At 42.5% G+C, this 72,089-nt stretch overlaps 1 non-coding gene across 1 annotated transcript; it reads left to right on the top strand.

Annotated features, from left to right (window-relative positions):
- The first annotated feature begins 70,174 nt into the window (after positions 1-70,174).
- On the top strand, positions 70,175-70,281 carry LOC112405383 (U6 spliceosomal RNA). Its single transcript, XR_003004328.1, has one exon. It is a non-coding gene; the product is annotated as a U6 spliceosomal RNA (small nuclear RNA).
- The last annotated feature ends 1,808 nt before the right edge of the window (positions 70,282-72,089 follow it).

Here is a 72,089-nt window from a genome sequence, read left to right as displayed (position 1 = left end):
AGGTCTGTTCATCACACACTTACCCTATGACCCAGTGATTCTACTCCTCGGTATGTTCCCAAGAGAAATGAAGACCTAAGTCCACACAAAAGCTAGTTCATGAATGTTTGTGGTAGCTTATTCATAACCCACCAAACGGAACACAACTCGATGTCCAGTGGCTGGTGAATGAACAATCTGTGATAAATCTATAAAATGGAATACTTCTCAATAATAAAAAGAACTGAAGTACTCAGAGCAACAATAACAGGAATGAATTTCACAAGTGTTATGGTAAGTGAGAGAAGTCAAATTCTAAAGGCTACATATTTTATAATTCCATTTATATGACATTCTGGAAAAGGCAAGACTAAAAGAACAGAGAATAGATGAGTGTTTGCCAGGGGCTAAGGGTAGGGGTGGGGATGGATGACTACAGAAGACACAAGGGAACTTTGAGGGGATGTGAGATTTCTGTCTCTTGATGTGGTAATGATTACCTGAGAGTATATACATTTGTCAAAATTCATAGAATGGTACATCCAAAAAATGAAATTTACTGTATACAACTCATACCTTAAAATATTTTTTTAAATGTTAAATGTAAGGAAGGGTTTTGTGACAAATACTCTATTTTTCATTCCTTCTCTATCAGATCCTCCCCAGGGAAGTCATGTTTGTCAGGTGCTGCCCAACAGCTCAGAAATCTGGACTAAATAGTGGGGTCTTTACTCACAGTGTGCTGGGGAACGTACAAGAAAATCTGGCTGTTTTAGGACAGCATATTCTTTGCTATGACAGAGTCAGCCGGGAGAAGTGCTAAGGTTGTGGAGGAAGAAGAATAAGAAAGCTCCCTACTAAGTCTTTACCAGAGCTGAGGCCAGTAGAACAATTAGAAGGGGAGGCAGAGGGCGCCCGGTGTAAGGAACAGCAGGAGTGAACTCAGAGGGCAGCAAAGAGCCCAGGGAAGCGGATCCTCTCCTCCTCCCTCTGCAGCTGCCGTTTTGGGGATCAAACAGCCAACGGGAGCTTAACTGACCAGCACTGAACCCTCCAAGAACAGAAGGAAGGCTGGTTCCCTGAACTGCTGCCCTCACAGCACAGACATTTAGAACATACTTGCTAAATTCTGCCTCAGAGTCAAATTCCAACTGACAAACATTGAAAACGCAGAGGACATGATTAAAATGGAAAATCATCTTAGGTAGACACCACAGTGATAATTGTTGACAGAATCTTCGATGGGTTCTGAAGTTAACAGATGAAAGTATGATGAACAACAAGAATATTTACATCGTCTCAAAGTATGTTCTTACAGCATTTTACCAAAGGGAAAATAGGAGGATCTACAATGAAGAAACTCTGTAGGTACCACCTTCATCAAGTAATCGAGTAAACCTCTGCCAGAGATAAGACAGGTCGACACCATGTTTCCTTAATACGATACACTGAAAGGGCAAAGTACACACAAGTATCACCACATTGGGGATTAAGATTTCAACATATGAATTTCGGGGGACACAAACATTCAGTCCATAACAAATGCACAGTCTAACTCTAATTCTGAGAGAAACACTGGAAAAACTCAAATTGAAGGATACTCCATGAAATAACTGATCAATATCCTTCAAAAGTTCCAAGACCATGAAAAAGAAAGAAAAACTGTCATAGATGGGAGAAGACTAAAGATACAGCAACTAATTGCAATGTGGGATTAGATTCTAGACCAGAAAAATGTCATTAATGGGAAAACTGGGAGCATTCAAATAAGGTCTGTAGGTTATATCAATGTTAATTTCTTGACTTTTATAACTGTAGCAGAACCCTGTAAGATGCCAACATTAGGGAAAGCTGGATGAAGGGTTTATGGGAACTCTCTGAATTATATTTGCAAGTTTTCTGTAAATCTGAAATTATTTTGTCAAAAACTTAAAAAAAAGAAAATGTTTTCTAAAAAGAAGCAGGATAACAATAGAACTTTTCACATCTGTGCACAAGGACATTCCTTCTATGTTAGTTATCTTTATTTATGTTTTTCCTTAGACTTAACAAAGCCCAGTTATGAGCTTCTGTAACTAGAGGCAACAAAATCATTTTGTAGGACAGAAACATGCCCTTACTTTGTCCTTTTGTCTTAAAACATGATAGGATCACATATTCAAAAGTCATCTAGGGGCTTCCCTGGTGGCGCAGTGGTTGAGAGTCCACCTGCCGATGCAGGGGACACGGGTTCGTGCCCCGGTCCGGGAAGATCCCACATGCCGCGGAGCGGCTGGGCCCGTGAGCCATGGCCGCTGAGCCTGCGCGTCCGGAGCCTGTGCTCCGCAACGGGAGAGGCCACAACAGTGAGAGGCCCACATACCGCAAAGAAAAAAAAAAAAAAAGTCATCTAGTCCATCCCAGTTCCCAGGGGTCTCAAACCCAAACTCCCTCAGATATGAGAAAACCTATGCTATGCACTACATTCCACATACAATCAACGTCATGAAATCCTCACAACTCTAAGTTCAGTCCCACACGCTGCAGAAGAGAATATATCTGTGATTTGCTTGAAAGTCAGAGATTATCCCTCTCAGTCAAAGAGTTTTAACTGCAAATCAGGGAACTGGGGCTTAGAGTCAAGATTATGTACAGCAGCCAACAGGCTGATGCTGCTGTCACCACTGGCTACTCCCCAGGGTCAAGTTTCCATAAGAATGTCAGGTTTTCTTGTGTGCATCTCAGACACTGTGGTTTTGGTTTCTGTCTGAAGAACTAAAGGACAAGCCGAAAGAACACATTTTTCTTGATAACCTTTAGTACGTGAAGCTAGAGTGGGTTTTAGGATCCAACTGCAATTGAAGTATGTAGAATGAATCCTTTCTAATGCCACCGGAGTATAAGGGACTGTTGGCATTTACTCAGACCAGCCTCCATTTGCCTTTCCTGACTGCCTCAGTTTCCTCAGGGTAATTAACTCTCCTCCACTCTGTGCAGTCTTAGTGGGACAGCAAACCCAAGTGCTTGCACACACACAGCAATAGTTGATGGTGACCTTGAGAGCTCCTGCTACACCCTTCCTTTTACTTTCTTGGTACATCCACAGGCATACTTTATGTCCTGATGTTGGCCAATTTATCCCTTCATTCTCAAACTTTGAAACTTGAGTTGAGTAACGCAAATAGTAAAAATTGCTACGGTTCAATTCCTCCAATTTTTTTACCCCCGTGAGGCTGGGGAGGTGGTCCTGCTGAGGAAGCACTCTGAATTCCCTGGGTCTTACTTGTTTCAAACCCAGTTCTTCATCTTTCTTCATCCTACGAGCTGGACTACATCCTTCCAATAAATTCCCTGATACCAAACCAGACGAAAACACTACAAAAAAAAAAAGAAAATTACAGGCTAATATCTTTGATGAATACAAATGCAAAAATCCTCAACAAAATATTAGCAAACCAAATCCAAAAACACATAAAAAAGATCATACACCATGATCAAGTTGGATTCATCCCAGGGTCAAAAGGATGGTTCAACATACACAAGTCAATCAATGTGATATGCCACATCAACAAAAGAAAAGACAAAAACCACATGATCATCTCAGTAGAAGCGGAAAAAGCATTTGATAAAATTCAACATCCACTCATGATAAAAACTCTTACCAAAGTGGGTACAGAGGGAACATATCTCAGCATACTAGAAGCTACTTATGACAAACCCACAGCCAACATAATGCTCAACAGTGAAAAGCTGAAAGCCTTCCCACTAAATTCTGGAACAATACAAGGATGCCCATTCTCACCACTTCTACTCAACATAGTACTGGAAGTCCTAGCCACAGCAGTTGGAAAAGAAAAAGAAATAAAAAGTATCCAAGTTGGAAGTGAAGAGATAAATAGGTCACTGTTTGCAGGTGACATGATACTCTATATAGAGAACCCTAAAGACTCCACACAAAAACTATTAGAACTAATAAATGAATTCAGCAAAGTAGCAGGATACAAGACTGACATACAGCAATCTGTTGCATTTCATTGCAATGAAATATCAGAAAGAGGAAGTAAAGAAGCGATCCCACTTAAAATTGCATCAGAAACATAAAATACCCAGAAATAAACCTAACCAAGGAGGTGAAAGACCTATATGCTGAAAACTATAAAGCACTGGTAGAGGAAATTGAAGATGATTCCAAAAAATGGAAAGACATCCCATGCTCTTGGATTGGAAGAACTAATACTGTTAAAATGGCCATACTACCCAAAGCAATCTACAGATTTAATGTGATCTCTATCAAAATACCTTTGACATTTTTCACAGAACTAGAACAAACAGTACTAAAATTTAGATGGAACCACAAAAGACCAAGAATTGCCAAAGCAACCCTGAGGAAAAAGAACAAAGCTGGAGGCATAACCCTTTCAGACTTCAGACAATACCACAAAGCTACAGTAATCAAAAGGGCACAAAAACAGATATGTAGATCAATGGAACAGAATAGAGAGTCCAGAAATAAACCCACACACCTATGTCAATTATTCTACAACAAAAAAGTCAAGAATATACAATGGAGAAAAGACAGTCTCTTCAGCAAGGGTATTTGGAAAGCTACATGTAAATCAATGAAATTAGAACACTCTCTCAAACCATATACAAAAATAAACTCAAAATGGTTTAAAGACCTAAATATAAGACATGACACCACAAAATTCCTAGAAGAGAACATAGGCAAAACATTCTCAGACATAAATTGTAGTAATATTTTCTTAGATCAGTCTCCCAAGGCAAAAGAAGTAAAACCAAAAATAAACATATGAGACCTAATCAAACTTAAAAGCTCTTGCACAGCAAAGGAAACCACAGACAAAATGAAAAGACAACCTACAGAATGGGAGAAAATATGTGCAAACATGAAACTGACAAGAGATCAATATCTAAAATATGCAAATAGCTCATACAACTTAATATGCAAACAAACAACTCAGTCCAAAAATGGGCAGAAAACTTTCTTCAAAGATGACACATAGATTACCAACAGTCACATAAAAAGATGCTTGACACTGTTAATTATTAGAGAAATGCAAATCAAAACTACAATTAGGTATCACCTCACACTGGTCAGAATGGCCATCATCAAACGTCTACAAATAATAAACACTGGAGAGGGTGTGGAGAAAAGAGAACCCTCCTACACTGTCGATGTCCCCTGCATCGGCAGGCGCACTCTCAACCACTGCGCCACCAGGAAAGCCCAACAATGGCTTTTATAAGTAAGCCTCACACATGCACAAAAAGCTAGCTAAGCATTTTTTAAAGGATTACGACCAAAGTCCTGTGATGTTTTTCCTTCTATATTTTGTATCATATGGAAAGAGGGGAGGGAAAGCTGTTACTCCATGCCCAGCCTCAGACCTGGGAGCCCATCATGGAGGTCTGGGGTTTCTTCCTGAATCCCACCAGGGCACGGAGCACCAGAGAGAGCATCGTGGACTGAGTTGACAGAAATGGGGAAGACTACGTGAAGGGCTAGGTGAGTGTAGTTTTGTGGGGGATATCGTAAAGAACCCTCACCTTCCTTCTCTTGAGAGTGGCACGGGGACAACCATTTGAGAGAAGGTGGAAGAGTAGTAAGTGCTTGGAACAACTGCTGTGTAAAATGGAATAAAGGAGGGAGCCACTGAGACTGAGAAAATAATTGCTAAGCAGTGTGGTGGCCCTGGGGAGGCTGGGAGTCAGGCTGCCAGTCAGTCGGATGGGGGGACTCTCTTGCACCAAAATTTGGATGGGATTGAGCCCAGGTTAAGGGAGACAGGACAGGAGCAGAGAGTGTGATGAGGCAGCAAGAACAGCGGGAACTAGAGATCCTGGTTGTAGAACCCCCCATCCTCTTTCCTGAGTGGCACTCTGAGAAGTCGGGGACGATTTTAGCATAGAAACTGTGTTACCCTTACTCATCCCCAAGGTGTGAAAGCTGAAGCCATAGCTGAGTCGTGCCATGAACAACAGCATCCCATGTTGGCCGAGCCTAGCCTTTCTGATTGGACGCGCATAGGGGCCTCTCTGAGTTGGCACCTCTGCTGTGTTGCCTCACGCATATAATTCTGAGTCCAAAGTCTGTCTTCCTTGTTCAGTGACCACATTTTTACATACTTGGTACATATATTTGAGGGCTTAAGGAATGAGGAAACTTGAGGTCAAAGAGGACCTGAATTATCAAGTAGAGATGGGCACCATCTGGCTCCCCGAGCCTCCACCAATTGCAATAACTGCAAAATTAGAAAGTGATCTGATACAGCCTAGAGCAAGGTACTTTCCAAGCCTTAGTTTTCTTTCCTGTAGAATAAAAACTGCTATTAATAGTAATAACCTCCTCATGGGGGGTTATTCGATGGCATATAAAGCACTTTGAAAAAACTTTGGGCACTTAGGTGCTCAGTCATGGGTAGCTATAAATGAGGCAATGAGCACACACAGTGTAGTATATCCAGCTCTATCTCGCTTGTTAAGACTGTGTTGTCTTAGCCTGAATTCTCCAGAAAACAGTGGCTGAGCCAATAGCTTATCTGAACTCTTTTATTAGGGAGTACAATCCCAGGGAAGCAGAAGTGAGGGAAAGGGAAGGGGTCAGGGAAGAGCAAATATGAGGGGTGCACCACAGAGATGGCCAATGTTTCATATTAAGACCAACTAATTGCATCACTTCGAGGGACCATCTTCTGAGAGGCCATAAGGGCTATTGCATCTTAAGACAGTCCGTGGGGAGGAGGTGAGGTGTGAAGCAAGAGGGAGGAAAATTTATCCACTAACTCTCAGTTCCCACTGATCAAAGGTTTATCCCCTGGGGCATTAATTCCTCTGCACTTTGGTATGTATCGCTATGAGTTCCAAGCAGGTCCCGATGTATCTTAAGTCTCAATGTCAACAGGGAAGCCCTGTGTTGAAGACAAGAGGCTCAAGCCGTGGGCTAGAGACAAGCTGCTGTCAGGTAATTCTTGCTCAGTACCACGTGAGGCCATGGCAATTATGAGAATCTGCGTGAAGTTTGTCTCCAAAGTGAAAGCTGGAGAGAAAAAATGGCCAAGAGTCTTGGAGACAGATGAGCCTGGGATGATCTGAAGTGGAACTAAAATTTCCTGACATACCTAGGTTTTGAAAAGCCCTTTTAAACATATTGAATTATACTTCTTCACTTAAACATTTCAAGAGAAAGAGCTAGAATTCCAACCTTCATGGATTCCTAATATTCAAGCTTCTGTTTACTTGGCAGTTCCCCTTAACCATATCAAATAGCTGTTGGTACAAAAATCAAGAGTTAAGTACTAGAAGGGTACTTAACAAATCAAACATTTTGTAAGAAAAAGCCTTTATTCTGGGCTTCCCTGGTGGCGCAGTGGTTGAGAGTCCACCTGCCGATGCAGGGGACACAGGTTCGTGCTCCGGTCCGGGAAGATCCCACATGCTGCGGATGCGGCTAGGCCCGTGAGCCATGGCCGCTGAGCCTGCGCGTCCAGAGCCTGTGCTCCGCAATGGGAGAGGCCACAACAGTGAGAGGCCCGTGTACTGCCAAAAAAAAGAAAAAGAAAAAACCTTTATTCTGTGCCATAATTGCCCTTTAACCATTCTGTTTTGATATGTTGGATTTTCTACCAATAAAATGCTCTTGTAAAAATATAATACTCTTGTACAATGTCTTTCTTTGGAGGGACTATTTTCGTTCGGTTTGCCATTAGATTCTGTGACATTGGAATTCTTAGTATCTTCTGCTGAAATGTGAAGGCTATTTGCTACACAGTCTATCTGACTCACATATTCAGTCTAAAATTCCTCGAGAGAAGAGGTAGCTCCTTATATATCTATATATCTTGTACTCCTGTGGCATCTCTAGAGAATAACAAGCTTTCAATTAATATTTGTTGAGTGGGAAACAACCTAGATGCCAGACATTAGGAGACTATTAAACAAATGGTAGGGCAGCCATACAATGGAATTTCACACAGCACAGTTGTAAAAAAAAAAAAAAAATAGGAGTTTCCCTCTAATATAGACATGAAGAGATGGAAGACGGTTATTTTAAGTGAAATAAGCAAGGTTCAGAACTAATGTATAGAATAATCCTATTTTGCTTGTACATGCATATACACTTGTATATGGATATGCACATTTAGAAATCTAGAGGGACTTCCCTGGTGGCACAGTGGTTAAGAGTCTGGCTGCCAACAGGAATAAAGACGTAGAGAATGGACTTGAGGACACAGGGAGGGGGAAGGGTAAGCTGGGACGAAGTAAGAGAGTAACACTGACATATATACACTACCAAATGTAAAATAGATAGCTAGTGGGAAGCAGCTGCATAGCACAGGGAGATCAGCTTGGTGCTTTGTGACCACCTAGAGGGGTGGGATAGGGAGGATAGGAGGGAGACGCAAGAGGGAGGAGATATGGGGATATATATGTATACATATAGCTGATTCACTTTGTTATACAGCAGAGACTAACACAACACTGTAAAGCAATTATATTCCGATAAAGACGTTAAATTTAAAAAATTTTTAAAAAGAATCCGCCTGCCAATGCAGGGGACATGGGTTTGAGCCCTGGTCTGGGAAGATCCCACATGCCGCAGAGCAACTAAGCCTGTGCGCCACAACTACTGGGCCTGTGCCCTAGAGCCCACGAGCCACGACTACTGAGCCCGAGTGCCACAACTACTGAAGCCCTCGCGCTTAGAGCCCGTGCTCCACAACAAGAGAAGCCACTGCAATGAGAAGCCCGTGCACCACAATGAAGAGTGGCCCTGCTCGCCGCAACTAGAGAAAGCCTGCCTGCAGCAACAAAGACCCGACGTAGCTAAAAATAAATGAATAGATTTATTAAAAAAAAAAAAAAAGAGGGAGAGAAAGAAATCTAGGAAGGAAGTGTACATACTAAGTTGTTAAAGGCTATTATCTTGAAGGATGAGATTGGTAGGGGGAAAGAATTTTCTCTTTTTACTTGTATTGTTTGTGGGGTTTTTGCAACAAACATTTATTAATTATGCAATCTAAAAGATGAACAAGTAAAACAAGCAATGCTTGGCATGAATCATGGGTGTTTGATGACACAGTAGAAAAAAATAGTCTACTGGGTACAAATGATTCTTTAGTTTTGACACTGAATTAGTCAGGTACCATTCTTTATTTAATCCTGCATGGAGAAAATGCTAGTTCCATTTTTTTTTAATCCCTATGAGAGCCACTGGAACCTCTGCATTCTCAATTAGCCCCAAAATAACAGTATTCTTGGCTGACTTGCTTGGCTATATATCTTTGTATTTGTAGTATCACTCTTCCTTCTGCAGAGAGTTCTGTTTGCAGCTTTACTGAGGAGATTAAAAAAACTTCCTAGCCGATACTGGTCATCAGCTATAGATAATGAGCACAGTCTTTTGCTTTTTAAAATTCTTATATTTTCACTGCCTAAGTCTACTCCAAGTGGAAGTACTCTGGTATATTGCAAACAGTTCAACGGTAATATAGGAGTCAGATGCCCTGGCATAAACGGTCTCCACACCCTAATGAATCCCACATAGCAAAGCATGATAAATACCTACTAAAATCCTTTGAAAAGAGGGATTGGTTATTTCAGGCTTTTTTCATTCCTTAGATCTTTTTGTGATGTCCCCCACGATACTTAGAGAATTACCCAGCAAAGGCAGAGGAATAGGATGAAACATAGCTGCTTTCTGGGTTTGCGTCAGCAGCCCTAACACCCGGCCCCTCCAACATTTCCCCTAAACACTGACCAGAAAACATCTTTGTCATCCCAGAAGAACTGGGTTTTCATCTCATTCTTCATCCCTCCCTATTTATGTACTTCCTGGTCTCACTCCTCCCCGCGCCCCCCCCAACAATCTTCATCCTCAGGCTACCAACTACGAATATGTTAGAGTGGCAGACACTTATCTCAAGCATCAGAGAATCCTTTGGAAATATAATGTCGAGGAAGGCTCATGTAAGTCCTATAAAAATAAGAGAAGGGTCAAAGAGAGCTCCCTGGAACTTTAGCAGAATGCCAAAGAACCTCACATCTGAGTTAGGAAGAACATTTTGTTATGCTGGACACTGGAAGACAACACATAGCCCATTAAAAACCCCAAGTAATGACAGCCAACAAAAATTTGAAAGAACATGCATTCATCAGAATGGAATCACTATTTCCCCAGATTTTTGACACTCACACCTTTGCTTTTCTTCAGGAAAGAAGAAGAGTGCAGCCATAACCCATAAGCAGATTTCCCCATTTACATAGAGGAGAATAATGAACTTGAATGGATAAAAGAAATCTGCATCCTGATTTTTCACATCTTCTGAAATGATATTTAACATTTATTTCTGTTATGAATTTAGGCAACAGATGACAGTCATATTGTTAGAATCCGTGACTTTGGAACCAATAGAAATAATAGATATACCACATTAAAGTTTTTGCAGAGATCTCAAAATATTGTTTACATTCACCACTATTCAAGATTATAGCAGTTAATTGACCGGCCACTGGATCTTGGTACTCCATGTGTTAATAAAGAATCCATACACTGCGATATAAAAAAATTTGTAATGTCTTGACACTTGTATCTCAATATAATTGGTTTCCTTTGTAATTCTATGTATTTTATGCCTCTAAGAACACTATTTTGAGAAGGAATCCATGGGATTCAACTCACTGCAAACAACGAGAGAATCAGCTGGTACCAGAGCAACCACTCAGCTGAGTCTAGCCAAAATTGCCCACCCACGTTATAGGATAAATGAAATGGATCTAGTTTGAACCACTGACTTTTGGAGTGGTTTGTGATATAGCAATAAATAACCAATAAATATCCTTACTATTAGGTATTCAACATTTTTCTCTAAAGCAACTTTTCCATTTAAATAACTTAATTTTTAAATAGTCTTTGTAGCACTGTACAAATAGACAAAAAATTCGCTTGACACAAATAGAAGTTAACCGAAAACAGATACAATGAAAACACTAAAGAATGTTACTACAATTTGGCTAGATATGCTGTCTGGGAAGGTTCTTTTTTAGAAAAGAGAGGTAAGTGCTAGAGGAGTGATAAAGACACATTACCTTCAAAGTGAGACCTTCACCTTGATGAAGGTAGAAAGACCAAAAAAGAATTATGTGATTCCATGTCATTTAATTCCTGTCCCTTTCTCTTTTATAATCAGAACTCTCAGTGGGTGATCTTAACCCATATTTTGGGAAGCACTGGTTAGGACAGTACAGTCTGACTGGACTTACAGAAAAATGAAATCTTTGTATAAGCGCGTGCTTTATCTCCTGATATTGGGATAAAATGGCCACAACACAGACAGACATTCCACCCAGACAATGGCTATGAAGAATCTAAGACGTCACAGACCAACCTCACATGGATAAGAAAACTAAGGCCCCGTGAGATTAGACACCTTGGCCAGGGTCACACAGTGAGTCAGGGGCACAGAGCCTGGTATATGAAAATAGTTCTGAGTAATTTCACTCCCGTCACCAGAGGACAGAGAGCACAGTCCTCATGATATACAGATGTTCAGATCTCATCTGTTAAATTAAGGAGCTAGTAGAAAAAGCACAGTTCTAGCTTTCTGTGAACGCATGAGTTTAAATGTTATAACAAGGAACCCAAAGGATTCACTAAGGAATAGTAAGGAAAGAGGCAAGGAATTAGGTAACATTGACTCACACACTGAGGAAAATCATCTCCTTTTCACTCTCTTTTGTCCCTTTGCGTTGGTCAAGGCTTTGCATCTAGCCTGGCACATATATCAGTAAATGATATTTATAATTAATAATGATAATGCTGGGACTTCCCTGGTGATCCAGTGGTTAGGACTCTATGCTTCCAATGCAGGGGGCGTGGGTTCAATCCGTGGTCAGGGAACTAAGATCCCACACGGTGCACGACACGGCCAAAAAATTTTTAAATATGTAATTTAAAAAAATTTTTTTAATTTATTTATTTATTCATTTTTGGGTGTGTTGGGTCTTCATTTCTGTGCGAGGGCTTTCTCTAGTTGCGGCGAGCGGGGGCCACTCTTCATCGCAGTGCGCGGGCCTCTCACAGTCGCGGCCTCTCTTGTTGCGGAGCACAGGCTCCAGACGCACAAGCTCAGTAGTTGTGGCTCATGGGCCTAGCTGCTCCGCGGCATGTGGGATCTTCCCAGACCAGGGCTCAAACCCGTGTCCCCTGCATTGGCAGGCAGATTCTCAACCACTGCGCCACCAGGGAAGCCCTAAAATGTTTTAAATAATGATAATGCTAATATTAATAACACTAATAAATAGCTGGGCAGTTAAGAACATAGGCTCTGGATTTGAACTTCATCTCCTCGCACATACCAAATTTCCTACCCTGGCAGCTGAATTTGCTTCTCTGAGCCTCAATTTCTTCATTTGTAGAACGTGCATTAAAAAGTATTTACAACATACTGTGTTCTGAGATTCAAAGGAGACAGTATATGAAAAGTATTAAGAATTCTCCCTGTTTCATAGTAAGTAAATTACATAGTTAACTTTCTTACATATTAAGTATATTAAGTGCTCAACAAAGGATCTGATGATGACACTGATGGGGAGGTAAATCAACTTGTCAGCAGCAAATCACTGGTAAAGCAGAGACTCTGAAACACAGCTTCCCTTTCTAAAACAAATTCCCACTATTTCTCCACGTGACAAAGGTAGAGCCTTGACATTATCTTTTGAATTCATAACAGTACTTCCAAGGTGTACGTTCAGACGCAGTATGACTTTTGCTGTTGGTGTTGATCATCTTTATACTTTGCAACGTCATTTGAACCCAGGCTGATGTATAAGATTCACATGCAAATCTACTCCTGCATGAAGACTCTGCTCGCCCCACCACACCCCTCTGTTACCCAGCTCCTTTACCTCGTTACCATGTGCTGGAAACCTCTACAAATAGACGCAATATAACTACGCTCTGGTTCCAAGAGCGACTCTGGCATCCGAACAAGATTCATACATGGCATGCTATTTTGGTAAAAATCATTTTCCCAAAACAGCATTATGAGAAAGTGAGGCCAAAAAGAACTTGCTGTTCTCCCTCACACTGGTACAGTGTGATGTGCTCAGGTATTCAAAACCTATGGTACGAATGTTTTTCTCTTTTGCTTTAAATGGCATTCCAACTTTGCCTGTTGCCTAGTCTGATTTCAAATAAACCTCGACATGCAAAGGGATGGTATTGTTTCCTTAGGACCTTGTGTGAGACTAGGTGGGTTAATGAGTTGCTATGGTGATGTTTTTAGTAATGAAATTGAATAATGGTAAAGAGAATCGGTTTTGGAGTCAGATTTAAGTTCAAACTCACATTCTGTCTCTTATTATATGTTTGACTGACTTTGCATAAATTAACTGACCTTTCCTGGTACATGTTCTCATGGGTAAAATAAGCCTAACAATACTACCTTGGAGAGGTATTATTTTGATTAATTCTCAGAACAACCCTCTGGTGTAGGTATTACTAGCACCATTTTAAGTTGTATAATCTGTCCGAAGTCACACAGCTAGTCAATGGCAGAGCTGGGAGGCCCAACTCATGATTTCTGGGGGGTCAACTGGGCTTAACTAGGTGGTTTTCACATAGTCAGACAATGGCTGCGCTGCAGGCATCTTAAAGGCTTCCTTACTCTCCTGGTGGCTGCTGCTGGCTGTTGGCTGGGACCTCAGTTTGGTGCTATCTGCTGGAACGCTGTGTACGGCCTCATCACATGCCCTGGGCTTCCTCACAGCATGGTGGCTGGGTTCCAAGAGCAAGCACCCTGAGAGAGGTCAGATGTAGGCTGTATCACTTTTATTAAGGTAATAAAACAGTTAAGCAACATCAGCTTCTATTCATTACAAGCAAGTCACCAAAGCTGGTCCATATTCAGGCAGATCAACAACCAAATGCAAGATGACAGTAGATTAATATCTTCCAAGTGTTGATGGAAAATAATTAAATCATAGAATTTTATATACAGCTAACATCAAATCAGTTTTCTTTTCTAAATGGGCCCAATCTAAGACATTTGAAATTGGTCATGAAACTTATTCAGTAGAACATTCAGACCACTTAGTTTATTGACTTTTTTGTTAGTAGGTTTTGTGGCTTGGTGTGGAATATGATTTCTTCATCAACATTAGAAGGCAGAAAAAAAGAACAGGGCTTCCCTGGTGGCGCAGTGGTTGAGAGTCTGCCTGCTGATGCAGGGGACGCGGGTTCATGCCCTGGTCCAGGAAGATCCCACATGCCGCAGAGCGGCTGGGCCCGTGAGCCATGGCCGCTGAGCCTGCACGTCCGGAGCCTGTGCTCCGCAACGGGAGAGGCCACAACAGTGAGAGGCCTGCGTACCGCGAAAAAAAAAGAACAACAAAGAGAGTAGAGGTAGAAAATAATAAAGATAAAAGCAGAAAATAATAAGATACTGTGATGGCTAATTTTATGTGTCAACTTGACTGAGATAAAGGATGCCCAGATAGCTGGTAAAACATTATTTTAGCATTTGAATCAGTAGATTGAGTGAAGAGAGCCACTCTCACCAATGTGGGTGGGCACCATTCAATCCTTTAAGGGTCTGAATAGAAAGAAAAAGACCAAGGAAAGGTGAATTTGCTCTCCGTTGAGCTGGGACGTCCACCTTCTCCTGCCCTCGGACCTTGGGGATCCTGGTTCTCAGGCCTTTACACTCAAACTGAATTACACCCTCAGCTTTCCTCGTTCTCCAGCTCACAGACAGCAGGTCACGGTACTTCTCACCCTCCATAATCTCAGCCAATTTCTATAATAAATCTATCTATATCTGTTCATATTTTATATTTTTTCTCTGAAGAACCCTGACTAATACAAATACAAAACAAAAAAAATGTAATATAGTTGATTAAGATAATTAAAAATGTAAATTTTGAAGACTAATAAAATAGATGACTCTTTGGCAAGTATAACTAAGACAGAGAAAGAGAATGAGAGAGAGAGGAAATATACACCCATAGGAAAAAGCATAACTGACAAATATAGAAAACATAAAAATAAGAAAATACTACATACAAAGCTATATTGATAATTGATACAACATAAAGTAGAAAAATATGAATCATCACACTTGACAGGAAAATTAGAAAATCTGAATAGATCAGTAATTATAGAAGAAAATGTCACTGTAGTGAAAGACCTATTCCCCAGAAAGGCAACAGATCCAGGAGTATTCCCCTAGACTTTTAAGAACAGATAATTCCCATCTTAAATGCTTTATTTCAGAGCATCCACCCAACTCAAATAAGACAAGTACAACCTTTAATGCATAAACCATAAAATGGTTGCAAAGGAAGGGCAAAGTCATAAGCCAACCTCACTTATGAACGTGGACTGGAGAAATTTTACATAAAATATCAGCATACTGAATACATATTAAGACAAAATGACCGTAACTGAGAAAGAGTTACCCAAGAAAAGTAAGTATTCTTCAATATTAGAAAAGCATTCACGTAAATTACTACATTCACAGATTAAAGAAGAAAAAACTGTAACAATTGCCATAGATGCCAGAAAAAAAATTAGAAAAAAACTAATTCTTCATAAACCAAAATGAGAAAGATATTTACCAGAGCATTTCAACAGACACCACACTAAATGTGGAAACATCATAAGCAATTCCATTAAAATAGAAACAAAGAAAAGATGCCAGCTCTCACTACTGCTTTGCAAAATTATCCTTGCGGATTCAAGCTAATCAATTTTTAAAAGGGGGAGGAGAGACAAGTAATTAATACTTTCAGTGATATATTTATCTACCTAGAAAACTCAAGAGTCCACTTCAAACTATTTAAATTTTATAAAAATTCAGTAAGATGTTTAGAAGTATAATTGGCACACTAAAATTAAGTGCCTTCCTATAGAGCAGTAAACTAAGAGACCTCATTACATGATCTGCATGAAATGCTCATTCCCCTGGGCCGGCTGCTTTGTAGCGAGGCTTCAGCCCAGAGTAAACCCACTATAAAGCCCCCACTTTTCCTGGCCACTCTGGATCCACCTCCCTTTACTTTCTTCCCAGCTCTACCACACCTTAAATCATCTTGCTTTTCATTTCTTACTTTCTTTTTCATCATCCTCCACCAGAAAGTAAATACTACAAGCCCAACACATAGGACATGTTCCATAAATATTTGTTGAATGAATGAATGGATGAGCCTGGGTGTGTCCAACTTCAAATCCACTATTTTCCCACCATATTGAGTTGCCTCCTGATGGAGTCTACACATTTTCCCTTTGCCATCCATTGTGGCTAAAAGCATCAGTAACAAAAATGCTTTTTGAAATGGTGACGTATGAGTCAAAATGGCACCAAAGAGCTTGACTGTTTTTTAAAATGTTTACATCTATTGAGGACAAGAGTCACAAAGTGGAGGAACTGAATCATTAGCAGAATTGGCAATACCAATGAGCTCTGATTTTTCCAGTTGTGGGGAACACATCGCCCCCTTACTGAAGATTCATTTATGGCATTCTGCTGTCCTTACTACGTTAGTTCCCTGATGGCTAGATGAACTACATCTTTCTACAGGAAGAACACCTTTGTGCTGTCCAGCTAGAGGTCACAAGCTGGATCAGGAGACTCAGAGCACGCCCCAGATCCAATCCGCCACTGGAGGTCATATTTCTCCTCTCCGTGCTCTGTAATCCAGTTGTATCATCCCTGACCTCAGATAGCCTCACTCAGCCTTCACTTTTTTTCTACTTGCCCCCCACGGGGTGACTCACATATTCTCTGTCCTTCCCCCAGCTCCTCCCTCCCTCACCTGCAACGCTGTCTCCCCTGAACCCCTCCTTCCCTTGGCTTTGCTGAGCCTCCCACGCCTTTCCCAAATCCGCCTGTGGTCCCTGCCTTGTCTTTGTCCTCCCTCCCAGCGAGGGGCCAGCTCCCCATTCCACCCGCCTACACAGATGCTTAGAGCTCTCACACGTACAAGGTAGGGGAAGATAGGTGGGGTTTCATAAGCATCCGGAAAGATTTTATTTGACGTTTTGTTTCTGGTGTTTTCAATGCACTTATTGATTTGGGGAGGATGGTGGCTGGGGTGAGATTTCGTTGGTTGCTCTGACCCCTGCAGAAATCATCTTTCAGCCTGGCAGGAGATGGATATTTCTTTCCTCTCTAAAGTTGGTCACATATAAGCTTTGAACGTAAATTGGGTGTCAGAACCCCTGGGTATTTTATATTCTTACCAAGTGCCATGCTCTGTGTTTATTTACTTCTCACAGCAACCTCGTAAAATACGATTTATTATTCCTATTTTATAGCGAAGGAAGTGTACTGAGAGAGATTACGCAAACTGTCGGTGGTGTTTCACTCGAAATCTCTTTCTTTCCCCAGATCATGTAAGGAGGTACAATGTAAATTCATAAAACCAGTTTCCTAGCTGTTCTCCCACCCTGCCCCCAAACTCCAGCCACAGAACCTCGGTCTGGAACTATCCCAGGCCTAAAAGCCTCATTAATTCACATATCAGATGGGTATCACACTGCAACTTCTCTTGCATAGCAAAAGGAAAGTTTGAACAGCCAAGTAGGATACAAATGAACAAGACAGCCTTCTCATGAGCAGGCTGTTATAACGCATTCTCCAACATTTTTAATTATGAAGCATTTCAAGCATGCAGACCACCTCTGCTCTGCCTATGTGCGTGCGTGTGCGCGCACACAGACACACACGCCCCCGGATTGGCAGCCTGGGTTCTCCCTTCTCAGCTGCCCCACCCTGCACACACCTAGCAGACAGTGTCACTCTTTTTTTTTTTAATTGAAGTATAGTTGCTGTACAATATTCTGTAAGTTACAGGTGTACAACATAGTGATTCACAACTTTTAAAGGTTATACTCCATTTATAGTTATTATAAAATATTGCCTATATTCCCTGTGTTGTACAATATATCCTTGTAGCTTATTTTATACCTAATAGTTTGTACCGCTTCCTCCCCTACCCCTATGTTGCCCCTCTCCCCTTCCCTCTCCCCCAGGTTAACCGCTAGTTTGTTCTCTATATCTGTGAGTCTGCTTCTTTTTTGTTTTATTCACTAGTTTGCTATATTTTTTTAGATTCCACATGTAAGTGATATCATACAGTATTTGTCTTTCTTTGACTTATTTCACTTAGCATAATGCCCTCCAAGTCCATCCACGTTGCTGCAAATGGCAAAATTCTGTTCTTTTTATGGCCAAGTTAATTCCATTGAGACAGCATTACTCTTGAATGAGAAACAGGGGCTACTAAAGCTTCAAAACAAGTGTTGAAGGGGGAACGCCATGCTCAGCTGTCAGACGTGTCTTGGTGGAATTTTTTTTCTTTTAATTTGGAATCATGTGCAAAAGGGATCCTGGAGGGACTTCCCTGGTGGTGCAGTGGTTAAGAATCCATCTGCCAACGCAGGGGACACGGGTTCGAGCCCTGGCCCAGGAAGATCCCACATGCTGCGGAGCAACTAAGCCCATGTGCCGCAACTACTGAAGCCTTCGCGCCTAAAGCCTGTGCTCCGCAACGTGAGAAGCCACTGCAATGAGAAGCCCACGCACCGCAACAAAGAGTAGCCCCTGCTCGCCGCAACTAGAGAAAGCCTGCACGCAGCCACGAAGACCCAATGCAGCCAAAAATAATAAAAATTTTAAAAAAAAATTTTAAGGGATCCTGAGATCAGAAGATCCAACAGGAGTCAGGACAGATGAGGCCCTGCTCCCTGGGGGCCTGTATACACCTTGGTAATGGAGATGATGAGATGGTCACAGTTGCACAAAAGAGGGGGTGTGCTGGGGAGGGGAAGGAGCAAGGGAGAATTAGGGCTCAGTGGGTACAGCGTTTCAGTTTTACAAGATGAAAAAGTTCTAGAAGGCTATTGCACAATGTGAATGTATCCAACAGTACTGAAAAATAGTTAGGATGGTATATATAATGGTATGTATTTTTTACCACAATAAAAAATAAATATTAAAAAGTTGAAAGAGGAGATGTGATGGGTTTGGGGTACCCGTCTCAGAGGAGGGCAAACTGGAGGTGGATGAGATCACATCACGTGGCCAGATGTCCATTTCTGGTCTCCTTCTCTGACATCTCAGTGTCTTTACTGGACTGTGGACCACTCTTGCAGCTGAGGTGCTGTCAGTTCACCCTCATCATAGCAGCAAGGCCCATTCTTGCCACACATGCAGAGGCCACCCGACAAACGCTAAGGAGTCTCCAGAATGTCTTGGCAGTCTTTGGTTGCAGGTGACAGAAATTCAGTTTGTGAAAGTTCAAGCCCGGGGGAAATTATTCACTCGTGAAACCAAGGAAACACTGAACAACCTCAGCATCTATGTGAACCAAATCACCATGGGCCTTTGTTAAATGCAGAACCAGCACCTTGAAGTCTCCCTACTTTACCGTTTTCACCATTGCCTCTCTCCGAAATGAGAGCTTTCTCCCAAATGGGATTAATCGTAGGACTTACTTCCTAGGGTGAGTTAATACATGTAATTAAACGTATTAATACATGCAAAGTATTGTGTACAGAGTAAGTGCTCAGTAGATATTCACTGTTTTTGTTATAACCGCAGCTTTCATTACTATTATTATCATTGTGATGGTTGACCAATTCTGGGCTGTATTTCACACTTATATATTTATTTGTCCGCGTGTTTGTCTCCCCACCCCCACCAGACTATAACCACTCACCATGAAAGAAGGCCCTCTCTTTCATTCAGTGCCAGAGTCTCAGAGCCCAGCACAGTGTCGAGCCCTAAGCAGGTACTCTGCTTCAGAAATTAGAGAGAGACAGTCCCATTGCCCTTGGTCCCCAATCCAAAAATTCCACACGGGGATTCTGACTGGGCTATCCTGGTCAGGTGCCCATCCTTAGACTAATTAACTGAGGCCAGAAAGATGGGGTATGTTGTGCAAAAGGCTGCGCTTCGTTAGCTGTGATGAGAGAAGGGAGAGATGCCTGAGCCAGGCAATCCTGCAGATGACCACGAGAGGTCATGAGGACTTTCTCCAAACGCCAAATCAGAAGCTGATAACTTACCCATCATAGCCATCTTAGGGTGATCGAGGGTCTCAGAATATGCATAATAACCTCATAATCTCAAGGTTGAAATATCCCTTATGCCACTTGTAAAACTGTGCTGTGTGGTTTGGGCAGACAAAAATAAATGTGAACAAATTTCCAAGCACCTCACAATGGGGATAACGCCACTGTGTCTGTGGGTCTGTTCAGAAAAAGATGGAGGGTATCCAACTATAATTCCTTAATATGCAATAAAAATACCACCTGAGACAGACTCAAAGCTATTTTGCAAACCAGGACCTCAGAGGGAGACTTTGGCACGTCGGTCCCCTGGTGTCCCCCAGCATTCTGTCCTTGTTGGAGCATGTCACCCACCCCTCCACCACTGGCCTGGATGGCTTTCAGGGATGGTTCCACATCTCATCTTTCTATGCAGCCTCCCAGGCACCAGTGTAGTATGCTTCAAGTTGCCATTCAATAAATAATTAGCTAAGGAATTAATGTAGGAAGGCATGGACACAGGTTGATCACCACCAAGGAGCCTGTCCATCCCTGGGAAATAGAAAGAGAGGAGAAGAGGATGCCTTGGTAGTTAGAATGCACTACCCCTAAGATAAGAAGACTCCAAAAACCTCTATACCTGTTTGGGGTACCCTGTAGATTTTTTCACAAGAGAATTCCCTTGGGATCTTTGATAGAAAACAGGCTCAACAGACTCTGGCCAAAGTCTTATGACTTCTCCCTTTATTGCACCTGCGCAGATGGACGAGCGTGTGGGAGAGTGTGGTCTTCAAACCCAGCTTCATGGCAGTATCCCTGGAGAAATTCGGGGAGATACAGGTTCCTGAGCCTTCCCCCAGCCGTACTCATCCAAAGCTCAGTAGGGGGGCCCTGGGATCTGTTTTCTTCTCAACAGTTTCCAGATGACTTTATTATAAAATTGGGGGAGGGGTCCAGAAATGACCCCAGACTAGGAATCAAGACTAATCTAGCTCTAATGCTCTAATCTAGCTCTGCCACTCACCTTATCCCTCCTCTTGGGACCTCAACTATTCTCTCACAAAACGAAAGTCTGGATGAGCCACTTTAAAGGTCCCTCTGGTGCCAGCGAACAATCTGGCCCAGTACAGACCTTCCAGCAGAGAGAGCAGGAGAATTCTTCTGCTCTTGCCAAAAGATCCCAAATCCCCCCTGAGGCAGAGAGAGGAAAAGGCACTAAATTAATGCTATCAGAACAGAGATTTGGCTATGACATCTTCAGGAACTATAGATTACTTTTTTTTTTTAATACTTATTTTATTTATTTGGTTGCGCCGGGTCTTGGTTGTGGCAGGCGAGCTCCTTAGTTGTGGCTCGCTGGCTCCTTAGCTGTGGCATGTGAACTCTTAGTTGCGGCACACCTGTGGGATCTAGTTCCCCAACCAGGGATCGAACCCAGGCCCCCTGCATTGGGAGCGCGGAGTCTTAGCCACTGCACCACCAGAGAAGTCCCCACAGGTTACTTTTTTAATTTGAGCTATAACTGACATTTAACACTGCACTAATTTTAGGTGTGTAACATAATGACGTGATATATGTATATAGTACAAGATGATCACCACAATAGGTTTAGTTACCATCCATCACCTTTTGTTTTTCTTGTGATGAGAACTTTTAAGATCTACTCCCTTAGTACCTTTCAACTATGCACTACAGTGTTGTTAACTCTAGTCATCATGCTGTACATTTTCACCTACTTTATACCTAGAAGTTTGTATCTTTTGACCACGTTCACCCATTTGCTTACCCCCACCCCCCGCCTCATATCTGATGCAGTGTTACATCTGTGAACCCCATCTGTGTTGCTGTAGGCACTTCCAGACCTTCCCTCCCAAAAGCGGGAGTCTATCGTGTCTTCTATGCATCCCCCCAGGGATGGGCATCCAGACCAGCTCTAACCCCGTCCCCACCACCAACACGGGCCACACTGCAGGATTGTCCTTCCTGTTTCCTATGGACCTGGGGGGAGTCTCTTCAGGAACTGTAACCCAGAGTGGAAATGCTGAGTCACACGCTGTGAACTGACTGTTGCCCTTTGGAAGCACCGTCCTTTTAGTGCCCGTGCCAGCCTGGCCTTCTTCCTCAACAAAAATATCTCTCCCACCTCCATAAAGTGCATGAAATTCCACCAATAGAAATCCTTCCAGGCCATAAATTCTTTTAGGTCTTTAAGGGTTCCTCTAACAAAATTCAAATATCCCTCTGTATGAAATATGGGACATGTTTTTCTACTCTTTGGGGTTTTGTGAAGAATACATAAATAACTCATCAAAGGTACCAAGCCCAAGTGCCTGGCACATTCATGGACACTCAATACGTTTCTGACTTCTTTCCCTTCTTTGAATACGAATACAGAAACTTCTAGAAAAAACACTTAGGAACAACACCTGGGAAGGGAGAGCGATTGAGAGAGGGTGAGGATGAGGTACCTTGTAGAACACAGCTGCCAGAGGATTAGGAACCTAGGGCAGCAAAGTCCCCTTCACCCTCAGGATTGTCACCTAGGGCAGACCTGACCTGAAACCTCATCCTTAAGCCCGGACACCCTGGAGGGTCACATGAATCTCTTGGAGGGCTTGTCAAAACACAGAAGGCTGGGCCTTCCCTCAAGCATTTCTGGTTCAGGAGGTCTGGGTGGGACCTGAGAAGGTGCATTACTCACAAGTTCCCAAGTGATGTCGATGCTGCTGGCTTGGGACCATGCTGCACTGCCTAAATCTCCTTCACAGAACTTGGAGACTGTTTCAGCTTTCTCCGGATTTTCCTTAGAAATAATTCACTCTGACAGGCCAGACAAAAGGTAATTTCAGGCATCCAGAATGAGCCAGATGTAGCCCTCAGTGATATGAACAAGCCAAAATACACCCCAAGATTTCATTTGATATATTCTTTTAATATGAAAACTTGGCAAATGGGTTTTTATTTTTAGGTTTTAGGCTGGATGGGCAAATTCACCTCCCTTACCTCTATTGAGCCTATAATTCCCTTCTATGTTTATTTTTCGACAGGAATGTTTTCTGAGAAGACAGCTCACTTTCTGAGGGCTCTCAGGTGTCAGAGGGCCTGGTCTTCTCAATGAACACGGATATTCTGGGCTCTGCCCTGCGCATCGGGACCTCTTTGTATTGTCCCTGCAGCATTTCAGAGCTGGCGGAACTGAGGAGGACCTCTATCCCAATCTTCTCAGTTTACACAAGCGAAGCCACCTGCCAAAGCACTGAGAAGGAACCCACGTGGCTGTACACAAAGCCCCAGAAGTGATGTCTGGAGAGGACGTGGGTTTGAATGCAGCCTGTGCCACATTTCATTAACCTGACCACCAGACCCAGGCCATGCATCAACTTCTGCAAACCTCAACTTTCCTTTCCACGGAATGGGCATCAAAATACCTACTGTCAAATAAAAACCAAACTTAGTAAGAATTATTGCAAGCTGTAGGGGGGCATCTATTGTAATAGGATGAGGGGGGACTGTTGCAATATGGAAAACACTGTAACCCCATAAGCTCTACAAGCATCTCAAGAGTTAGGTAAAAAGGAGTTCCCTTTTATAGAGAGAGGAACGAATAAAGCTAGAAAGAAGCAGACATGGGGAAGCAGGGTAAAGGGGCCATGTAATGGGACAGTAGATCAGAGAATGTTTTACCCTGAGGAGAGGCTGTCTGCTGCTTTGGCCTGAGGGCGGGTCAGACTTCAGGGGCCTGGACAAAGGAGAGAACCGTAATCAAAGTTCGGCTAACAAACATTTTGTTCCGAATGATCAGTGGGGACAAGCAGTCCAGCTAATCATTTATGGTAAAGAAAGGGACCGTGTAGGCTTGTCACGGGTAGAGAAGGGAGGCATTCGTAAGCCTTTAGGGAAATCATGTGGGGAAAGGTGGTCCTTTGCAGTGAGCCATTTTCCAGAACACAAAAAGGTTGGAGGATTTCTTAAACTTCAGATCAAATTCAACATTGTCACTGCCTTAACTCTCACAGGATTGACAAGAAGTTAAATAAGGTGATGCTGTGTGAAAGCACTTTATTAACCAGTGGGAAGTGTGATGGAGGCTGAACCAAATGGATACCTGGGTCTCCTAACTTCTAGCTTGTCAGGATTGCCTATCCTCTCCCCACTTCACACTGTCTTTTATAGATTGGAGTTCTGAGTTAAGATTTCAACTGATAGGGATCTCTACAACTCAATTAAGAGAAAGAGATAGCAAATCGTGGAATTGCAACTGCCCCTTTCTAACTCTTACCTCCTATGACTCTATAAAATATTTAAGAGCCACACCAGGATGGGGTATAATCAGTGTATGGTCAAATGATAAACCCACAACATCGAATTTCAGCTCCTCCAGGAAGATTCTCTGGAACACCAGTGCCAGCCAACGCCTTGCAGAGGTCAAGGTGGAAAAGGAGAGTGTTGGAAGCCAGTTTTCAGAGGCGGGTATCCTGGCTGGTGCTACTCTGACCATCCAGGGCTGAACCATCTACAGGCCCCACGGCAGCCCCTCTGCCCTCGGAGTGGACTTTGAGGTGATCACTTCCTGATTACTTCCTGTCTCGACTATGCCAGGGCTGGAGTCTCTGAGCCCTGAAGACCACCCTCTTGCTCCTCTTTGTTATTGTTTTTCCCATCTCTCTTTTTCTTCTCATCTCTTAAAATAAGTTCTTGCTGGAAAAGAAAAGTCACACTATTCCAAGTCACTCTGGGAGAAACAGGCTTGAAATATTAATTTGAATCATGGCAAAATAAATCAAATTTATCTATTACACAGCTGAGCTTGGAGAATAAGATATATATCTCTTATGTTTCTTTTCTTAATTCTACATCTATCACGTCTCTGGTTTCATGATACAATTAGAAACCTGAGAATGTGCTTAGAATGTGCAGCCTCTCCCTGCGGCTGCCCCGCATGAATGCTGAGCTGTATTCACTGTGGTGTATCTTACTGCCAATTGAGGCTAATAAATAAAACTTGTCACTTTCACTCCATAACCCAAAATTACTCAAATATGTCCTTGTCAAAATAACCTATGTTGAACAAGCACTGGTAAAAAATGTAATTTTTTTCCCTTTAATCAAGAACTTCCTGGAACACTAAACAGCAGCAACACAATCAGAAGCGACGCTAAGGAGCGCTTACTCACATTTCATGCAGCTCTTTGTGTCGCGCTCAAGTTCGCTCTCCGGGAGCCTGATCATTTCTCTGTGGTCAGGCCAGAATTTTTATGAGTTTGACTAAAGTCTTATGAGATCCAGAGCTCAAGGAAAAAAGACAAGGTGACCTTCTTAAAAAGTCACAGATTAGGGACTTCCCTGGTGGTGCAATGGTTAAGAATCCACCTGCCAATGCAGGGGACACGGGTTCGAGCCCTGGTCCAGGAAGATCCCACATGCCGCAGAGCAACTAAGCCCGTGCGCCACAACTACTGAGCCTGTGCTCTAGAGCCCGCGAGCCACAGCTACTGAGCCGGCATGCCACAACTACTGAAGCCCACGCGCCTAGAGTCCATGCTCCGCAACAAGAGAAGCCACCAAAATGAGAAGCCCGCGCACCACAACGAAGAGTAGCCCTGGCTCGCCGCAGCTAGAGAAAGCCTGCACGCAGCAACGAAGACCCAACGCAGCCAAAAGTAAATAAATAAAATTAAAGGGCAAATAATTTTTTAAAAGTCTTAAGTGGTTATTGATCTGGTCAGGTCTTCTATTTGAATTAACTTTGAAAATTCATGTTCTTGTAGAAAACTGTTTATTTCACTTATAGTTTCACATTTATCAGCAGAGTTACACAGTTTTCTCTAAACATTTTCAAGTTTCTGTATTTCTCATTTTGTGATTATTTTACAAATTTAAATGTATGTATTTAGTTTATAATAAAGATAACATCAGATCAGTGGAGAAAGGAAAGATGATTAGAAAATAAAACTCTGACAGATATTTATAAGAGAAAGCAAATATCTTGAATATAAGGTGAATATGTACTTACATATTCTAGTTGAAAAGCATAAAATATTTTTAACTTGACAGATTTTACATCATAAACTAAAATTTCATGCATCAAGTTATAAACAAAATTTTAAAATAAGCAACAAACTGGTGAAAAAATATACATTTTTTTTGCAAAGGGCTAAAAGCCTTATTACAAAGAATTTGTTAAAATAAATATGAAAAATCTTCTGGCACATTCACTAGAAAAAAGAACAAAAGATATGAAAGGGAAATCCATAAAAGAAAAAATTCTAATGGCCAATAAGTACATCTTTAAATGTTCTGTTCAAAGTTAAAATGTTCACATCAGAGATAAGCAACTGAGATCTCATTTTCTATCCAGGAAAAAATGAAAAGAATAATAATGTGTCACTTATGAAGCAATAGGCATTCCCATACACTGCTCGTAAGCATGTAAATTAGTATAACTTTCTGTAGGAAAATTTGACAATCTGCATCAAAATCCTTGACTCAGCAGTTTCAGTTTTACAATTTATCCTAGGGAAATCAGCTATGTTTGCAAAGATAATGCACAGGGACATTTCAAAATATTTTTTTAACAGAAAAAAATGGGATAAACCTAAATACTGAACAATAGGAACGTGGTTAAATGAATTATGACTTATCTACAAAGAGGGAACCCTGCAACTGAATCATGAAAAATCACCCTGTAAGAGCATCTGTGTGTGTATCTGGACTCTTCTTAGGGCCCCACCTCTGTCCTTGAACTCACTCCCCCGAGTAAGCTCCCTGCCCACCCCTAGTCACAGGCTCTCTTTTGAGGAGGCAATCCCAGCTGAGAAAATTGCATGTCATTTCTACTCTAGAATGTAGGCTTGGTGGTTCTCCACAAATTCACCTGTCATCTTCAAAAAGTCCCACATTAAAGAACTCCCATTAGATGGCTTTGTACCTAAAACTATAGTTTGGGCAGACCCTGTCTACATTTTTTTTTCTTTTTTTTTTTTTTTGGCTGCATTGGGTCTTCGTTGCTGTGTGGGCCTTCTCTAGTTGCTGCAAGCGGGGGCTACTCTTCATTGCGGTGCAGGGTCTTCTCATTGTGGAGGCTTCTCCTGTTGCGAAGCACAGGTTCTAGGCTCGCAGGCTTCAGTAGTTGCAGCACGCAGGCCCAGTAGTTGTGGCTCATGGGCTGTAGAGCGCAGGCTCAGTAGTTGTGGCACACGGGCTTAGTTGCTCCGCAACATGTGGGATCTTCCCTGACCAGGGCTCGAACCCATATCCCCTGCATTGGCAGGAGGATTCTTAACCACTGTGCCACCAGGGAAGCCCCCCTGCCTACATTTTTAGAGTCAAAATTCTGGAGCTCAGTTTTGGCAAAACCAGGTAAGGAGCCTCATCTTAGGATACCATTCTAAAGAGGCTTACTTCTGACTAAGTTTTTATATGGCATCGGTCCATCTTATATTTTTGCCATAATCTTCCTCTTTTTTATTCTACGTAACATCTGATACGTTCTTAATTATGTAGATATTGAATAACTGCTCTGGCTAGCCGGGCACGTTAGCTGGAGCCAGCAGATGAAATATCAGAGGAAGCCTTTTAAGCCCTGAGCAAGTGGGAAATTGTCTTTCAGAAAAATAATCCATTGTGACCTGTGAGATGCAGCAAGAACTTGCCAGGTTAAAGCATCAACAGTCTCTCCTCCTATTCCTGGAGGAGATGCAGTACAGCCCTGAAGGCATTAGAAGTCTCTAGCAATGGGTCCATTTTGCAGAGAGAAAGCAGAGTAAGGTCACGGCAGGTGGTGATGGATAGGTTTCCGTCCTGCAGTTTCCTCAGGAGGCTTCGGAGTTGCTGATCAGATGTCAGCAGAACATAAGATCTAAATTTATTTTTACTTTCACAGTGATGGATTTTTGCTTCTCTTTCCAGGTGCCCTTATTATCAAGAGCAAAAACTGAATTTGAGGGAGGGAGGGAGGCCTTGAACTTGGAATGGTGACCATAGACCCAACACAATTTCTCTTTTTAGTAAGTTTCCTAGAACACTGACCTTACCCCGAATCACACCATTGTCTGCCCCTCACTCCCCCTTGAACTCTGGCATGTTCCAATATTGACCAGTAAATTCTCTGGCCATGGAGGTGCCACCCAGCCTAGCCCACATTTATCTAACAAACACTATAAAGGGATTCTACAGGCCAGGTGCTATTCTCAGCCCTTGACCATTGTCAACTCACTTAATCCCAATAACTCCTTATCAGGTAGATATTGTCATTATCCCTATTTTATTAGTCTCATCCATAGTTTATTTCCTTACTTTTTATTTATCTCATCCATAGTTTATTTCCTTACTTCTTGTCCAAACATCACAGCAGGCTACAGATTTGTTTCCCTATTGCTAGTCTCTTCATTTTATCCATCCTTCATTCTGTTTCTAGAATGTTCTTCTTGCCCCCAAACCTTCAGTAGTCCCCTAACTGCCTGTAAAGCAAAGTTATATTGCATGAGCCTGGTGTAGAAGACCTCTTTTCTCACTCCCCACCACGTCACTGCATAAATCAGCTTTCCTACGTTCAGCCACAATAAATTATTCAGCATCCCTCAGAAAAAGCAAGGCTTTAACATCTACATGCCTGTGCTTTCTCTCTTAGGATGGATTCCCCAGGAAACAGACTCCGAGGCAGAGATTTGCAGGCAAGAAGTTCTCTGGAGAGTTCTCTCAAGGACATTTGTAAAGGAGTGTATTCACTATCTCTTACATAGAAAATTACCCCAAACTCTGCAGCTTAAAGCAATTAAACATTTATTGTCTCCCACAGTGTCTGTGGGTCAGGAATTCAGGAAAGCTTAGCTGTGTGGCTCTGACGCTCATGAGGATTCATCAAGCTGCCCATCCATCAGGGGATCTACTCCCAAGCTCACTGCATGGTGTTGGCAGAACTCCTTCCTGGCCACGTGGGCCTCCCACAGTGTCCATAACAGGGCAGCTGGCCTCCCCGAAAAAGCGTAAGACAGGGCGAGGGAGGGATGGGCTGTACCCGAGACTGAACCCGTCTTTCCATAAACTAATTCAGGAAGTGACACCCTATCCCGACTGCTGTGAATCTGTACACCAGGATGAGTCCGTAAGTCCCGCCTGCACCCAAGAAGAGGGGAATTAAACTCTACCTCTTGAGGGTAGAAATGCCAAAGAGTTTCTGAACAAACCTTAAAAGCCATCACAGAGAATGAGGGAAAGAGGGATGGGCAGAGGGAGAAGTTAAATGGATTCAGTCTCAGCAGAGGCTCGGCTGACCCTAGAAGAGGCTCTGAAGCTTGGATGGCCCTTCAGAAACATCACAAATTGAGGTAAGGGGGCCAGCTTTTTTATGCTTTCATCTCCTAGACATGGAAGCAGATTGGTCCCTGGAGGGGTTTGCCAAGGTCTATGTAGTGTCTTTTGCCCCATAGATTCCCCTCATGCCTTGGGATCTGATGGAGCATATGGGCCAAGCAGCAGGGCTATTTATACAAGTCTGGATCTGCTACAGAATCCTTTCCTGTTCTGGCATCGACTCCAAACTGGTGGTCTCCCATGTCATCCAGAAAATGGATAAGCACTATATGATGTGCTACTGGACATGCTACTCTAGAATCTAAAAAGTCCTACCAGGAATTGTGCTCCCTTCTTAGTGGTCAAAGTTTTTGGAAGACCCAATAATTTGCATGGAATATCCTCCATGTTTCCAGACTACTGTACCCCTAAACATTTCACTGATGTAGGAGGTCCTGAATCCTTTATAGGGTTTACTCCTTCATCTGGAACACAGGACTCTTACCAAGATCGCTGTACTCTTGCCAATCCTTGTTAATATAGTCCAACCAACATACAGGATGTCCAGATGGTAATAATTTGACCACCTTCTCTGGAATTCTGCCCCTTTTTACATTAAATTCTAGGCCTGGTCCTTAGATTTTTACTGCCTTCCAGCTGCAGGATATGACAGTTCCTTCACACAATGGCAAGGAAGCCCTCCGACTTCACATGTTCCTTCACATGTTGCCTTAAATTGAGGATTAATCACTCTTGACCATTCATTAAATGTTTCCAATGCACCATTTGTACTTAGCAAGAGGCCTCCAATTCCATAGTCATTATAACTACTGCTTCCCCTGTGCCTCTCAAATACCAGAGCTTTCTGTTATACAGGAATCACACCCGGGTGGCCAGTGAGAACACAGACTCCTGTGGGGAGAGATTTTGGGTCTTCAATCCACTGCAGCCTAGCCCTTAGAACAAGGCCTGGCATTTAGTATTCCCTCAATAAACATGTGCTAATCTGTGGATAACTCCACTGACTTCTTGCATCACACACTCCTGGTATCCCATCTAGCTTATGCTATTCTATCTTTCTGGAATATTCCTACTCAGTCACTGAGTACAGACTCTCTCTCTCTCTCTCTCTCTCCTCTTTCTAAGAGTTCCAGTCATTCTAAGAATCGAAATACTTCTCATCTCTTTCTCCCTTCAGCCAGTGTTTACCTCCATCCTTCCATAACAATACTACAAGATATCACTCTTCAGTGGTTTCTCATAAAATACCTTGTGTCTTACCTTGATTCCCCCAACACATATGCCAAGACAGGACTGGATGCATTTAGTTTCTATGGGGAGCGATTCCAGAAGCATAAATGATGGAGTGGGGAGAATGCAACAGAGAAGGAAGAAAAGCCAGGCGAGTACATTAATAAGTGGGTTACTTCTATGGGAAACCTCAACTCCATTCTGCTGGGAACTTCCTGAGATACTGTGTCCAATACACCTCAGAATCAACTCCACAGAGGCTGGGGCTGCTGGAGGGGCTGGGGCATTGTCCACCAACTTCTACACCTCACAGTCTGAGAGTTGCCCCCAAGGGCATTCATTCCCTTGCATCTCAGAGCTGCCCTGCAACTTGGTGCTGAAGAAAACCCTCAAGCAGAAAAAATAAAAATAGAGGCATTGAGGAGAGAAGTTCTCAGCTTGGTGGAAGCTGTCCACTGCAGCTGCAGTTGGCTCTGGGAGCTGACAATACTGTTTGCTGGGCTGGTCTTTCAAAGTTTCGAGTAAGTGTTTTAATGGTAGGGATTGCATAACATAGGTCTACCTTTCTTCACAGTGCCTGGAAGAGTTCTGGGTGTCATGACACCTGTTGTGTTTGTTTTATCCTTGTTTGTTTCTGATTCTGCCCTAATTCCATTCACTCTTATTCTGGAAACTGTATCCCATTGTTCCTCTGGGAAGTCACTTCCTGCCCTGCTCTAGTTCATGAATTTTCAATGGAATTTATTCCACTGTGGATTCAGTGGACATGGCTCCAGAGGAAGACAGGTAAACCAGGTCTGGCCAAAGTATTTTATTTCTCTGGCCATAGTAATCAGTTCAGAGATGGGAAGGTGATGCAATCATACCCAGTGAGTCACAAGGAGACTTCTACTAAGATTGCTGGGAAACTGTCTCCTCTTTTCTCCCAGCATTAAACTTGTAGGTCTTCTTGAAACCCCATGTTTGACAGTTACCCACGAATAAAGGCAGCGCCTAGAAAACTGACACAATAAATAAATAGAGGAGAACCAAGTCTCGGTGACACTACTTGAATCAGATCAAACTGGGTGCCTGGAGCCAAGCATCCCCATTTGGCATAAGCCTGTTTGGTTGATTTTGCTGTTACATCAATGAAAAGAGTTCTGATACATGTGCACATTTGTCTAGTCAAGACGCTGGTTTCAAGGAACAGCTGCCAACTCAATCTTCCTCAAGTTTTAATAATTAGAAAAAAAGCCACCAACTCAATCCACCTCAGGTTTTAATTTCAAGGACTCTTAGCAACAGGGAACAAAGCTCAGAAAGACTACACAGGAACAATGGCTCTGGAAGGCAGCTCACAAGTCTTCCGGCTTCTCTACTGGACAATCACTGAGGGAACTACTGAAGGACGAGCTTCAGGAGGGAGAGAATTAAAGTCAGAGGAAGGGAATGAGATACAAGAATAAATGGGGGAAAAGTTGCTGGACATGAGGGTATACCTGAGAAAGCTCAACTGTACAAAATGGCAACAATGGCTAGACTGAGGGTTTAAAAAGACAATGAGGACTTCTCTGGTGGTGCAGTGGTTAAGAATCCACCTGCCGGGTGTGTTTAGGAATCCGCCTGCCAGTGCGGGGGACACGGGTTCGAGCCCTGGTCCGGGAAGATCCCACATGCCACGGAGCAACTAAGCCCCGTGGGCCACAACTACTGAGCCTGCCCTCTAGAGCCCATGAGCCACGACTACTGAAGCCCGTATGCCTAGAGCTCATGCTCCGCAACAAGAGAAACCACCGCAATGAGAAGCCCGTGTACCGCAACGAAGAGTGGCCCTCGCTCGCCACAACAAGAGAAAGCCCGTGCACAGCAACGAAGACCCAACGCAGCCAAAACTAAATAAATTTTAAAAATTTAAAAAAAAAGAAAAAGAAAAAGAATCCGCCTGCCAATGCAGGGGACACGGGTTTGAGCCCTGGTCCGGGAAGATCCCACATGCCGCGGAGCAACAAAGCCCATGTGCCACAACTACTGAGCCTGCGCTCTAGAGCCCATGAGCCACAACTACTGAGCCTGCATGCTGCAACAACTGAAGCCCGTGAGCCTAGAGCCCGTGTTCCACAAAAAGAGAAGCCACCACAGTGAGAAGCCCGCACACCGCAACAAAGAGTAGTCCCCACTCGCCGCAACCAGAGAAAGCCCGAGTGCAGCAACAAAGACCCAACGCAGCCAAAAATAAAATAAATAAATTTATTTTTTAAAAAAAAAAGACAATGAGATTCATTCATGAAGCCCAGTGTCATGTGTGATGTGGAGTTGAGAACAGAGTTAAGTCCTTCAAAGATGTTTGCATTGTTTGAGAGAGGAAAACGAGTATTAATCACACTTGGCATAGTTTTCTTTAAGAGTAACCACTAAAGTATCAGAAATAAATATATCAGCATTGATTGTAATCTTAGAATATTGGAAGCAATTTAGTGTCCACCTGTAGGGGGAAAAGTATAAATAATAATTCTGTGCATATTCAAACAATGCAGTACTACAGCTGTGAAAGTGAATACAGACCAGTGATGTATATCAACACAGAAATTTTCAAGATGGAGTAAGTTAATAAAAGCAAATTGAAAAATATATGTAAAGTATAATACCATTTGTATAAATGTGGAATAGTTTTACGAGAATAATACGTACCTTTTACAAATGGATATGTATGTATATGTGAATATACATATGTATGTACATGTATTTATATGTATATATATATATACATATATACACACAGTCATGCATAGGAGTTATAAACACAAAATTTAGGATAAGGCTACATCTGGGGGAAGAAGGGAAAATAGGATTGAGGAAGAGTATACACATTAAAAACAGAATACATCTTCTTTTCATGTGTCCATGAAACTATCAAAATCTCAGCCAAGTCTAAAAATCAATACAGACAACATTCTCAGACTACAATGCAATATAACTAGTATTTAATTTTTTTAAGTGTAAAAAGCTCATCTATCTAGAAGTTAAAAATACTTCTGCTTAAAAATTTTTTGCATCAAAAAGAAAATTAAAATTACTGAATATCTAGAAAAGTAATAGTAAAATAATTTGTCTATTATATAAATAAATATGGATATGGATGTAAATATAGGTATGATTTAGGTATAAACATATATCAGAACGTATAGGATTCAGGTGAAGTGCTCAGAGGAAAATTTATAGTCGTATACCTAAACAAAGAAAAAGAAGAAAATTAATCAGGGAGTTAGAAAAAAATGTAATACTACAGAAATCAGAATAAATTATTTAATAAGTTAGATAATATAAAAATAAGTAGATAAATTTAAAAGCTGATTTTTTTTGGAGGGGAACACAGTAAAACAGCTAACTCTTCCCAGAAAAAAGTGAGAACGCATAAAACAGTCAAAGTAAGAAATAAGGTCAGGTAAACAATACAAATGAAAGTAAATTAAAAGACTAATAAGAGATTGTTTTATTCAACCCTAAAACTTAAAAATGTAGATGAAATGGTGCCTTTCTAGAAAACAGAAATTATCAAAAGTGACCCCAAAAGAGTTAGAAAAATCTAAATAGACTAAAAACCCTGGAAACAACTGAGAAAGATTTCAAAGAACTATGTTCTCTCAAAAAAAAAAAAAAATTCAAGGTTCTGGGCTTTTCACAGAGGAATTCTATCAAATCATTAAAAATTAGATACCTCAGCATGTATTTAAGTTGCTTCAAATCACTGAAAAAAGGAAAAATTCTAAGTTCTACTTACAAATAACAATACTGCCAAAACCTTATACATAAATCTTAATAAAATCTTACCAAATAGAAGCTGGAAGCACATTTAAAGAGCAATAGCACATGGATAAATGGTGTATATTTTAGGTATTCAAGGATGTTTCAATATTAGGAGATTTATTATTACATTTCAACATATTAATAGATCAAAAGAAATATATGACTATCTCTAATACTGAAAAGCATTTTCAGTATCTATTCTTAACAGCAAGCAAACAACCTTTTAGTTAAATAAGACCAGAAAACTACATCCTTAATGCTATGTATCTCCTGCAAACACTGAAACACCCTGCTCAATGGGGAAAAAATAACAGTGTGGCTAGGCAAGGGTGTCCAGAGTTACTGCTATTATTAGCATTGTTCTGGAGGTCCAAGACATTGCATTTAGCAAGAGAAAGAAATAATAGATATTTAAAAACTGGAGAGGAGGTGGTGAAATTATTATGAATTATATATAATAGATATTTTAAAATTGCAGAGGAGGTGGTGAAATTATTATGAATTATATACTCTGTTTACCATGGAAAATCCAAGAGAATAGACTGGAAAGTTATCAGTAAGTGGCCTGGGTACATTAATATACAAAAATCAGTACTCTGCTCTATATAAACAACAACCAAATGGAAAATAGGAGGAAGAAAAGAAAAGTTAGGAGAAAAAGGAATTAAAGTACTAATATATGTAGATTATAGAAGACACATGTAGTATATAGAAATAAGCTTAACAAAAAGATGTACAGGATTTATATGGAGAAAACACTAAAATGCTACATGAGAACATGAAAAAATGCATGCCCCGTTTTGTGACAGAAAGGATCGGTAATATATTTTAATTCATTAAAAAATATGCAGGGCTTCCCTGGTGGCACAGTGGTTGAGAGTCCGCCTGCCAATGCAGCGGACACGGGTTCGTGCCCCGGTCCAGGAGGATCCCACATGCCGCAGAGCGGCTAGGCCCGTGAGCCATGGCCACTGAGCCTGCGTGTCCGGAGCCTGTGCTCCGCAACAGAAGAGGCCACAGCAGTGAGAGGCCCGCGTACCACAACAAATAATAATAATAAATAAATAATATGCAGAAAGTTTTTTTTTTAAAGAATTAACTCTAAATTATTTAAAGCTGATTCTAAAGTTAACACGAAAAAAAAAAAAAATAGCCAGAATGTGAATGAAGTGGAACTATCCCAACCAGGTATTAGAATATATTATTTATAGGTACAACCGCAGGCCTCAAATGCAAGACCACAATGAAACAGAAAAAAGTTACAGAGTAAATGTGATAAAGATAATAGTGCATGTCAGTGGGGGAAGATGAATTATCTACGAATGGTGCAAAACATCCAAGCAGCTTCTGGGTAAGATATGTGTTGTGTCTCTGCCTGTGCTAAAAAAAATTTGGATAGATTAAAAAACATTAAGTGCAGAAACAAAGTCCCAAAAGCACTAAACTAAAACATGGGAGATTTTTCATAATCTCGAAGTGTAGAAAGTCCTTCTAAGCATAAAGAAAGAAAAGAAGGAAAGAAGAGAGGAGGGGAGCGTTAGGAGGAGGGAAGGATGGAGGAATTTCAGCATCACAAAAGCATTCTTTAAAAAGTCAAAGTGCAAATGACAATCTATGAACAAAAAAATTGCCACCCATATCACAAGAAGAGCTATTTCCCTAAATGTATAGATGTCCCCAAAATCAAGTTGATAAGGGAGCAAGCACTCGTAGAAAAAATGGAGAAGGGGCATGAACAACACTTAAGAAATCTCAAAGCCCCTAAATCACATGAAATGATGTTCAATGTCATTTACAACAGGAGAAGTACAAATTAACCTGCAGTGAAATTCCATTTTCTCATTTATCAGATTGGTAAAGTCATCACGTTTGGTAACAGGCTTAGGGAAGATTTGGAGAAGCCGGCCTGCTGGTGGGCATGCAAATGAACACATACCTAACGAGGGCCTGCTGCCTCTACAAAAACTCAGCGGCTCATGCCCATTGACTCAGAAAATCTCTGCTACAAATTTATCTTCAGATATTTTACAGATATGCAAAATGACTCATGCAAGGATATTAATTGCAAGGCTGCCTGTAATAGTAAAACTACGTTAAGTGTTTATCAGTGGAGGCAGGTTCAATAAATGACAGTTGAGCTGCATGGTGGAAAGTTACACCAGCGTTACAAAGAATAAACCAGGTCTGTATATAATGGTGTAATAGGACCCCCAAGACATACCGTCAATTGACAAAATTAAGATACATGACAGCATATGCCATTTGGAAAATATTCATATAAGTAAAGTATGTCTACATATATGTAAAATTTAGCAGTAAGAATACACAAGAAACCACTAACAATGTTTGTCTCTAGGGAAGGAAACTAGACAGGAGTGAGAAATAGCTTTACTTTCCCCTATATAACATTTTGTACTTTTAATATTTATTTATTTATTTTTGGCTGCGTTGGGTCTTCGTTGCTGTGCGCAGACTTTTTCTAGTTGCGGCAAGCGGGGGCTACTCTTCGTTGCAGTGTGAAGGCTTCTCGTTGCGGTGGCTTCTCTTGTGGCAGAGCAGGAGCTCTAGGTGCGTGGGCTTCAGTAGTTGTGGTGGGCGGGCTCAGTAGTTGTGGCTTGCGGGCTGTAGAGCGCAGGGTCAGTAGTTGTAGCGCACGGGCTTAGTTGCTCCGCGACAGGTGGGATCTTCCCGGACCGGGGCTCGAATCGTGTCCCCTGCATTGGCAGGCAGACTCTCAATCACTGCGCCACCAGGGGAGTCCGCACTTTTTATATTTTGTTGTGTTTTACCTACCCAGAATATTTTTTAATTAAACAAAAAAACAAATTAACCTCAAACTGTTTGACTATGAGTCTGCTGGTGTCAAGCAGAGAGTGGAGGTGAAAGTAAGTCAATACTGCTGTTCTTCTCCAAGCTAGACAAATGTTTTATAAAGGCAACACATCTCAAGCTGAGAAGACCCTTTTGTTTACTTGCTTTTGAATTGAAAACGAAGCCTTCAAGTATCGCTGTAACTGTAAACACCATCAGCTGCTCTAAAAATATTTTCTGAGTAAATGCCACTTGTACCTTCTGGCATTTACTCAAGGCATCTTTTAAAGCAGCTGGGAATCTTGTTAGCAAGGCTATGGATTAGGGAGTGATAGAACAAAACAGCAAAGTAAGTAGAAGCTCAAATTCTAGAGATAGCACAAAGGAGAGAAATCAATGTTCACAAGAGGCCATAATTGATTCTTCCCCTGTAACCAACAAATTCTTACTGAGCATCAAAGATGGACAAGACACTTGTCACACATTTCAGGGGGTTCAATGATGAATATGAATAGCGTTGCCTTCAAGAAATATGGGGGTAAGATAAAAACAGAAGTGACTAGAATATTACATAAAGCAAGAGAAAATTACATCACAATTTTAAATACTACACACACACACAAACCTTATGGAGTTCAAGGAAGAAAATTTGAGACAGATAATAATCCTGAAGGCATACCAACCAAACAGTTCCCAAATCCAAGATGCCATGACAATTTGTGCCCAGTGCACCAGGAAAGTGGTAGTGCCATTTAAAAAACTGGAGAAAGTCAGTGCAGAATTAACCGGGATGTATCCAGAAAAGAAACAGGTGAGCTGCTGATGTTCTCAGCCTCTCCTTCCAAATATACACATCTCAACGTCATAAGCACCTTCCACTTCAAATATCAACAGCCCCAAATGCTCACAGGATTGGATCCAGGAACCATCTTAAGAATGAGCTTGTCACTAAAACTTTTTTCCACTGTTCCAACCCAACCTGATTTCTCCTTCTGTCCACTGCTCATACTTTTATGGTCATGCATGAGTGCTCAATCAGATTCTACTTTCTGTGTGAATTACCATCCTTTTTGGATTATAAGGTGTTCAATAAAAGAGATAGTCTTATGCTTCGCTTGAATGGTTACTCAATGGTTACATCCATTCAACTTGCAGAAGACTCAAAACTGTTAGATTACATTTTTTCTTGAAAATTATAAAACCAAAACCAAATACCACCATTTCCTGAAGACTTTATCAAAAGTGAAACTCTAAAGGTAGCTGAGGTGGGCATGAGGTATGAGAGTTCTCATGTTTTCTAAAGTTCTCTTGATTACTTCATCCATCTACAGCTCCTATACATTTCAAATGGGCTATTTTGGTCCTAAAGACAAAGTACTCATTCAAGTGGCCTGCAGTCTCTTGAGTACAGGGCATTTGCTATTTCCTAGGCATCAGATCATTTCATTCTCAAAATACCTTGAAAGGTAGATGCTATTGAAAGTTCCACTTAGTCTGTGACTAAACTGAAGCATGGAGAGTTTATATCATAGCGTGAACCTTTTTTTAAAATGTTGGTTATCCAGTGTCTCTACACTCTCCCTAACTCTAGGAAAAGTCTCTGCTGTATGAATTCAAATGGGAGATTGACTCCACCACCCATCGGTAAAGGCTGAGGAAGGGGCAATCATGGGATCATTTCTATGCAAGGACATTGGCATGGTTACTTAGCTTTCTTTAATAGAAAAAAATAAAATTGTTATTGAATTCGTAAATAATCACAATTGTTTTCTAATGGGATTACTTTCAGGTGTCCCGTTGGGCATGAAACAACTTCCAGACTTGGAATTGGATTAGAAAAGGACTATCTCATTTCTTGTTTTAAGTTCATTTTCACTCAGTGCTTGCTTGTTAACTTCCAAGATTATACTTTTTTTTCCCACAACTGGCATGTCATACATAGAAAGTAATGTGGCACAATCTAACGCTAAAACTAAGAACCTTAAGTTAGTAGTTTGTGGTGTGTCCAGCAGATGTCGCTGTATTTCCCGCTGTATTTCTGCTGTCCATCTTATGCTTATACAGTGATGTATGCCAATTACATCTCAATAAAACTGGGAAAAATAGCCCTTAGCACCTCTGTGAATTGGAGTCAGTGCCCCAGACACCTGAGTGCACCTCGTAGGAACCGTGGATCTAGAGGAAAATCGTCCAGATGGAAGCAGCGGTCCACGCCAGTGCCCTGAGGAAGCCGGAGGTGCTGCTGTGTTGAGAAATGAGCGTGAAACTAGTAAGGACTTAACATTTAACATGATCGCTCTGGCTTCTGTGCTAAGAGCAGAGTGTGGCAGGGGTGGCGGGTCAAGGGTAGAGGCGGGAAGACTGAATAGCCGACTAGCTCAGTAATCACCATGAGAGATCATGGTCCTCAGATCAGAGTGGGGGCAGTAAAGAAGGGCAGAGGTCAGATTCTGGATATACTTTAAATGTGGAACAAGGAGAATTTCCCAGTGGATTGAAGGGGAAGTGTGAGAAAAAGAAGAGTGAGGAAGTGGAAGAATGGAGTGAAGTTTAATTGAAACAAGGAAGAACAGAAGTCCAGTTTGGGGCATGCTGTGTTGAGTTTTCTCTCGGACATCCCAGCGGAGAAGTTGAGTAGGCAACGGGGTATGAGTCTAGGGCTCAGGACAGAGGAGGAGTAGAGATGTAAATTTGGGAGTCAGCATCATAGAGGTAATATTTAAAGCCATGAAACCAGGTGAGACTACAAAGGGATTGAGTGCAGATGGTGATGAGAAGACCAAGGACTGAACCTGGGCCTCTTCGATACGCTCATTGCTTACGACACCCAAGTCCAGGGTGACTCTGATAGCATCCGGTGCAACAGTGGCAACTAGTGTCCAGGCATCATGATAGCAGCCCCTCAATAGATGCTCCTGGAGTGGGACAGAGGCTGTGGTTCTGCCTAGTTTCCCTGTTCTTGTGTGTTTTCCTCTCCCTGGTTTCCCAGACTTCCTATCTGTTATCCTTCTAATTAATTCCCTCCCTGTCTAAGTAAGGCAGAGTCTTAGTTGCTGCTTATAACCAAGAACCCTAATCAAAGCCAAATACTTCATCAAGTTTATTTTGCTAGTAAACGGTGAGGCCAGACTGGAGAAAAATTATGTCTGTTATCAAAGAAAAGACTTGCTTTTAACCATTAGCTGTGTCACACCTATATCCCCTTAATTGTAAATGGTTAAATTTTAGGGTAAAATTCCCCAAATAGATGTTTATTATTGCAATATCATTCCTGTATCAAGCTATTGTCACTCTACGTAAACTTCAACATAAATGCACTAATTTGGCTTTACAGATATGATGAAATGATTTGAGATATGATTAAAGTTCTAGACATATCTATGTCTCAAATTATTTTATAGGTAGGGCTATGATCTCTAAAATAGCATGGGACTTAAGAGAAATTCATATAAAATAGCTGCTTTGCTGCTTTTTACAGTAATGTAGGAATTTGCAATTTAATGGGATTTTACCTCAGACTTCCTTTTGTTATTCTGATGACATAATTATCTGTCCTATTTACAGGACGGCAGAATAATGAAAGGGAAAAAGAAAGAAACCCTAGTTGATAAAAATAATTGAAACATGGCTTGAAAAGTTAGTTATAGTTCTGTCTTTACGTATGAAGCGTCTTTAGTTCTCATGAAATGTCCTATCAGAAAATCTCAAAAGATACAACCACAATAAAATTTGTATGATTTATTTAAAATAGCCCCCTAATTAAGCGGGCTCTTAAACACACTGAGCATGATACAGACAATAAAGTTTCTGGTTTTTTAATTACTTTAAAAAAAAAGAAAAAGAAAATCTCCAAAGAGAAAAAGATGTCCCTGTATCTCTCTTACTCCCTTTGGTTATTAAAATATAAATGTTATTAAATAAATAAATAAACTTTGTGGGTACTATGCAGAGGTGACCTTTCCTTTGCATATCTATCCTCCAAATTCACATAAGAGAAAACTATGGCCATCTCAGGCACCTCCTTTTAGAACCAAGAACAGCAGAATTATTTTCCATAACACACGATGGCTCTAAATGACACATCAACAACCTTGGAAGGTTGGAAGCCCACATGCAGGGCCTGTTCAGGACACAGAGATGGCCGTGAGTGGCAAGGCCTTGCACTCGGGAGCCTATAACCCACAGGGGAGGCTGACAAGTAAGGTAACATTTTTATAAGACTAAATGAAATAAGTAGTAGATTAAAAGCTAGTATAAATTACTCCAGGGGAAGGAGCAAGTTGATTTCATAGGAGCACTGTGGAAGATGGCAGGAGAATGAGAGCCTTTATCCTGAGTCTTGACATGAGTAGAGGAATTATGCTGCTGTGTATTTATTGATATATTTATTCATTCACATATTCACTCATTGAACAGGTATTTATTCAATGCCTACTATGGGCCAGGCACCATGATGTTCCCTGGGGGTGCAGAGATGACCAAGATGAAGCACTGCCCTCAGGGCTTACATTCCAGTGGGAGGAAACCAAAAACAAACAAGCAGGCATTGTTTCAGTCCTTGGCCACCCTAATGCACTCTAGAAATTAAAGCAGGGCAAGGGGATAGAGTGAGCTGCAGGGGCTCAGGCACCATCTCAGAGGAAGTAACATTTGGGAAGAGGACTGGATGTTGAGAAGAAGCACGTCGTGCAGATTTCTAGGTGGCAGTAAGGAGGCTGGGTTTTATGCCAAGTGAAGTCAGAAACACTCGAGGGTTTTAAGAATTGTGTTTTTGTTTTTGTTTTTTTTGCTGTACGCGGTCCTCTCACTGTTGTGGCCTCTCCCATTGCAGAGCACAGGCTCCGGACACGCAGGCTCAGCGGCCACGGCTCACGGGCCCAGCCGCTCCACGGCATGTGGGATCTTCCTGGACCAGGGCATGAACCCGCGTCCCGTGCATCGGCAGGCAGACTCTCAACCGCTGCGCCACCAGGGAAGCCCAAGAATTGTGGAATGATATGAATGGATTCATTTTTATCACTTGGGCTGCTGTGGAGAACGACTCCAGGAAGCAAGGAGGAAAGAGGAGGAACCTGTGGGAAGGTAGGGAGGCATCAGTATGGTCCAGGCTGGAGGTGATGAGGTTGGTACAAGACTGATGGGGGGTGGGGGGGAGGCCAGAGTCAGAGCTGGGGATGTGTCTGCAGAGAGAGCAGGAGGTCAGAACTCACTCAGGAGTTGGATGTGGAGAGGAGGAGGCCAGGAGGACACGAAGGTGGCTTCTGAGTTGAGCAGCTGAGCCCATGGGAGATGCCTGTGACTGGGATAGGGTGGAGGAGAAGCGGGTAGGGGATGACCCATCAAAAGTTGGCGATGCCTATTCTATAGCTACGTTACCCACTCTGAGGATTCTACAACAAGTACTATTTTGTGCTACAAACGTTTATCTAAAACTTTGAGAACTGGGAAATGGATAGCACGTATTTTAGGCTGAGAAAATACCCCCAAAGAATGGGACTGGTGTGACTGGGGAACTGTGAATAAGATAATATGACTAGGGCTTCCCTGGTGGCACAGTGGTTAAGAATCCACCTGCCAGTGCAGGGGACACAGGTTCAAGCCCTGGTCCGGGAAGATCCCGCATGCCGAGGAGCAACTGAGCCCATGCACCACAACTACTGAGCCTGCGTGCTGCAACTACTGAAGCCCATGTGCCTAGAGCCCATGCTCCACAACAAGAGAAGCCACCGCAATGAGAAGCCTGCACACCACAACAAAGAGTAACCCCCTCTTGCGGCAACTAGAGAGAAAGCCCACGCACAGCCACAAAGACCCAACGCGGCCAAAAATAAATAAATAAATTTTACAAAAAGATAATATGAAACAGAATGTGCCAAAGGATGCAGAGGTTGGTGGAAGCTAGGAGGATTGGTCAGAGCCTGATGTTGGAAGACCTCCAACACTGCTCTCTATTTCAAAGACAGTGGAGAGCCACCAGATGTTTTGGGGTTAGAAGAGGGACATCAAGCAGTATCAGTTTTAGAAGAGTAACTGATGAAGGTGTAAACAGATGGATTGGAAAAGGGGCCTACTTAAGTCAGAAAGTTTTGCAGTGGCTCAAGAGAGACATAACTAAAAGTGCAAAGATGAGCAGAGGTCTTATGGCTGGAAAGGAAAGGAAAATGCACGTCCAAAGAAGGCTTGGGAGACTCCACTCCTCAGTAGGTACCCAAGAGAAATGCCTGTGTGTTTCCACAAAAAGATACATTCACAAGAGCCAAAGCCAGAAATCCACCCAAATGCCAGTAGATATTTGAAAAATAGAACTGAAAAATAAACTGTGGTATATTAAACAATGGGACACTCTATAGCAATAAAATGAACAAGCTGCTACATGTACCAATGAGTTAAACAGCCGATTAAACGTGATATTGAGTGAAAAAAAGCCAGACTCGAAAGAGCACGTGCTATACAATTTCACCCGGGTGAAGTTCAAAAGCAGGCAAAACCAACCTAAGGGGTTAGAAGTCAGGGGAGTGGTGCCCCTTGGGAGACGGATAGTAGCTAGGATGAGGGGACATACTGTTTTCTGGGGTGACTGTTAATGTTTTGTTTCTTCACCTAGGAGCTAAACAGGCATGTTCATTAACACTACTTGTATTCAACACAGCGTGTTAGTGATTCTAAACAGCCTCAGTGATAAATGAGTCCAGCATGATGATTTTCTGTAACACAATAATACCAACTCACCACCTCCCATCCATCACTGGCAAAGCACTAAATACCCAGGTCTTCCAGCCTGATCCTCGACTGGGCTGAGAAAAAAACCTGTGGCCAGAGAAAACTCTTAGGCAGAGAGTAACAGATGATTGCAGTAAGAGGCCATCAGAGTACAAAGAAAGATGTTTATCCATAGCTAAACAATGGTATATAATGAGGAACTTGAGTTTGAACTGTCCCTAGCATTTATAACCCAGGTGTAAATCTTTATAATTGAATAAAAATGGCCACAAATCCTCTGCTATTCCTTTCATGAAGAGGTCAATTCTCACTCCCTTCCCTCTGAATCTGGCTGCACTTGGTGAGTTGCTTGACCAATAATAGAATATGGTAGAACTGACGTTCTGGGACTTATGAGCTGAGCTTTCACAGATGAATGCTTTCAGCTACCACTCATATTGGAGTCCTCACTCCAGAACCTCTGAGCTGCCATGGAAGAAATCTGATTGTCCTGAGACTGCCTTTTGGGATATGCCATGTATAGGTGTTCCATTCCAGAGACCCAGTGGAGTTTAGCTCTCCAAAACCCCAGCCAAGATGCTGGATGCATAAGTGAGGCCACCTTGGACCCTCCAGACTAGCCCTTCCACTAGATGGATACCAGCAAGTGACTTGAGTCAATGCCCCATGGAACAGAAGAACTACCCAGACACACCTATTCTGAAGTACCTAAGAAATCATAAGACATGATAGACAGTTAATTGTTTTAAGCCAGTGAAGACTGGGATTGTTTCTTACATAGAAGTAAATCATTAGAACTGTCTAGACCATGAATCTGGAGGGATGTTGGTCTCTGGCATGTGGGGCTGCACAGCACTATTGCATTCATTTAGAGTAAATCAACTTCAGAAAGCTTCCTTTCCAACTGCAATTCCATTCCTTATTATGTGAGAAGAAGGAAAGGCTGTAGCACAATTTTTCTGCCTTTTGAAAACAGTGAACACTAGCCCCACACTGTCATCGAGCTCCCGTTCAGGAGAGTAATTTATGGTCCTTTTTTTTTTTTCCTGTTGTTAAGTTTTGGGTTGGGTTTTTTATTTAACAGATTGGCTTCTATGGAGTCAGTTTCATATTTCCTTTCTGTGACTCATTTAATAAAAAACTAGGAAGGAGTACACAAAAATATTTTGCCTGGTTCACAATCATTCATTCACCGTGGCTTCCTGAGTCATCACTCATTTAACTTCACATACAAACATCATAAAACTTCTATTAGTCAGCACTCAGTGTGCCTGAGTGTAAGGAAAAGGGCTCCTCACCCCTCCATCCGCTCAAAAAGAGCTACAAGTTCTTTTTCTTTTCACTTTCGCAGATTTTAGGTAATTTTCAACTTGTAGAGAAAAGCACACCCTTGAGAGCTAAGAGAGTGTCAAACTCATTTTCCACTCCTCTTGCTACACCTGATGTAAAGGGAATAGGAACAACATCAAAAACAATAAAAGGGCTTCCCTGGTGGTGCAGTGATTGAGAGTCCGCCTGCCGATGCAGGGGACGCGGGTTCGTGCCCTGGTCCGGGAAGATCCCACATGTCGGTGGAGCGGCTGGGCCCGTGAGCCATGGCCGCTGAGCCTGCGCGTCCGGAGCCTGTGCTCCGCAGCGGGAGAGGCCACAGCAGTGAGAGGCCCACGTACCACAAAAAAAAAAAAAAAAAACAATAAAAATCAATCCCACCTTAGAACCACAAGGAGTGGTACTGTTATACCACCATGACAGCCCTGAGTTTCAAGAAGATTTGATATTCACTCCAGCTAACATATGAGTGACAAGACTGGGTACTGAGCCCGGATCTCTCTGACTCTAATGTTCAGGCTGTTAGCCCTGCACTATTACATCTCTCAAAACCTCGAGGAAGACTGAACATCAGGAATCAAGGGGCACTTTTTTTCACTAGCCTGTTGGAGAATGGCATCTTCACACTGATTTGGACAAATCCCCTACTGCATGTTTCCTCTCTCCTCCATGTGCAGATGAGAGACAACCATGCTGTTCTTGCCCCATTGGTAGCGTTTGACTACACAGTATGATGAGTTTTCTCCTTTTCCCATGGGCCTCACACTCTTTCAACATCTCATCAGTTTATTGTTCTATTAACTATTCTTTCACCACTTGCATGCTACAGAAGCGGTCTCCAAATGTTTGTAAATGAATACAGGAATCTATCAATAACCCACTCTTCCTTAGGGCAGTGGTTGGTGGGTAAGACATGGCTCGTGGACCAGCATTCTGGAAAAGGGTATAGTTGAGGCCTCTTCCATCCCTAGTACAGGGACACCCCAAACATTTGAAACTTCAATGCTCAAGAAATACTGACTCTACAAATGACCCAATTTCATTCCTTTTTATGGTTGATATTCCATTATATATGTACCACATCTTCTTTATCCATTCATCTGTCAATGGACATTTAGGTTGCTTGCATGACCTGGCTATTGTAAAGAGTGCTTCAGTGAACATTGGGGTACATGTGACTTTTTCTGACCCAATTTCATTCCTTTTTATGGTTGATATTCCATTATATATGTACCACATCTTCTTTATCCATTCATCTGTCAATGGACATTTAGGTTGCTTGCATGACCTGGCTATTGTAAAGAGTGCTTCAGTGAACATTGGGGTACATGTGACTTTTTCAATTATGGTTTTCTCTGGTTATATGCCCAGTAGTGGGATTGCTGGGTCATATGGTAGTTCCATTTTTAGTTTTTTAAGGAACCTCCATACTGTTCTCCATAGTGGCTGTATCAATCTACATTCCCATCAATAGTGCAAGAAGGTTCCCTCTTCTCCACACCCTCTCCAGCATTTATTGTTTGCAGATATTCTTTTCTTTTAATTATTTATTTATTTTTGGCTGCATTGGGTCTTCCTTGCTGTGCGTGGGCTTTCCCTAGTTTTGGCAAGCAGGGGCTACTCTTCGTTGTGGTGCACAGGCTTCTCATTGTGGTGACTTCTCTTGTTGCAGAGCACGGGCTCTAGGCGTGCGGGCTTCAGTAGTTGTGGCACACGGGCTGTAGAGCGCAGGTTCAGTAGTTGTAGCACACAGGCTTAGTTGCTCCGCAGCATGTAGGATCTTCCTGGACTAGGGATGGAACCCAGGTCCCCTGCATTGGCAGACAGATTCTTAACCACTGTGCCACCAGGGAAGTCCCTGTTTATAGATTTTCTGATGACGCCCATTCTAACCGGTGTGAGGTGATTCCTCATTGTAGTTTTGATTTGTATTTCTCTAATAATTAGCGATATTGAGCAGCTTTTCATGTGCCTCTTGGCCATCTGTACCGAGCAATCTCACTACTGGGCATATACCCAGAGAAAACCATAATTCAAAAAGACGCATGCACCCAAATGTTCATTGCAGCATTATTTACAGTAGCCAGGTCATGGAAGCAACTTAAATGTCCATCGACAGACAAATGGATAAAGAAGATGTGGTACATATATACAATGGAATGTTAGCCATAAAAAGGAACGAAATTGGATCATTTGTAGAGATGTGGATGGACCTAGAGACTGTCATACAGAGTGAAGTAAGTCAGAAAGAGAAAAACAAATCTCGTATATTAATGCATATATGTGGAATCTAGAAAAATGGTACAGATAAACCGGTTTGCAAGGCAGAAATAGAGACACAGATGTAGAGAACAAACATGTGGACACCAAGGGGGGAAAGCGGGGGCAGTGGAGGGATGAACTGGGAGATTGGGATTGACATATGTACACTAATATGTATAAAATAGGTAACTAATGAAAACCTGCTGTATAGCACAGGGAACTCCACTTCACTGTACTAACACATTGTAAAACAACTATACCCCAATTTAAAAAAATTTTTTAAAGAAATACTGACTCAATTTTCAATTCACTTCAATGGCCAATGATTGATGCTTGCTCTGTGCTAGACTTACAGGATCCCATGAAGTTGACACAATGAGGACTTCTAAACGCTGGTGTTCTTCTTCACCCACTTGCCTGTCTATACTTTCTCCTAAGTGACCTCATCCAATCCCATGACTTAAAACCCTGTATATAGGCTGAAAACTCTCAAACATATATTCTTAGCATAGGTGTCTTTTCTGGTTTCTTGACTCTTGCATCCAAGAGGTTACATGGGAGAATGTCCAAATGACTCACAATGAGAGTATAAAGGAAGGAGAGATTATTTCCAAATTAGAGGGGAGATGCAGATCAAAGATGGTTTCATAGAGGAAGACAGGATATTGAAGACAGGATTTCAAAAGTCAAGAACAGGGAGAAGATGGTGCCCCAGGAGCAGAAAACCACAGGGCAAATTAGGCAAATTTAGAGGAAGTTTAGGGAACATGTGAGTGCAGTAAAGGAAGTATTGGGAAGTAGTGGGGTCAAAGGCCGGATAGGTGAATGAGGACAAAAATGTTAGACAAAGGAGTTTAGAGTTTCTTCTGTGGTCAAGATCCAACCCAGACTCTTTAGCAAGAAAGGATCCTTATCACAGCTGTGTATAAGGAAGTTACGAAAGACGTCAGGAGATGGATGGAGTGAAGAAAAAGGTATCTTGAGATCAGCAAGTAGTCCTGGTGAGCAGGCAGTAGGACTGCTGCAAAACAGTGTAAGGGAAATCAATGAAGGAATGTTAACTGAAAGATGGGGAGAGAAAAATGAGTATGTAAGATGGTGTTTATTGTTCTATTAACTATTCTTTCACCACTTGCATGCTACAGAAGCGGTCTCCAAATGTTTGTAAATGAATACAGGAATCTATCAATAACCCACTCTTCCTTAGGGCAGTGGTTGGTGGGTAAGACATGGCTCGTGGACCAGCATTCTGGAAAAGGGTATAGTTGAGGCCTCTTCCATCCCTAGTACAGGGACACCCCAAACATTTGAAACTTCAATGCTCAAGAAATACTGACTCTACAAATGACCCAATTTCATTCCTTTTTATGGTTGATATTCCATTATATATGTACCACATCTTCTTTATCCATTCATCTGTCAATGGACATTTAGGTTGCTTGCATGACCTGGCTATTGTAAAGAGTGCTTCAGTGAACATTGGGGTACATGTGACTTTTTCAATTATGGTTTTCTCTGGTTATATGCCCAGTAGTGGGATTGCTGGGTCATATGGTAGTTCCATTTTTAGTTTTTTAAGGAACCTCCATACTGTTCTCCATAGTGGCTGTATCAATCTACATTCCCATCAATAGTGCAAGAAGGTTCCCTCTTCTCCACACCCTCTCCAGCATTTATTGTTTGCAGATATTCTTTTCTTTTAATTATTTATTTATTTTTGGCTGCATTGGGTCTTCCTTGCTGTGCGTGGGCTTTCCCTAGTTTTGGCAAGCAGGGGCTACTCTTCGTTGTGGTGCACAGGCTTCTCATTGTGGTGACTTCTCTTGTTGCAGAGCACGGGCTCTAGGCGTGCGGGCTTCAGTAGTTGTGGCACACGGGCTGTAGAGCGCAGGTTCAGTAGTTGTAGCACACAGGCTTAGTTGCTCCGCAGCATGTAGGATCTTCCTGGACTAGGGATGGAACCCAGGTCCCCTGCATTGGCAGACAGATTCTTAACCACTGTGCCACCAGGGAAGTCCCTGTTTATAGATTTTCTGATGACGCCCATTCTAACCGGTGTGAGGTGATACCTCATTGTAGTTTTGATTTGTATTTCTCTAATAATTAGCGATATTGAGCAGCTTTTCATGTGCCTCTTGGCCATCTGTACCGAGCAATCTCACTACTGGGCATATACCCAGAGAAAACCATAATTCAAAAAGACGCATGCACCCCAATGTTCATTGCAGCATTATTTACAGTAGCCAGGTCATGGAAGCAACTTAAATGTCCATCGACAGACAAATGGATAAAGAAGATGTGGTACATATATACAATGGAATGTTAGCCATAAAAAGGAACGAAATTGGATCATTTGTAGAGATGTGGATGGACCTAGAGACTGTCATACAGAGTGAAGTAAGTCAGAAAGAGAAAAACAAATCTCGTATATTAATGCATATATGTGGAATCTAGAAAAATGGTACAGATAAACCGGTTTGCAAGGCAGAAATAGAGACACAGATGTAGAGAACAAACATGTGGACACCAAGGGGGGAAAGCGGGGGCAGTGGAGGGATGAACTGGGAGATTGGGATTGACATATGTACACTAATATGTATAAAATAGGTAACTAATGAAAACCTGCTGTATAGCACAGGGAACTCCACTTCACTGTACTAACACATTGTAAAACAACTATACCCCAATTTAAAAAAATTTTTTAAAGAAATACTGACTCAATTTTCAATTCACTTCAATGGCCAATGATTGATGCTTGCTCTGTGCTAGACTTACAGGATCCCATGAAGTTGACACAATGAGGACTTCTAAACACTGGTGTTCTTCTTCACCCACTTGCCTGTCTATACTTTCTCCTAAGTGACCTCATCCAATCCCATGACTTAAAACCCTGTATATAGGCTGAAAACTCTCAAACATATATTCTTAGCATAGGTGTCTTTTCTGGTTTCTTGATTCTTGCATCCAAGAGGTTACATGGGAGAATGTCCAAATGACTCACAATGAGAGTATAAAGGAAGGAGAGATTATTTCCAAATTAGAGGGGAGATGCAGATCAAAGATGGTTTCATAGAGGAGGACAGGATATTGAAGACAGGATTTCAAAAGTCAAGAACAGGGAGAAGATGGTGCCCCAGGAGCAGAAAACCACAGGGCAAATCAGGCAAATTTAGAGGAAGTTTAGGGAACATGTGAGTGCAGTAAAGGAAGTATTGGGAAGTAGTGGGGTCAAAGGCCGGATAGGTGAATGAGGACAAAAATGTTAGACAAAGGAGTTTAGAGTTTCTTCTGTGGTCAAGATCCAACCCAGACTCTTTAGCAAGAAAGGATCCTTATCACAGCTGTGTATAAGGAAGTTACGAAAGACGTCAGGAGATGGATGGAGTGAAGAAAAAGGTATCTTGAGATCAGCAAGTAGTCCTGGTGAGCAGGCAGTAGGACTGCTGCAAAACAGTGTAAGGGAAATCAATGAAGGAATGTTAACTGAAAGATGGGGAGAGAAAAATGAGTATGTAAGATGGTTTCTAGGTTTGAGTCTCGGTCCCTAGATGCATGGTGAATCCACTGTTCAACGATGGGTAGCAAAGTGTCCTTCAAAGGATACTCCCTCCCAGAGATTGCATTTCATGATCCTCATTACTGTGTGTTGTTTCTTCATGAGGGAAGTTGCTGGTTATATTTTAATATGGGCTGTGGCGAAAACATATCGAGACAGAGCTTCTCAGTTACACTCTCACACACGTAGTTATAAAATTATAGCATTATGTAATCTTATACGTTTCAAATATTGCTCTCAAGAGGACTGTGTGAGTCACTTTTGGAATACAGAACCACCACCTGTGCATCCCTCCAGGATCAGTGCTAGGCCTACTCCATCAGTCCTACCCTGCTTTGGCCCTTATTTCTCTGGGTTCTGGCCAGTCATTCTGAGTCACAGTGACTGGTCTTCTAATCTGGAAGTTGCAGAATCCAGTGTTCCTGCTATCCCGGGAGGCCCTATCCTCCTTTCCTGGGCTTGGGGCATCACCCTACTGACCAGCACTGCATACCAAGAGGTGGGGCAGGTTTTTCTCAAAAGGTGTAGAAGGAAAAATTATAATAGATGTCCAAGGATTATGAAGTTCTTCCTACCCTCCCTAAACTTAAAAAAATTCAAAGATTTCTTGACCTGTCTAACTATGTAGAGAGGAACAGAAGAAAGTCAAGAACGTGGCCACACTTGTAGCTGCCACACGGGATGGCTGCTGGGGCAGAATCTTTTCAAAATCCCAGGGTTCTGTAGGAGGTGATGTCTCCAGGTCACATTCAGTCAAGAAGACATCAAGCCCAGTCGGCCTGTAGAGTTCTTGGCAGACAGGAAATGACCTCCAGGGAAAGCTTTATTGGCACCAGAAACAATTTCCCTTCTTGGGGCCAGTGCTACCCAACAGACAGACTCAAGTGTATTCCTGAATCCTTCGGTCTCTAGGGTGGTCCTCTGTCACCACACTACCCATTCCTCTCGTCAGAGATACCCAAGCATCACATGTTCTCAGGTGACACAGGGCAGACTGGAATCCATCCCCTCCAAAGACCCATATTTCTCAATACAGAAGGAAAGGAATATGGAGCACTGGAGAGAAAATAAAATGGACTTCTGGACTTTCTTCTGTGACTCTCTACAGAGATAGAGAGGTCATGTAATTTCCCTACATTTATGGCTAATAAATGGCAGAGCTGGGGTTCAAGCCCTGGTCTGTTTGACTACCACACCAAATTGCCTCACAAATTATCTTTGTCTCTGTGTTCTGAGCACCCAGCTCCTACCCTAACACAACGTAGATACACAATAAAAATTTAACAGAAGAATGACAGTAAGTCAAATATCCTTGCTTTATTACTTAATGCAGTCCTGCTAAGCGAGTTGACAGCAAAACCAAGAATAAGATCAGTGAATGTTTTAAGTGATGCTCTGTCAACTGCTTCTGACTGTTTCAAAAAAAAAAGATCCCAGAGTATATGCAATAAAACTTTAAATACCACCACAAGGTAATGAAAGAGCACTGGATAATCAATCACAACTCTAAGGTTTCAAGTCAAGTCCTAATCTTTGAAGGAAACTCATGACTCCTCTGGGCTTCAAATTCCTCACCTGGATGATCATCACAGTCCCTACATGTTCTGGAGTTCTACAGACCTTACATGATGAAGTCCTTGATTATCTGGGATTTTTGTGGCAATATACTGTGATGGGAAAGAGCAAATGTACAGACCCAAATACTCATATCTGGAATTTTGTTGAAACAGTCATGCATGCAAAGGGGTGCCTTGGGTCCTGTGGCTAATCCTCAAGTCTCACCATACTGTGGTCCCTCTACTCCAACTGCAGGGACGATGTTACACCCTCAGGGTGTTCAGAATGACAGCAAGTGAGTCTGCAAGGCACCCTCTCAAAGGAGTGGGACTACACTCACCACATGAGAGCATTTTGTGGCACTGCCCTGACACAAAGAGACACATGCATTCACATGCAATATTGGGAACCAAGATAAAGAAGGAACAAGGTTTTTTACCAACCCCAAGATACATGACTTAAAACATTATATCACAAAAATAGTTTTTTAACTTCTAAATATAAGCTAATAATAACAGCTGTAGCAAATATCAGGAAATTCAATTAACTTGAACACTCTCCACTCAAATGTTCTAATTTATCAAGGTCTTTTTGGATTTTCTTAAATTGCTTTTGATAAGTAAACTTCATTTTCAGACTTGAGTGGCCCTCATGATGCCATGTTTCAATTCTAGTTTCCCAGAAAGTCAATCAGTAGGAAGTGTATGCCTTAAACACAACAGGCTAATGGCATCATAATCATACACGGAAGACACTCAAAAACAATTACACAGCTAGTCATATCTCTAGTAACCCGTTAGGGAGTCAAATGATAGTCTGTGTCTTTATTAAAATGTAAACAAAGCCTGTCTTTACATCATATCTATAATAGTGTGAATATCTGTAAAATGACCCAAAAGTTTAGTAAGAGAAGGCTTGGGAAATTACAGTACATCATACCCTATGATATTATGTCAAAGAGTAGTTACAAACAGCCATGAGAAATGGGAAAAGGTGTTTATGACACAAAGCTAGCTGAAAATAGCATAACATAAAACCAACGACAGTTGGATTATTCTACAAATACCTCTGTAAAATACATATGCTCCATACGTAATATACATAAGGACCAGAAGGAAGCACAATGATATAAAATAATTGATACCATAGGGTGGTATCATATTTCTTTGGTTAAAAAGGGCGCCTTCCTTTGTGCTGTAATACTGTCTGTGCAATACATTGTATATGGAGGGGAAAAATGGAAAATGAATCACCCACAAAGATTTAGATACACTGAGAGGCTGCGGCTTGAGTTCAGAACGCTGGTTAGGACAATCGATTAACATAGTTAAACTTGTTGTGGGCTTTGACGTCTCACTGCCCTGTGCAGTTGGAAAGCCCAGTGTCAAAACTAGACACAAGATGCCCACCAAATATCCCATAATTAACAAAAACTGTGCCGTACTCCCCTTCTCGCCTAAAAATAACAAAAATGGCAAAGAAAACTATGATGCAAAAATTCTCTCTTGTTGGTTGAACTTCATTCTTTTTTCCTATGAAATTTTCCCAGAATAAGCATGGGGTTACTTAAGGAGAGATGCCCTCTCTGCCGACTACGTTCTGCACAGCAGCCACTGCCAACCTCCACGTTATTTCTGACAGATTACTCAGGACCAGCAGAGGACTGCCGAACATCTAAAGGAGCAGCAGGTATGCAGCCAGGCTTTCAGGTCCTACCAAGCCTAACAAACTGTCCTAAGAGAAAAAAAAAAAAAAATAGGAGGAAAGTGAAGAAAATGCACTCAGTGTTTTGTGTCTTTTCATTCATGTATGGGGCTTTATGAGTTGGGGTTTCTATTCACGGAGTTCCTTTCATTTCACAAGGTGAGATTCGGGAGACCCACGAAATGGTTAAAGTCTTCTGCAGAGACCCCTCAGCTTCTGTCTGCCCCACGAGGAAGCGTTGCTTTAATCCTCTGCAAACAGCTTTTCTCATTTCTATAGATAGGTGTTTGTTCCAGTGAGAGTGGCTGAACAAGGGCCCCCATGGACAGGCCCTGTTGTGGGGTCTTCCTTTCTTTTTAAAGCCTGTCTGGATAGGAAGATCACTGCCAATTAAAATGTTTTCAGGTTTAAAAAAAAGGATAGACTGGCTTGTGCCAGGAAAATCTGGGTTATCCTTTATTTGTCAATTATTTTATTTACTTCGTCAAGAAATTAGCAATCTGCATTAAGAGGCTGCTAACTTGGCTTATTTCACCAGGAGGAGGCAGGTCTGTTTGGGGGACACTGACAGTTACTATGCAACCAGCCCAGTTTCTGCACAAAATCGTACCTTTTTCACTTTGCTCACATAGGAAAAAATACATACCGAGGATATCTGAGATTTAGCACTGGTTAAAAATAACCTAGCACTCCCTTCACTTCAAGTGACCAGGAGCCATGACTGTCAGAGTATTTATAATTGGCTCTGAAAAATATAGCCCATATGAGAGGAATTCTAAGTTATAGACCTCGGGGCTGAACTGGGGATTAGAGGCTATCTTCTCCCAGTGGCAACTAAATGAAAGGCTCTCCTTCTATGGAATTTCTGTCAGTTAACCTTCTCACTTCTGCTCATTACCTCTGCTGATGGGTGCTTTATTGTCTTATAACCTGCCCCACCTTTGAACAGCTCTAACTATTAATATGTCCTTTTACTTTTTTCTGCATTATTATTATAATTATTTTAGAAATTTATTTTATTTTTGACTGCACTGGGTCTTTGTTGTTGCACGTGGGCTTTCTCTAGTTGCAGTGAGCGGGGGCTACTCTTTGTTGCGGTGCGCGGGCTTCTCATTGCGGTGGCTTCTCTTGTTGCAGAGCACAGGCTCTAGGCGCACGTTCTTCAGTAGTTGGGGCATGTGGGCTCAGTTGTTGTGGCTCGCGGGCTCTAGAGCTCAGGCTCAGTAGTTGTGGCGCACGGGCTTAGTTGCTCCGCGGCATGTGGGATCTTCCTGGACCAGGGCTTGAACCCGTGTCCCCTGCACTGGCAGGAGGATTGTTAACCACCGCACTACCAGGGAAGCCCTGCATTATTATTTTTATGACACAAGAAATGCAGACTCATGGATAAATATCAGAAAACACAGATAAATATAAAGAAAGAAAAACACTATTATCATTTTAAACTAAGTCTTAAAGTTTTTATTGTGCATATATGCACATTTTCCTTTTGATAAAAATAGTATCATACTATAAAGACTGCTCTAGAAACTGGGATTTTTTTTGGATACAGAATGTATTATGAATATGAAGTCATGTCATCTTTTTAAGAAAGTTCTTTCACTTATCAGATTGAAGTCTGCCTCCTAAAATAAGTTCCACTCATTAGTCTAAGATGTCCTCTGGACCAGTACAGAGTTATCTTCTCCCTCTTGGACAAAACAAATTCCAAGACTTTGTGCAGAATCTCAAGAATTTTATTCAGAAATTCTGGCATAAGATCCTAAGCAAATAGTTTTACCATTTAGATGATTGGACATTTGTTTGACTGTGTGTGTTTATGTGTGTGTGTATTTTTTAAAGAATTAACCCAGCATTCCACAGGATAAGGCCACATCTTACTACATCTTAGTTAAAGAATTAAAGGGATAGGCTTCCCTGGTGGCGCAGTGGTTGAGTCCACCTGCTGATGCAGGGGACATGGGTTCGTGCCCCGGTCCGGGAGGATCCCACATGCCGCAGAGTGGCTGGGCCCATGAGCCATGGCCACTGGGCCTGCGCGTCCGGAGCCTGTGCTCCGCAACGGGAGAGGCCACAACAGCGAGAGGCCCATGTACCGCAAAAAAAAAAAAAAAAAATTAAAGGGAAAAAGCGTTGTCAAACGTATTTTTCTTTCAGTAAAAAAAAAAAGAGAGAGAGAGAGAGAAAATGTTTTCTGTTTATTTCTGATCTGAAAGTAGCTTTCCTCTTCGGCAGAGGTGATCATACTAACCATACAAGACAAGGTAAGGCTGAAATGAGCTCTTTAAATGAAAGTCCTTCATAAAATCAGGCCACGAGTTTATGATGGGGAGGGCAGTCTCTCAAACGTTTACAAACAGACTCTGCGTTTCATCAGTTCCACGGCAATGTCCTAAACATATCAGACCCTCCATAGATAATAAGGTATAAAAGGCACTTCTTGACTTAATGAAATTAGGTGCTGGTTTAAAGATAAAAAGACACGCAAAAGGGGAATTCTTAAAAGAGAGTAATTTCCAAGGGTAACAGGGCACACTCAGATTTGTCTCTTGCAACCCCAGATGTTCTGAGAGAGAGCAAATGGGAGGCGTTCCTAAGACAAGGTGAAGGAAACGTGGCAGTGCCCTCGGCGTGCATGTACACTAAGCCACCCCTGCATCTTGGGTGTCCTGGTGTCCTGGGTTTGGCCGTTCAGGTTTCACTGGATAACGTGTGGCTGTTCTGTTCAATGACCTGCACTTAGGCTCAAAAAGTGCTTCAGACTCATGTGTGGGCTCATCCTCACCTCCAACGATGAGTCCCACCCTGTTCCCTTCGCACTTCCCAGCACGGGAATTATACCAATGTAGGGAAGCCCAATGTTAATCTTCAGAATGGTGTGACAGGCATGGAATTACCATGGATGAGGCTCATAAAGAACTGATCTTAGAGGCATATACACCTTTAACAAAAAAATTATCCAGGGCTTCCCCGGTGGCGCAGTGGTTGAGAGTCCGCCTGCCGATGCAGGGGACACAGGTTCGTGCCCCGGTCCAGGAGGATCCCACATGCCGTGGAGCGGCTGGGCCCGTGAGCCATGGCCGCTAGGCCTGAGCGCCCGGAGCCTGTGTTCCGCAACGGGAGAGGCCACAACAGTGAGAGGCCCGCGTACCGCAAAAAAAAAAAAAAAAAGTAAATTATCCACAACGTATCTTGTATTTCCCAAGCCACTGACGGCACTGACAGTAGATTTCCACTCTAGCATCAGCCAGCCCAGGAAGCTGAGAATTTCACAGCAAGGTAAATCCAATTAAATCAGCTACAGTAAACACCTCTAAACTATTTGCCCAATAAAAATGCAGAGCCCTGCATTTTAATCACTGTAACAGGTATTTGTGGCCCACAGTATTTGAGTAGATGAATCACCTTATTTCTTTATTCTTTAAAACAGGTTAAGCCTGGCTCCCAGCTTCCATTTACCAACACCAGTAAGATGTCCATCCAATATCAGTCCTTACTGGGGCTCCCTCACCCCATCTATTGGATCATAGAGAACCCAGAGATTTTCTTATATGACATCAAGAAAATAAGAAAGAAGTCTGGCTCAGGAAAACCACAAGTTGGTCCCTCTCAGGTGCTCACCCCACTGACCACAAGCTGGACCACTGGGGCTCTTTTCCTCTAATCCCCAAACCACAGTGCTTACTGGCCAGCCTTCAAAGACATTCATGCTGACACTCCTTAGGTCCTGCCATCCCTGGAGAGCTTGGGGGCTACAGTTAGGATCTTCTGTGTGCTCCAAAGCACCATCTCCCCATCCCAAAGATGAGGAGGCCATCTTCTCTCCTTCTGAGATAATTCAGCTGATCTTATAAAGTGAAACCTAATTCCATCTTAAACAGAGTATATTCAATGTGAAAGGCTGCCCTCTTACTTTTATATAAAACCAGAGCCTTCACACCAATTACCTGTAAGGAAGAAGTGCTATCACCTGTGGGAACAGACAGTATGAGGAACATTAGGACAGCAGAGGCTGGAGGACACAGAGCGTTTCTCTGGAGGACTTTCCGACACTATAAATAACCGGGTGTGGTACTCTTTTAATGAGGTCCTGACTCAGAGATGGATAGACAGACATGGCATTTCTAGACTCCTTCCTTTCATCCCATTGCACGGGGACCTGCCATGTCACGGTCACCCAACTTCTTCAATGTCTCTCCAACAGGTTGATTCACGTCTGTTCCTGGTGCTGTGTAAGCTCTCCTTATTTCTCACCCAGACAATTTCCAAGAGCTTCCAAACGATCCTTTCTGCTTCTAATCACCAACCCCAATACTACCAAATTCTTAGATAATTAATCTATCACCACAGTAAATTTCTTGAAAGCAAATGTTGGTTTTATCAATACTCCATTCACAAACTTTTAGAGACTAACTCCTCTGGCCAAATGAATTCTATGCAAATTTCTGGGCTCTGTGGTTAAGTGTTTCTCTCTCTCACTCTCTCTCTCTCTCTCTCTCTCTCTCTTCACTGTGAGTGCATGTATGCACATGTATATATTCGATATTTGACATCTTGCTTATACACACACTATATATAGCAAAGATGTTATGAATCACATCTGAAGGTTAAAAGTATTTACACAAGAAAAGATCTTTTCAAGGGCCAGGGGTGCTGTGCAAACACTCACGATGTACCACGTATGAAACCTGGCCACAAGTAGCTTGATGTCTACTGTGGTTGAGGAAACAGGCTGCTGTGACCCATCAACGGAGTAACTGGTTCACCTCAGCTTCTTAGCTTTGAATCGTCTGCATCTCAAATTCCATCCATTTAAAATGGGCCCTGACCCGCTGTCATATTCCATTGCTCTGCCAGGAGCCAGAGAGACACACAGCACTGGCTCACACAGGCTCTGTGGGCTGAGACAGAGTTGAGGAATGAAATGGAAGATAAAGCCCACTTTGGTGTCCACAGCTCCACACCTCAAATTACATGTAAAATTTTCTCAGAAGAAAGGTACTCTCCTTTCTGTTTGAACTCATAAAAACTGTCTTTTTAAAGCATTTTTAATTACAAAAAATTGATTTGCCACTCAAAATGTGTGTTTGTCTTGGTTTCTCTTGCATTTCATGCTGTCTTCGTATTGTCTACCTCTGTCTCCCTCCACTTCTGTCCCCAGATGCATGTGCCTGTAGCAAATGTACTTAGAAACATATCCCCACTGACAGAGCCTGCATGAAAATTCACACCAAGTAGGCGGAGAGGGAAGAGGCAGCCCCTGTTGATCTTCTCTCCCCATCCGTGCCTCTTGTCCAATTCCGTTTCAACATTGTGTTTTTGGCTGGGAGGGGAGAGGCTTGCTGACGGAGGAATTCTGACATTAATTTAAAGATTTTTTATTTCTTTTTTTAATTTTACAGAATTTTAACCAAACCATAAATAAATTAAAAGGCCACAGGTCAAACAAATCAGTGAATGCCAGGCATCTCATGAATACTTCTGCTATAAAATGATCAAAATAATAAAAAAGGCAGAGGAGCTGAGTCAAGACGGTGTACTAGGAGGACGCAAAATTCGCATCTCCTCACAACTAGGGCACCTACCAGGCACCAGTGGGGGACCATGGACTCCTAAGGGGACGGGAGGAACCCCCAGCGACCAGGTAGGACCTGGGGCATCGGGGGGGTTAAGGGGGAGGAGAAGTGGAGGCCAGGGGGTGGCTAGGGGAGGGGAAAGGATCCCCTACGGACAGGGGAAATAACCACTGGGAGGGCACAGGATCAAGAGGGAGCGTGGCCAGTTTTCCCCTGCCCACTTGGGCCCCCAGGAACCTGCTGATATCCCGGGCCTGATCCCCTGCCCACCGAGGCCCCCTCCAGCCATGCAGGTCCTGAGGGGGTGGGAGGGAGGGAAGGGGGTGCAAAAGTAAAGGCCAGACCTCTGGGAGGGGACACCTGAGGGGTGGCTGGGGGAGGGGAGGAGTTCCTACACCCAGCGGGACCCACCCACGGTTAGAGGTCCAGTGGCAATGGGGGAGACCCTGGGGGAGACCCTAAGGGAGACGGTGGGGGAGGGGCACGAAGGAACGGAAGGGAATGTGGCCAGTGCCTCCTTCCCTGTCCACTTAGGCACCGGGGAGCCTCCTGGGCTCCCGGGCCTAATTTCTGTTGTGGTTTTATTTTACCTTGTTGCAGTTGTTTCAATTACAGTTTTATTTTTCCTAATATATATTTTATCTTTCTAATTCTATTTTGATTTTTTTTAATAAATTTATTTTTTTATTTTATTTTATTTTTAATTTTTGGCTGTGTTGGGTCTTTGTTGCTGTGCACGGGCTTTCTCTAGGTGCGCTGAGCCGGGGCTACTCTTTGTTCCAGTGCACGGGCTACTCATTGTTGTGGCTTCTCTTGTTGTGGAGCACGGGCTCTAGGTGTGCAAGCTTCAGTAGTTGTGGCACGTGGGATCAGTAGTTGTGGCTTGCGGGCTCTAGAGCTCAGGCTCAGTAGCTGTGGCACCCAGGCTTAGTTGCCCCACAGCATGTGGGATCTTCCCAGGCCAGGGCTCGAACCCGTGTCCCTTGCATTGGCAGGCAGATTCTTAACCACTGCACCAACAGGGAAGCCCTTATTTTGATTTTTATTCTTTGATATTGTACTGCTCCTTTGTTTCTTTCTTGTTTTTACCATGCCACAAAGCTTGCGAGACCTTGTTTCCCAGGCCGGAGGTTGGGCCCAAGCTCCTGTGGTGGGAGCTCCAAGTCCAAACTGCTGGACTAACAGAGAACCTCACATGCCAGGGAATATTAATCAGAATGAGGCCTCCTGGAGGTCCTCATCTCAGCACCAAGACCCAGCTCTATCCAACTGCCTGCAAACTCTTAATAGGAAAATACATATCGATAATTACCTTAAATGCAAATGGATTAAATGCTCCAACCAAAAGACACAGACTGGATGAATGGATACAAAAACAAGACCCATACATATGCTGTCTACAAGAGACCCACTTCAGACCTAGGGACACATACAGACTGAAAGTGAGGGGATGGAAAAACATATTCCATGCAAATGGAAATCAAAAGAAACCTGGAGTAGCAATCCTCATATCAGAAAAAACAGACTTTACAACAAAGACTATTACAAGAGACAAAGAAGGACACTACATAATGATCAAGGGATCAATTCAAGAAGAAGATATAACAATTGTAAATATTTATGCACCCAACATAGGAGCACGTCAACACATAAGGCAAATTCTAACAGCCATAAAGGGGAAATCGACGGTAACACAATAACTGTAGGGGACATTAACACCTCACTTTCACCAATGGACAGATCATCCAAAATGAAAACAAATTAGGAAACACAAGCTTTAAACAACACATTAAACAAGATGGGCTTAATTGATATTTATAGGACATTCCATCCAAAAACAACAGAATACACTTTCTTCTCAAGTGCTCATGGAACATTCTCCAGGATAGACCATATTTTGGGTCACAAATCAAGCCTCAGTAAATTTAAGAAAACTGAAATCGTATCAAGTATCTTTTCCAACCACAACGCTATGAAACTGGATATCAATTATAGGAAAAAGAAACTGTAAAAAGTACAAACACATGGAGGCTAAACAATATGCTACTAAATAACCAAGAGATCACTGAAGAAATCAAAGAGGAAATCAAAAAATACCTAGAAACAAATGACAATGAAAACACAACAACACAAAACCTATGGGATGCAGCAAAAGCAGTTCTAAGAGGGAAGTTTATAGCAATACAATCCTACCTCAAGAAACAAGAAAAATCTCAAATAAACAATCTAACTTACACCAAAAGCAATTAGAGAAAGAACAAAAAAACCCCAAAGTTAGAAGAAGGAAAGAAATCATAAAGATCAGAAATAAATGAAAAAGAAATGAAGGAAACAGTAGCAAAGATCACTAAAAGCTGGTTCTTTGAGAAGATAAACAAAATTGATAAACCATTAGCCAGACTCATCAAGAAAAAAAGGGAGAAGACTCAAATCAATAGAATTAGAAATGAAAAAGAAGTAACAATTGACACTGCAGAAATACAAAGGATTATGAAAGATTACTACAAGCAACTGTATGCCAATAAAATGGACAACCTGGAAGAAATGGACAAATCCTTAGAAAAGCACAACCTTCCAAGACTGAACCAGGAAGAAATAGAAAATATTAACAGACCAATCACAAGCACTGAAATTGAAACTGTGATTAAAAATCTTCCAACTAACAAAAGCCCAGGACCAGATGGCTTCACAGGTGAATTGTATCAAACATTTAGAGAAGAGCTAACACCTATCCTTCTCAAACTCTTCCAAAATATAGCAGAGGGAGGAACACTCCCAAACTCATTCTACAAGGCCACCATCACCCTGATACCAACACTAGACAAAGATGTCACCAAAAAAGAAAACTATATTTAGCACAGGGTGATCAGCTCAGTGCTTTGTGACCACCTAGAGGGGTGGGATAAAGAGGGTGGGAGGGAGACACAAGAGGGAGGAGATATGGGGATATATGTATAAGTATAGCTGATTCACTTTGTTATACAGCAGAAACTAACACACCATTGTAAAGCAATTATACTCCAATAAAGATGTTAAAGGAAAAAATAATAATAAAATTAAAAAGGCAAACACACTTCCTGAAGTAAGATGGGGTAGAGAGGGAAAAGGCAAGGCGTGTTGTCAGATGATCAATGAGGCAATCTTCCCCACTCAAAACTCAACAGCTAAAACCTAATACGTTTTGTGGAAGAAGGTGCTGCAGATGAGGATTTTTAAATCCCAGGACAGAAGCAGGATGGCTCAAAGCATGCAAGGCCACCATGCATGTTTTTACTGTCAGTCCGATTCTCTAAGAGTGAAAGCTGCATCCTCAGGGAACGGAGCCACGACCTGCACACTCACACCGGATCACTGCAGGGATGCGAACCCCACGCCTGCGGGCTTCACGGATCTGACAAATTAATTCTTTCCTCTGCCTTCTTCCTCCTTCCTCCCAGGTTGCAGCCAGTCTCAAGGGAGGAGGGGACTAAATGCTCCTGAGCTCCTGTACCCACTGCAGGCACTGGCCCAGGGTGCTTCCTGAATATGATGTTAATCCATCCTGGCAATAACTGGGAAGTAAGAAGTGTGGTCCCCGAGGTTCTGATGCAAAAACGGAGCTCGAGAGACTGATTCACTCCTGGGGCACCCAGAGAGTGAGGGGCAGGCCAGGATTTGAATGCACATCTACGGTTGCATTTCCCCCAAAGAGTCCCCGAGGCAAGCACTGGGAAGTGGGTCATTTTATTTGGAAGGTGATTCCAGGAAGCAGGGGGAAGAGAGAGGAGAGGGTGAGACAGGAAAGGCCGAGGTGGCTGTTAAAGTGAGATGCAGTGAGTGGGTCCCTGCTGTGGGCGGCAGGCTCTCAAGCCACTTGGAAGCACGTGGGTGTGGGAACAGGGAGGTTGGGAATATCTTCAGGGACCCCGATGGGTAGACACTGCCACTGAGGGTGCCACTCTCCCTGTGTGCAGGGGCACAGGTGATGCAGGTAGAGGTCCTGGCTCCGGACGTCAGCAAGCTGGGGGGTGACAGCCCCAGCTGCTGGCAAAGTAAGGTGGGACGTCCAAGTCACCTGCCACCCAGCTCTGTCTCCAGTGGCACATGTAGCCCATCCCCTCTGCTACCCCCCCCAAAGCCCCCTCATGTCACAAGCACACACAGCAGCTCTTCCTGCTTCACCTGGACTGTGTCCAACTCTCCTTCCCAGCTGGTCATTCGCCCAATTCCAGCCCTCAGCATGTCGGAAGGCCAAACTCTTATAAGGGAGTGGTTCTCCAAGAAGCATCCCACACCAGCAACAGCAGCATCGCCTGGAAACTTGCTGGAAATGAAGACTCTCAGCCCACACCTGCATCAGCAGTCCTAGGAGAAAAGCCCTGGTGATTCTGATGCTTAAGTTTGAGAACCACCGATGTTGGCCTCAGGTTACCCATGTGACCTTACACTCAAAGGTAGCAGCCTAGAAACTTTTCTGAAGATTTGAACTTTTTTAAGAAAAAGAGAATTCATTTGACCATGAAAGAAAAATATGTCCTCAACATATTGTGCTACAAGAGAGGTTTTTAACCTGGGAGACCACAGACCCCTCCCCTGGCACCAGAGGTTTCTAGATAGAATGGAGAGGACTCTTGAGCATATATGGGGAGAAATTACATTTTTTTAAGTTATTTATTTATTTTTGGCCGCACTGCGTCTTCGTTGCTGCGCGCGGGCTTTCTCTAGTTGCGGTGAGCGGGGGCTACTCTGTTGCGGTGCGCAGGCTTCTCATTGCGGTGGCTTCTCTTGTTGCAGAGCACCGACTCCAGGCACGCAGGCTTCAGTAGTTGTGGCACATGGGCTTAGTTGCTCTGTGGCATGTGGGATCTTTCTGGACCAGGGATTGAACCCGTGTTCCCTGCATTGGCAGACAGCTTCTTAACCACTGCGCCACCAGGGCAGTCCTGAGAAATTACATCTTTATGTTCACTGAATTCTACCACAATTTAACATTTTGTTCAATATTTCCTTGCTTTCAACCGTGAATGTCAGTTGATAAACCAGAGTAGCATTGGTGGTTCCTGTGACTCTGTCACCAAAAACATCAAACTACCCCATCAGAGTTGTACGTATCTCGACTATTCTGCTTATCACTACTTCAATCTTGTCATTTAATGTGTTAATAAAAAAAGCTCGAGGAAAACAATTTCTCCCCTCACAGTACTTCTGACACTAATGTGCAGGGTTTTTCTTCTAACAACCGTCATTCTCCCGACCTCAGCTGTAGGGGGTGTCTTAGAATTTAATTCAATTCTGACACTAACTACCCAGAATCAGCAAAGACCCCACAGTTAGGGAACCAGCCCCACAAGGATGTCTCCACTCCCAAGGTCATCCCACCACCTGTACTTCTGACCAACCAGATGTAGATCTGAGGTTCCCACAACCCTTCCCAGGTTCCTTAACTTGTGGAAATGGCTCACAGGTCTCAGGGAGATGCTTACATTTGCTGGTTTATAATAAAGAATATGATAAAGGATACAGATGAACAGCTAGATGAAGAGGTACATAGGGCAAGGTCTGGAAGGGTCCCATGCTCAGGATCTTCTGTCCTTGTGGAGTTGGGGCGCATCACCCACACACACGTGGATGTGTTCATCAGCCCAGAAACTCTCCAAACCCCACAGTTTAGGGATTTTTTTTATGGAGGCTTCACCATGTAGGCATGATCCATCATTAACTCAATCTCCAGTCTCCCTTCCTGGAGGATGGAGGATGGAGCTAAAAGTCCCAAGCTTCTAATCATGTCTTTGTCTTTCTGGTGACCAGCCTCCATCCTGAAGCCATCCGGGAGCCCGCCCAGAGTCACCTCATTAGAACAAAATATGCCCCTATCACCCCAGAAATCCAAGGAATTCAGGAGCTCCATGTCAGGAAATGGGGTCAAAAACCCAATATTAGAACAAAAGATGCTCCCAGCATCCCTGTCACTCAGGAAGTTACAAGGGTTTTGGAAGCTCTGTGCCAGAAACTGGGGGCAGAGACCAAACATATGTTTTTTATTCTACCACAGATGCCCACGTATTAAGAAAGAGAGAGGAGAGGGGAGGGGAGGCGGGAAGAGGGAAGGAAATACAGCAGCCCAGAGGCAGATTGCACCAAGCTGTCTTTTTAAAAGAGTCAGAGAAGGAGAAAAAGGAGGAGGAGGAGAAAAAAGACTCAGCTTAAAGCAAGGAAATATTGAACGTGTACACATTTATCTCAAGGCAACGTTCATGTATCAAGGGCCCGCACTGTTCTAGGCAGGATGCTAAGCACTAGGGTAAAAACTGCCCTTTTCTCAGGAAGCTCACTTTAAAATCAACTCATCATAACAAAATTTTTCATCAAGCAAATGTCCATCAACCATCTACATGCAAGCACTACCAACGGTTATTAAATTAAAGGTGGGGTCCCAGGACTCAAAGAGCTTTCTGAAATGGTCAATCAGACAAGGTATGAAGCAATTCAAAATTACAGGAGGTGTCCGGTAATAAGCTCTCAGTGAGTGTCCTGACGAGGTGTTACAGGGCTCTGGGGAGGGAGGGGTCCCTGAGGGCTCGAGGGAACCAGAGGGCAACCTGGGCACGGGCAACTTGAGCGTTCTCTGTCCGGGGAACTCAAAGGTCAGAGGGAGTTAGCTGGACATCAAGTTTGGAGAAAGGTGATTACACTAGACCTTACCACCCTTCAGGGTGGCTGAAACAGAGGGTTTATGTAGGGGTCTGGGAGAGCTCAGAAGAGCATAGAAGTTTAAACTGGAACCAAGTTTGATAAGGTTTCAAATGCCAGGCTAAGTCTAAAATTCTATCAGCCACCCAGATCTGTAAGCAGCAGGTGCTCCTTTTCACACCGAGATGCCATCAACACAGAATCAAAAACCGATAAAGGCATTCTCAATCCCCATGCTCTGTGAATATTTAATGCATTTTTTAAAGTACTACCAAAGGCAATGACCATCAGTCTTATTTTCTTTATTCTTTCCTCCTTCCCCCTACTTATCCGATTATCTGAAAAAATTAGGCTGTCAGGGTGACCCTCTATTAGATGGAAGGGCAATTCCCTGGCAGTCATAAGCTTAGGATGCCCCCTAGTGGTCTCATGAAATATATTCACTTAAGAATCTTTTAAAAAGGATTTTCAGTGTGGGCTGCACAGAGGAATTAGCTAGGGGGCCTCAAAACCTCCTGCTGCTGGGCCCCACCCTTAGAGACTGAGATTTAAACCATCTGCAGCATGGACTGGGCCTCAGAATTTTTAAACATTGCCCATATTTATGAGAATTCTTGAAATCAGCTCAAATTATCCCTTCAACTCTGTTGTTCTTAAAGTTCTTTGTCTGTCCCAGGTCTGTTGCATTTCTGTATGAATTTTACAATCAGCTTATCAATTTTTACTCCTAAAAATGTCTGCTGGGATTTTGATCAGTATTGCATTGAATCTGTACATCAGTTTGGGGAGAATGAACACCTTAACACCCTTGAGCCTTGTGACCCACGAACACGCACCTGGCTCCTTTAATTTCTCTCGGCACTGCTTTGTAATTTTCGGCATACAGATCCCAGAAGACTGGATCCCTCACACACACACAGCTGATGCAAATGTAAAAGGTTACAACCACTTTGGAAAAGTTTGGCAATCTCCTAAAAAATTAAACCTAAATCTTGCATATGACCCAGCCATTCTGCTGCCAGGCATTTCCCAGAATGAAAGCATGTGTCCCATAAAGACTTGAACAGGAATGTTCCAGCACCTTCATCTGTAAGTGCTCTACTGCTCTTATTGCTTTTCCTCCCATTCACTGCCACCTCCCAAATAAACCACTCTCGTGAAAACTCTTGAATCGAGGTCTGCTCGTGGGATCCTAATTTAATAGAAGCTGCAAGCTAAAATAATAATGAGGTAGAAAAATTGTCATCAGTTATTTAGCCAAAAGAGCTTCTCTTGTTTTGTTTTGTTTTGTTTTTCTGAATATAACTTGATATATACCAGGATGAATGGTGACACCTTAAAGGAGGGGGTCCTTCCTGGGACCAAGCCACAGAAGGGAAGGCAAAAGCAGCCTTCCTTCCTAAAGAAGGAAAAGTCCTTACGATTCAGGAAGACAAGGGAGAGATGAGAGCAAAGGAAGGATGGGGAGAAAAGAGCAAGCAAGGTGGAGGTGGCTGGGACCAGGTGAGGGGGGATCTGGCAAAGGAAAATGGTAAAGCTTACGACTCCATGGCAACGTGATTTCTATCGATGTCCTCCTGTGAACTCCCCTAAAGTGTCCCACAAGTGCACAGTGGTCACCAGTGCTTTGAGCGGGGGGCTTCTGGTAAAACACAAAGAAGGTACTGAGGTTCATACATCATGGGACAGAACAGAACCGGGAGGAAGGGAAGCCAGAGCCCAGAGGCTGAGAAGACTCCAGAAACTGAAGCCCCCAGAAATTCTCAGTCCAATAGATTTGGTCTTGGATATCAACCAACTCTGGCATTGATGGTCAAGCTAGTCTACCTGGCTCTCTGGAAGGCAGGGTAGAAGGGACTGTGATAAGTGAGTTACCCCAGGAAATTATACTCTCTTCTATACATGCCAGATATAGATGGGGTTCCTCTTCTGCAGATGAAGAAAGAGCCACTGCCTTTTCTCATCTGGTGGTAGGTGGAGGGCAGTGAGTGTGAGTCATCCAGAGCACGGCCAAGGGGTGTTAAGTCAGCACAAGGCACAGGGATTCCCTTGAGGAAGGCAGAGGAATGAAAATCAGGAGGAACAAAGAAGTGAGCCTGCACCAGCACAGAAAGGGGGATTCAGACACAGAACAGGAAACAGAGAAAAAAGGTCAGTAAAGGATGTGGCTCTGCTCCAGAACTGAAGCTCAGTACAGTAATATCCTCACATTTCACTGTTTAGAGCAACTGTAAGTTAGAAGGGATGGATGATCTCTGAGTGCACTGACATCAATACATGGAGGGGAAACATCAACATTTTAGAGCATTGCTCATGGGGCTGGATGATTAGGAATGGAGACCTTACAGAGTTTAGCCTACAATAATCACAATTACATTCCAGGTGGTACGCATTACATCTTTGGAATGATGTGGCTTTTTCAGAACAAATTTCCCAAGGAACACACTGCATGAATATATACTCTATCATATACTTTTTCATGATACTAGGAAGTTGGCATTTCTATGTATATGATAGCTACAGAATTGTGAGTTATCGTGCAGAGAACCGTTTCTGTAAATTTAGTGAGAGAAATTGAGTTTGCAGACAGTGAAGGATAAAGCCAGGGCCAAGTCTCACAGTAACTTGATGTTCACAGTAAGAAATCGTTCTCTTGGCGCAAAGAGTGGCCAGAGAAGTAGAAGGGTTTCCTTCAGGGAAAAAAGTCTGATCTCGTTTAACAGCTGGAAATCCAGAGATGCTTTCCAGCCTCAAGGTCGGGTGCAAATGGGCCAGCACTCACTAATGGAGGTGCTGCCACTAAATTGTGCTTGTTTCCTCCCTGCAGGTTTGGGACCATCCTCGAAGCCTTAAATTTAAGCCAGGGCTGGGGAGCGTGCACTGTATGTTCGTGGCGCCACCTCCTGGTGACATGTGGTATTGAATTGCACACTAAAACCGTAGTTCTCAAGGTTTTTGTTCATAGGACCCCTTTACACCCCCAAATTATTGAAGATCCATAATGAGACTCAATATTTATAGTATTATAAATTGAAAACAAAAAATGTTAATATTTCTTTATGTATTAAAATAGCAATAATAAACGCATTATATATTAACATAAATAACGTATTTTTATGAAAAGTATCATTGTTTTCCAAACCAGAAAATTGGTGAGAATAATTGCCTTGTTTTAAATTGTTGCATATCTAGTATAGAACTTAATAAAAGACATCTAGATTCTCACATCCACTTCTACATTCAATCTATTTCAAGACATTGCTCTGGTTGAAGTACATGAAAAAATCCACCCTCACAGACACATAGGCTTTTCAAATAATCGTGTATATTCTTCTCTGATGCTACATTGAAATTTGACAAGTGACAGTTCTTAAAGTTTAGTTGCTCTGTGAAATCTGAAAACACATCAGTGAACTTCTCCTTCTCTGTTACATTAAAATCTGTTGGTCTCTATTGCACTTTGAATGGATCTTTATCCGTGCATGGCTTTGTAACATTATCCCTTGACCATTTGGAAAGCACTGGCTGCTGAGTTATGTAGACCTCCCAGGTTTTAACATATTCCATTACATCCTACAATAGGAAAAAATGTATTTAGTAATTTCACCACCAATGTCATCAGAAAAGTCTTTAGTGCCCACTTTGGCAGCACATATACTAAAACTGGAACGACACAGATAAGGTTAGCATGGCCCCTGTGCAAGGATGACACGCAAATTCGTGAAGCGTTCTATATTTTTCTGCCACTCTCAACTCCCCATTGTTCTACGCTACGTATCAAGTTCCACTGTACATCACGGTTACTCAGTCCTCATGTTTACATAATGTATAGTACGTACCTCCCCTCTTAGATTATAAACTTCTCAAAAACAATGACCTTACTCATTTCTTCTTCTCCTCACAGCAAACTGCAAATGTCTATTCAATGTATTTAGAAAGGGCTTACAATTCTTTAAATTACTGTTATCAACATTCATCCAATAAAAGATTAGAACATCAAAAAAAGAAAGAAAGTCTTTAAGTTGAGAAAATGTCAAGCCCACTGTGGTGGACATACGTTTCCCAAAATTTTAATTTTTGCTTTGAAGTTCAAATTCTGTCATTGGCAACAATTACCAAGTGGTTTTCCTTGCAATGACAGATTTATTTTGTGCATTTTGGTGGGGGGGTACAAGGGCCTCTCACTGTTGTGGCCTCTCCCGTTGCGGAGCACAGGCTACGGATGCACAGGCTCAGCGGCCATGGCTCACAGGCCTAGCTGCTCCGCAGCATGTGGGATCTTCCCGGACCGGGGCACGAACCTGTATCCCCTGCATCAGCAGGCGGACTCTCAACCACTGCGCCACCAGGGAAGCCCCTATTTTGTGCATTTTTGAGAAAATATCTGCCAATACCCAAATCTGAATAACCTTGCTTTATCTGTCAGTTGTTACTTAGAGTAAAAATGTGGTTTCATGAAAAAGTAACTAGTTCATCTCACAACTCAACCTTACAAGTGTTTTTCCTCTAGACAAACACAGTCTGCCATGCAGAAGTGCTTTGTGCCTACCTCTCATTTCATCATGCAGAAAACTTTAAAGACATTTATTTAAGAGTAAATAATAAAATTAATAGTTTCTGCTTCTTCGAGGTCATTCTTCAGTGAAACTGGCATTTTTAAACCTGATCGAGACATTTAAAGGTGAATCCCTGACACTCTTTATTGTTCTATCCTTTAGAGTTTGGTGTAAGAACAGAAGCCACCCTGCATATTTTAGGCAGGAAGGGGTTTAATATAGGGTCTTGGGTGCTTACACAGTCACTGTGGATCCTAACAGAGCAGTTCTAGGCTGGACTTCCAGGATCTTGGTTGTCAGAACACTGTAGATCTGACCCACCAGAAGAACTACCTCCTCGGAGACCACCCCTGGAGTTCTCCCCAAATCAACAAGCCACTGGTGTTTCTACCCTGAGAACCTACGAGAAAGTATACTGGGGAGGTGCTGCAGAGCCCCCTGGCTTACCAGCAGAGTGTATGGGAAGACGGCCTTCACCGAGCTCCTAGGATCCGGATATCATGCAGAACCTAATTTTCATCCCTTACCTCCAACAGCAAAGAAGCCTGGAAAATACAGTGTCCGTCTTTCTAACCTCTCAAACTTAGAAGAAAGGTGAAATGAAGATTGCATGAGGCAATTCTGTTTTGGACCTAGTCAACAGGAATTTGTTCACAAAGCCAGTGATAACAAATGGCAGATAGCTTACTTTCTCTGCAAGTGATGGGAAATCCTCCTAGATACGATATAGATTTCTCTTTTGCACTTTTACCCATTGATTGTGAGCAAACGTGCCAACTGCCTGCTGTGAGCCCAGACAGAATGGCAAGGGGGTATGAGGGTAGGTGGAGGGGTCAGAGGCAGAGAATCTGCCTTGTCCTTAACCAGAACCCAACACCTTTCTGTGGGCATCCCTGGGAGGTCACAGTAGGGGTACTGTGGAATGTTCTAACAGCTCTGTTAAAACACTCTCCTTAGAGTGCACTTAGTAATATTTCTTTTAAGCCAATAAT

The sequence above is a fragment of the Neophocaena asiaeorientalis genome, unplaced genomic scaffold (genome assembly GCF_003031525.2).
Source record: "Neophocaena asiaeorientalis asiaeorientalis breed wild unplaced genomic scaffold, Neophocaena_asiaeorientalis_V1.1 scaffold302, whole genome shotgun sequence".
In the NCBI taxonomy this organism is placed as follows: Eukaryota; Metazoa; Chordata; class Mammalia; order Artiodactyla; family Phocoenidae; genus Neophocaena; species Neophocaena asiaeorientalis.
This window is presented reverse-complemented; position numbering and strand designations above follow the sequence as displayed.